The 72,089-nt window shown below is 35.6% G+C and overlaps 2 protein-coding genes and 1 long non-coding RNA gene across 10 annotated transcripts; 1 reads left to right on the forward strand and 2 right to left on the reverse strand.

Moving 5' to 3' along the window:
- Nucleotides 1–5,572: 5,572 nt before the first annotated feature.
- On the reverse strand, nucleotides 5,573–6,972 carry LOC121980852. Its single transcript, XR_006111669.1, has 2 exons — nucleotides 6,265–6,972; nucleotides 5,573–5,864 (listed from the first exon to the last, which is right to left on the reverse strand). It is a non-coding gene; the product is annotated as an uncharacterized LOC121980852 (long non-coding RNA).
- Nucleotides 6,973–8,085: 1,113 nt separating this feature from the next.
- Nucleotides 8,086–9,329, reverse strand: LOC121980851 (ethylene-responsive transcription factor 3-like). Its single transcript, XM_042533094.1, has one exon. The coding sequence runs from the start codon at nucleotides 9,012–9,014 to the stop codon at nucleotides 8,385–8,387; it is 630 nt and encodes a 209-aa protein (XP_042389028.1). The 5' UTR covers nucleotides 9,015–9,329; the 3' UTR covers nucleotides 8,086–8,384.
- A 25,701-nt stretch (nucleotides 9,330–35,030) lies between these two features.
- On the forward strand, nucleotides 35,031–57,351 carry LOC121980853 (long chain acyl-CoA synthetase 6, peroxisomal-like). 8 transcript variants are annotated; one of them, XM_042533096.1, is made up of 24 exons: nucleotides 35,031–35,340; nucleotides 35,644–35,704; nucleotides 35,781–35,858; nucleotides 36,105–36,176; nucleotides 36,265–36,346; nucleotides 36,501–36,606; nucleotides 36,685–36,761; nucleotides 36,956–37,000; nucleotides 37,079–37,165; nucleotides 37,629–37,718; nucleotides 37,813–37,892; nucleotides 37,992–38,085; nucleotides 53,116–53,204; nucleotides 53,281–53,369; nucleotides 53,771–53,900; nucleotides 54,151–54,269; nucleotides 54,559–54,682; nucleotides 54,775–54,861; nucleotides 55,376–55,479; nucleotides 55,566–55,651; nucleotides 55,772–55,858; nucleotides 55,939–56,025; nucleotides 56,100–56,173; nucleotides 57,140–57,351. In XM_042533096.1, the coding sequence occupies exons 1-23, from the start codon at nucleotides 35,220–35,222 to the stop codon at nucleotides 56,166–56,168; spliced, it is 2,064 nt and encodes a 687-aa protein (XP_042389030.1). In that variant the 5' UTR covers nucleotides 35,031–35,219; the 3' UTR covers nucleotides 56,169–56,173; nucleotides 57,140–57,351. The 8 variants fall into 8 exon arrangements, with proteins under 8 accessions (XP_042389030.1, XP_042389029.1, XP_042389031.1 ...); XM_042533095.1 differs by lacking the exon at nucleotides 57,140–57,351 and having other exon boundaries at nucleotides 56,100–56,349; XM_042533097.1 differs by lacking the exon at nucleotides 57,140–57,351 and having other exon boundaries at nucleotides 35,814–35,858; nucleotides 56,100–56,349.
- The last annotated feature ends 14,738 nt before the right edge of the window (nucleotides 57,352–72,089 follow it).

Genomic DNA, 72,089 nt, shown 5'->3' on the forward strand with positions numbered 1-72,089 from the left:
AATATCATACATAAACAAATACTTATGACTTGCTTTGTGTGGAGGTATTTACTTGAAATGTTTCAAACTCCTTGTCAGAAATAGGTGCTAAACCTCAATGTCATCTATGAAAGTATGACCAATTAAGACTCTTAAAAACTCCATCTACACATAAATGACATTAGTAATCAATACATATCGAAAGCTTATTGTAATAGAATATAGAGTTTAATACTTATAGTTTTCTCAAAAATAGTAGCATAATTTTCTACAGCGTCGAGAGAATTATAATGAATTATTTGATTTTCATCAAGTCTATGACCAATAGATGTAAATGATCATCTTAATTATTAAAAGTATAAAAGATATATCTAATGACATTATCTTCATCACTTTTCACAATTTGGTGCAATGTATGGGCATGCATCATTAAAAACATATCATATATAACAAGAATAATTTTTAAGGGACTAAATCTAAGAAAAAAAAAATAAGATTAGCTCAAGTAGTCAGCTACTTACCTTAAATCAAATCCAACAAAACATATATAGGTAGTACGGTGTATTAGAGGTTTCGACTTCATTTACTTTAATTGTAAAGTATACATTTATACAATCACCATGGGTGTACTGAATCCAATCAAATACTATCATGAAAGATTCCAACTCTAATGAGAAAATAGAATTAGACCATACTAGAAGCACCGTAAGTCTACATAAACAAAAAAAAACATAATAACAAATTATCACTATTATTATAATTGAATAATATTCACAGCCGCTACAATTATTGAAGCTATGAAAAAATACATTAAAATGTTATCAATGTTAATAGTGAATTTTAACATTCAATTGTTTTCAGTGTTGATAGTGCAATTTAACATTCAAATGAATTATTATCTATACAATATGAAAAAGATGAAAACAATATTATTCTTATTTTAATATACACTTAATACTTCAACAAAGTAATCATTATTGTTTTACATATTTATGCAACTACACTACCAACTTACTCACTTTAATTGAGCTTCAATAATACATCTGTTACCACAATATCTTTATTCTTATATAAGCATGTCTTCGCTTGTTGAATAAATACATAAACAAATATGTCATTGAGAATTAACAATAACAAGAATCAACTACAATCAACCCTACCTTCAATATGTTGGTGTAATTTGTATTAATGATCTAACTTAGATTTTGATAAATGACAAGTGGATTAAAATTAGAGTGCTTATGATCTAATTACTTTACAAAGTATGCAAATATTGACGGATTTAGAGGACTTGACACTAGACTAAAATCCAGCTAGGTCTACTAGATCTGATAGCTAGTACGAAGTTCAGAAAGGTCTGTGGATCTGATATTTGGAGGGAAATCTGGTTGGGTCCGTGAGACCTGACAACTAGCTGAAGTCCAGTTGGGTTTGTAGACATGATAATTAACGAAAAGACCTTATGGATTAAAGGCAAGTCAAGCAAAATTATTGGAGGAGATATCTAGTGAGGACGTGTTTTAGTTGAGAAAATAATAGGTGTCGATCCAACTTAAATCCATTTGGAAAACCTAAGCTGAGACCTTGATTAGATCCTAATCTCGAGAAGATAGAATCTAATTACTACTATTACCTTATTGTACTAACTCTGTTTTACAAGATAAATATATTTTTATTGTCTAGACTAACTCTTTTTTGTAGGTAAGAAAAGGCTGAAAAAGAGTGGTTCGGGCGCTTAGAAGGAATTCAGACGCTTAGAGTTGGTCCGGGTGCTCGAACCAATTTCGCAAAGGACTTGTGCCAGGGTGGGTGCCTAGCCAGACACCCGGGCGATCTGAGCACCTGGAGTTGGTCTAGGCGCCTGGAGTTGGTCCAGGCGCCTGGACCAATGAAAGTTGATCTTTGTGGTGTGGTGGAGCATAGCGATTGGTCAGCCCAAGCCAATGATCCAGGCACTCAAAGGGGTTCCGAGCGCCTGGAGGTGGATAAACTTCACGGATGAAATTTCGACAAGAGCTTACCATATCAGCATAGCTCAGCCACCCGGGAGGGGATCCAGGCGCCCGGACTGGTCTATAAAAGCAGCCTTCAACCAACATCTTTGGGACAACATCTGTCACAACTTTCATATTCGCGCGCTGCTCCGAAAAGACTCTAACGACACCGGAAGGTTGCTCCGAAATTCAAAGAATGAAGACTTCTTTAAATTTCCTTTATATTTGTCGATAACATTTCCATTTCAATTTTTTGTACTCAAATCTTTGTAAATCATTTTCAAACTGATAGTGATTGCCCAATAAAAACATCCAACGAGTGTGAACTTTGGAGTAGGAATCGTTGAAGACTCTGAATCAAATAAAAATTACTTGTGTTAGTGTTTGTACTTCCGTGCTTCTTTTCTATTGTGTATTTTCGATTTTCAAAAAAGTGATGAATGTTATTCACCCCCCCCCCCCTCCCTTTCCTTTAGTATCGTAATGATGCCACATAATATTTTAGTTTTGAGCTTCTAAATCTCAGCAACTTTAATTTGTTGATTTGATGAAACTATGGCTTCACTTTTTGATAGGATAAGGGCTTCTAGATCTTCATGTTGAACAATCTCTTTGCTTTTCTCTTTCCTCTTATTTGTTTGTTTTCTAGCAGTTCTTTTTCTTTTGGGGACTTGTTCAAATTTTGTGGATAGTATCCCAATACTCTTTCTGGAACACCTCTTTATTGTTGTATGTGTTGGTGCATTAGACTCTATAACCTCTTTATTCGGAGTAGGGGTTGTTGGTTGTCATTTGTTACCTTGCTTTGCAATAGTGTTTGGAGCTCTATGATTTTATTTCTTGTTAAGCCATGATTGTGTCTTTTATAGCTAAAATTTTATCTTTTCACCTATAATTTTATCCTTCTCAACACTACTACTATCAACATTACTGACACTCATATCTAGTAAATCTTGAAGTTCCCTTATTTTTGTATCATTCTATTCAATATCCTTGCTCAACTCAGCAACCAAAGTTTGTACCTTAGTAAGTTGATCATCTTTTATTTTGCAACATTGACATTTATCTTGCTCTTGAACATCCTCTACAACTTGAACCTAAACATCCTCTGCTACATGCTTCTCTTAAACATCCTCTGCTTGCTTAGGAAAAGACACATTGACAAAGTTATATGCAATTTGATCATTAATTTGCTCTTCCACGTCTTCTAGAAAATCAATTGATAGCATATTTTCCTCTAAATTTGATGGAGCCAAAGTTATTATTTTTTATAAAGACAGCTAGCCAATCATGGTCTTTATTGTAGATACACATGAGATTGTCTAGTTCTATCAACATATTCTTGAAAGGACAAAGTTCTAGTGTGGCTCTATGATTTTAACATGTTCACACATCCAAACTTACAATACAATAAGTATGATTATAAATTTTGAATCAATGAAATTACAAAAAAAAAAATTAACAACTTCCAGCAAATAGATGTGCAAATCCTTTCAACATTACAGTTTGATTTACCTCGAGGTCCGGTGACTTGAAGCTCAGTGAGTGCATCACACCAATACCCTCCATTTGTGGGTGATATAATTATATACAGCAAAACATCAATTATATCTATCTAAATTTTTAAAGTCATCTACACAATCAAGTAGTGAATTTATTGACAGTCTAGATATACTACTAGTAGTAATAAACAACACATATATAAAAAAATATAAAATAATAAGTTGACAAAATAAAATATCAAAAGATGGTTTTAGTTGTTTGTTGATGTTGATTAGCTTGTTCTTTGAACAATCTCGATCTATGAAATGTTGAAGATAGAGTGGGGTGGAGATGACATTCAAATGCAAAGGGACTTCATCGCCATGATCTGAAAGTTCTAGAAACAGTGTGACATCTTTTCTTGTGAATCTAATCTCTTGATTTTGAAAAATGAAACACTTAGCATAATAATCCTAATTATCAAACATATTTTATACAAGGTCTCTGATGTTTGCACTTTGCAGTATGTCTAGGGCCTAGGCAAAATGAACTTCTACTTATCAACTTCATCTGTCACTCATTTAGTTCTAGTGATAATATGAACTTAAACTAGGGGACAATACTTTTCCATTGTAAATTTTTACGATATGCATGAGAAGTAAAGCTTCTAAGGGAGGTTGAAGCACTAGACATCATTTAATTCTATAAACAAATGCTTAATTTCTTAGTGATACTTTACCATGTTAATTTTGAACAATAAAATGAAATTAACATGTTGGTGTTGGTCTAAGCACATTATAGAAGTTACGATTCTGTAACTGTTACAATGTACTAGTCTAAAAACATTTTAACTATAATTTCGTAACTGTTAGAATGTGTAAGTTTGATTTAAACACATTATAATAATTATGATTTCATAGTTATTACAACGTTCTTAGACCAGAATGTTGTAGTAGTTACAAAATTATAGTTGCTACAATGTAATAGAACCACAAATAAAAGTATTGTAACAGCTATGATTTCATAGCTGCTACAATATAAACCCTAAAACTATAACATTTAAATGGAGAAAAAAGATGTTTAGAGTCACATATATGGAGGAACACACTCTAGATGAACGATGACAGACAAGCTTGACAAGACGATGTGACAACAATAGAGTTGATCCACAAAGACTAATCAAGTGATTGGCAACTCTAGGAGATGAGGCGGCGCCAAGGAAAAAAGAGTTCGAACGATGATTTGAAATATTTAAATTTTTGAGATGGAAATAGTTTTTTTTTAAATTACCAGGTGCTGCTACATTAGGAAAATAAAAAATAATGACAGAATATTACTACACTAAAAGTCGTGCACTCTCACACAATGAGAGTCCAAAAATATATTAATCCTATATATATATATATCACATCTTACACTGCTCACCTCATAAGCACCGAATATATTTTTTTGATTTGTCTTTTTGAAACTTAATACTATACCCTAATCCCTAAATCTAAAACTCTAAATATCTAAATCAAAGCTTTAAAAAAACAAAACAAAACAAAATTACTATAATATATATATATATATATATATATATATATATATATATATATATATATATATATATATATATATATATAAAACAAAACAAAACAAAATTACTATAATATATATATATATATAATTTAAGTATCTAAATTCTTATGATCTGATTAATTCAGATAATTATCGATGTAGCTCATAAAAGTTTTTTTTACAGATCATAAAAATAAATCGGAAAACAAAGATGAATCATGACAAATGGCTTGACATCATATCAAACTCTTCAAATTTAATGTGTCCTAAATGAGTGCGAATCATCGTTGCCTAAGAAATCTATTCCACCAGTTACCATCGCACCATAGTCCCAAGACGGCTCTAACACATTGCGAATGAGAAGATCAAGAATATCATATCCGGTAATTAAGTCAGGTGGCATTCAGTAACTACTAACTTCAGTAAGGAATATCACCCTGGGGCAAATCCCAGTTATCATCGCTAGCCGGCTAAGGAACCAAATCATCGTCTGAAAAGGGCGACGGAAATCTTGACCCTGATCGCCTGGAACAAGTGCATAACTATTTAATGAATCATTTCAAGTTTAAGAGGTTTAACTTAGTTATGATAAGAATAACGAATCAGGTTGACAAAGTTTGGCTTTGGCTGTAGAAGGAATGTCAAGCTACATCTTAATGCAAGTGATTCAGACGTCACTTCTCGGCACATTTGTTACATTTTGCCAGATCCTTTGCCCGATTCATTCTCATTTCTCCATCTGATTTGTCTACCGGATAAAATTGGAGCACATTTAAAAGCCAACCTCCAAAATATTATCTCTATTAGATTCAAATTCTAATCCTCGTATTTGTTCTCCTTATTACAAGCCTAGCACAATAAGAGCAGACAACGGGTCAATATATTAAATTTGTAGCTCAGGACAAAATTATTAACTTATTAACTAAAACAAAATGATTTAATCTAGCATCTTATCACGGTCCCTTAATGTCTTATATCTTTGCTACTGCACCAACAAGGAGAAACACTTGATAAATTGACAATCATAAACGGAAATAATAATATACTAATAATGGTTTCTACTCTTTCAGGCCAACAACTTCACTAAATAATAGATAGAATGGAATTATCGCTTTTAACTCTTTCAGCATGAGATGAATCAAAATTTGATAGAATTCAAAGCCAAATCTACAGCTATCTGTGCCAAAATCGAGCCTTTGTAAACATGAAAACAGGTCATAAAGATAGAGTTTGAGATGAAGCAAAGCACCTTCTAGGCTTCTACTGTCCCTTCTTCCGGGCTCACCAAATCTCTAGGGTTGGAGAGCGGGAAATGGAGGAGATTGATACAAAATGAGGCTAATGATAAGAACGAAATCCATTAAGGGTCTCAATGAATTTCATTTCATACCTCAATAGGCTTTCCATTTTGTGAAAGCTTTGATCTGGAGTTCTTCCTTCATCTACCTGCATCTCTCTTATCAGTGTTTAATATCCAAAAATACGACTTTTTTTTTAACACGCAGCAGAAATCATACCAAACTTACAAGAGAGCACATATTGTTATTTTAAGGTAAATATACTTAGGCGAGATGACTTTCCAACCCACACAAGCTAGAAATTAAATTAATGCATGAACAACATATTTGTGGCACACCAAACACATCGATCAACATGTTTTGGCTAGCACAAATGCTAAAGAGTTTGATAAGGGTGGGTGTTTCTTAACCACCATAGATTCTTTTTTGCCCCAACCGACCAAAAGTATCAAGAAGTTACCTTAATCACTACAGACCAGACGAGTTTGGTCTAACCACTGCATCAACTTTGCTTCACCAGTTGGAACAAAGAATTGCACAGCACCTGACGAGTTTTGTTTTCTATTACCATCAATAGATCTGAAAGGTTAGGAAAGAATTAGGTAACAAGTTTCCTTTGTCCCAACTCTAATTGCATCGAGACTAAGGTACTAACAAGGTGCTTGGAATACCTTAGTTGAACCTTGTCACCCAGATCTTGGTTGAGTGAGCCAGGCAAGAGAGATTGAGTCTGTAAGTGATACAATTTTGCAAGAGAAGAGTACAATCATAAATGCCATCTTCTATAATTTTAAGAAGAATCATTTCTTATCTAACCTTGTATCTTCATACCACAAACACAATAGACAAAGAAAAGGCAAGCAAATACCTTCTACTGAGAATAGAGAAGAAAGAAAAAGGCATAAATAATTGAGCAAATAATCAAGGTTAGGAAGTACTTCAATGAATCAAAGTGGAAATAGAAACATTTTCATAAGCAAGGTAAAGCAACTACAATCAACATAAAGTAACTAGGAAAGGTACAAAATGGAAATAGAAACATTTTCATTAGCGAGGTAAAGCAGACTACTACACATTAGCTTTGAAGTGAACAATTCACTGGTCAGGATTCAAAAACAGAAACAAAAATTAGAAGCAAGACAGCTTGCGCCGAAATAATCCCAAGTATTACATAGGAACAAAACAATGGATCAAACTATCATACATAGGAACAAGCAACAAGGACATGTTACAGGGTGATAAAAGGAAACTAAGAGCAAGTACTACAAAATGCGGTTACTGGAGTAAGTTGAACAACAGCAGAATGTTATTAACTTAATCATCACAGACAAAAAAGCTTGGAAGAGTCTAGCAAACGATGAACAAAAAATTGAAAATTTTGAGAAACAAAAAGAATTAGTTGATCAGCTAAGCAATTACATTAGCTCTAACATAGTGCAAGAGACACAGGTGTTAGTATAAAAATCTTCCACAGGAGAAAAATAAATGTAACATTTTCACAAACTATGCCAACTCTATAGTAATAAAATACCAGACAAATATTTAATGCCATCACGAAAGAAATGAGACAGATTTGAAATTTATATACTCCAACGCTGAATCCAGCTTAGACCTGAAAGAGAGTTGATAATCATCAATGGTTCTTGACATGAGCATCTTTCCTGGAGCTTCTCGTGACATGAATTTGGGAGGGGCATAGGCTTCAAGAGCAACATGAAACTCAATGAAAAAAATTACCAAACTATCGGGAGAATCAAGTTAGATTCAGATTCTTCTTTAATTTTCTTCTTCTCTTTTATCAAATTAAATAGAGATTTCTTTGTACATGGAACAACGAAAACAAGAGCAACAGATCTAAGACAAACCTCAGATCTGGTCTCATACCACCCGATCCATAATCCTACCTCTCATAAAAGTTATTACACCTCAAATTCAACCCCATACATATAGATCTGAGTATATAAAGCCTAAGATCGAATGTATTCCTGGGAGAAGACATGTAAAATCATGAGAGAAGAAGAAAAAACCAGTTTTATTTATTTTTTCTCTTCTCTCGGCCGAGGATAACACATCAGAGGCGGAGAACTGTGTCCTGGAAATCATCATCAGGAAGCAGGTTGAGATCGAAGGGAAGCGACTGCCGACAAAAAGATGCAACGTCGCCGACGTCATCGTCGACGACGGAGGAGGATCCACAGTCGCTGTGGAAGTCATCGTCGCCGTTCAGAACACGCGGGGGCGGAGGGGGGTTGACCTGCCGCTTGCTTACAGACTGCCTCGGTCGGATCGGCAACGACGAGGCTGGAAGCCTCGGTCCGCTGAAGGACTCCACGGTGCTACTGTGGCTGCTAGAAGCCGGCCGCTGGGCCACTGGCGGACGTTGGTGGCGCTGGTAATTATAAGGGAAATGACTGGAGCCCGTCAAAGCGAGGGGAGGATGAATTGGAAAAGGGAACGCAGAAGTGGGGAAATTAGTCTTGGCCTTGGGGCCTCGTAGGGCGACGGCTGCAGAGTCGTAGGCTCGGGCGGCGTCCACCGCGGAGTCAAAGGTCCCGAGCCAGACCCGCGTCTTCTTCCAGGGGTCGCGGATCTCCGCCGCGAACCGGCCCCATGGCCGCTTCCTCACGCCGCGGAACCGCATCTCCACCGCTGTCAACGCGGCTGCAGCCGGCTGCCCCGCCTGTGCGCGGCCCTTCCTCATCGGCAGCTATCAGATCGTCGAAAACAAGAACGATCTCAAAATAACCAAAAAAAACAACAACAAATAGCCTTTTCTCTCCGATCTAACAAGCTCGGGATGGAGTCAACGCCGCATAGAGGCAGAGGCAGATTAGGAGGGACTTAGAAGCCGTTTCTGGAAGGAATTTTCGCCGTCTTTGAACTCGTCAGGCCGCAGTCGCCGGTGCGTAGCTCCTCAAGCTATCTCGACCTCGATCCACCGGCCGTGCCGTGCCGTGCCGTGCCGCCTCCCAGCCTCGCCTCTCCTCCTCTCGCCCACTTTGCCAGCCTCTTTCTTTTATGGACCGCCGTCGTACCTTTCCACAGCGTGAAATGACAACAATACCCATAGTTATTTATTTTTCCAGGCAAATAAAAATCTCCAAATTTACTTATTTATTTTTAACGCGAAGTTGCTTTTGGGTGGCGTGTCGGTAGAACGCAATGCTACCCACATCCCTATTGGTCCTCCTGATTGATTCTTTCACGGGTCCACGTCCATGTGCCTCGAATAGACGATGCCTACTAAATCGTCGGAGTCCATCTCGATCAGCGGAGACAAGGCAATAGCGGATCGGATCCAAACACGTAACTCCGAATCGGAATCGGAATCGCGATCGCGTGTGGCACTGGTTGAGCCGCATCTCTGCGGTTGTATGTATAAGAGTGCAAACGATGAATGGGACAGCGCTTTTTCCGTGCCAGCAACCATTTAGAATACGAGTGCTGCCAGCAACCATTTAGAATCCGAGTGATCCATAAAACCAATGGGTAATTTTTTAAAATTTCAGATAAATAAATAAATAAGAAAAGGAGGCTTTTATTAATCCGGTTCACAATTTAGCGAGCGATGCGTGTGAAACGCGTAGTCCAAAATCGGGGCCGGCGAGTTGCCTTCTCTTCCACGGATCGAAAACAAAATTAATAAACTGCCCACTTTTTTATAAGAAAAGGGGAAAAAAAAACAATGTGATAAGAGTTCCAAAACCAAGCCGGCTAAACTATCCGCATATACCCAAACAATTCCCACAGGCCAACACGCCTCCATAATTTTTATTCTTCCGCGCCGTCCGACGCGGAATTCGCTTACCGCGCGTTCCAGCCACGTTTGAACGTCCGCATAAACCTGGGCGAGCTGGGATTGGGAAGAAAGCCATCCGTCTCTAGCGAGGTGGAAAATTTGTATCCATTATAAAAAAAATTGACAGATGAATATAAAATTTAGTTATTAATTAATTATTTAAATTCAAATGGAATGGATTTATTTTCCTCTTTAGCAAATTGAAAATAGTGAACTCTAAAGGTCGCAAACTAGTTGTTTGAGATGGTGAATTGCTCGTGGCCATGGCTAGGTGACCAATTGCTTTAAGGCTATGAATTAGTTACAAAAGCAACACTTTGCAGCCGTTGTGAGTTAGACCGAGAGTCACGATCACTATAAATCATGGTCGCATTTGCAGTGAGTCATTCAGGGTAGTCATTAATCGCTTGTAGCCATCATGAGCTAGTGGCCATTGTGAGTTGTTTGTGACTATTGCGAGCTCATAGTTGGTTCCCAAAGTTGTGGCTATTGAGACACACCGATTCTTTTCGTTTTTTTTTCTTTCTCAGTAATTTTTTTATATGTTTCATAAGTAATACCCATGAGCAAAGTTAATAAAACATAATTATCATTTTTTAATCAAATTTATAAATTTAAAAAAATAGAAAAAAAATGGACAAACTTATTTCACTATTTATCCGAATAAATTTTTAAAAAAGATGAGCTCAAAACAAGCTTTTATTACAGTAAATGGCATCGACACATTTGGATAGCCTCTTGGCCTCGATGCGATCGTAAGTGAATGGATAGGTTTTAAGACGCAGCATAAATAAATCTCTATAGCGTTTGAATTATTGAACCGTCCTTCGTAACGGTTTTCTAAATTTATTATGTGATAGATGATAAATGTTTATGGGGCTGAATCAACCCCTCCCGATTAATGAAGAGTAGAAATATCATCTCAGGAATAATGGTGTTAAATTCTTTAATTAATAGCTAAAAAAATTTAAAATTTAAGTCTCAATTATAATATACTGTAAGAAAATTTTCTCAGAATGGGACCGATATCTTCAAAATTAATCAATTCCGTTTAAAAAGCTACGCAAGTACATTAAAAAAAATTAGAAATACCACATCTGCGATAAAAGAAAAAGGATTGACACATTTGGATAACGTGGCTGTTGATTATTGGACTTGCATGCATCAATAGTTGAGGGCGTAACTGGATCGGATCCGGAGCGCTCGCTGTCGCCTACGAAAACACTCAGTGCAAAATCAACACGTAGGTAGAAGGCTTTGCGCGCCTTTTCGTAACCTGAGCCGGTTAAAACAAACGCGATGACAGCGGACCGGACCGGACCGGACCGGACCGGTCAAAGGCGTGCAATGTAGTCGCGTAGGTTCACAAGGAGTTTTCAGAATTAACCTTTCATCTTTTTCTTTTTCATTTGAGAAAAGTAAATAATAATAATAATAATAATAAATAATAAAGGAAAATAAGTATTTCTCGAGATTCGAGCATAGACTGAAATTAATAAATTTAAGATAAATTAAATGAAAAAAAGGTCGGTCTGGTGGCTTGGGCGGTGCATCGTCCATCACGTCGCCATCAATTTTATCATTAATTAGTAAAATAAATAAATATTTTTTTTGAGAGAAATTTGCATTCCACTACTAAAAGATTTTGTAAACTAGGCTTTACTCCCCGAGCTTAGCAAAATTTGTAAGCAAAAACGGGTCAACTCTCTGAAATGGTACCATAAAGCCCGCCGGCGGTACCAGTCCCGGTCCCACCATGCAGGGCCACCACCACCGGGACGACGCCTCCTCCACCATCTTCACCTCCTCGTCCTCCGCGCCCACGTCGATTTGTTCCTCCTCGGAGTGGCCGCCCGGCATGGCAGCATCACCTCGGAATGGCCCTGCTTTTGCTCAGGCGACGCTCTGCCACCGCACCTATCGTCAGCGTCGTCGGCGCTGACGCTGGCAGCGGCGCAGCGGACCACGTTCATGAATAAGCTCAATTCTTACTTAAAATATAAAAAATGAAATAAATAAATTTAAATATTAGTGATCGACCTGTCTAAAGTTCAACTAAGATACTACGTTGTTATTACAAGGCAGATCAAATTCTGAGAGACGCGTAATTGGAAAAAAAAAAACTTGTTACTCCATAATCACATTAGTGATCGATTATAAGTTAGATTTATAATGTATCTGTCTTTAGGTAATCTGGAAACAAATAAAAAATATTTGGAATGAACATAATTACTTTTGTATAACAATTAAGATATTATTTGAGGCCTAAAGTATGATGCAGCGGTAGGTCAATTTCCAATTATAATGTACTGTAAAGTATTTTTATTAGTGGGATAATAAATTTAAGATATTCTACTGTCAGTTATGAACACTTTCCACAGTTATATTGATGACTAATGAAATATTTTTGCAGTACGTATGGATTGATCATTCACAGAATTACTAGACCTGAGAGACTGAATACATGTGTTAGCTAAAAAAACTAAGATATTATTTTACTCCTGACACAACACAACAGTAATGTTGGACGTTGAGGAAATGAAAGGACGTCATTCCCCCTTCATCTTCCTCATTGCTGTAAATGTCAAGGAGACAAAGGGACGTCCCTTCCCTTTCGTCTTCCTCAATCATCTTATATATAAGTGTGTCCAAGCCATGAAGATCCAGAAGAGGAGGAAAAATGAGAGGGATTGGAGGTGATCTCAAGTACATGAGAACGCCCTCTGGAAAGGGATTTAGCTCTTGAAATTTGAAGGACTTTTCGGTTTCATCCGTGATCGTACTTCCGACATCAAGCAGAGATAAATATCATCTTGAGAGATCATTGCGAGTTGTTTACATGTTCTATCTTATGTTTTACGCATATTAGATGCAACAATTGTATCAGAGCGATGTCTAAGGATGAAACCTGTCTCTTCGTCAAAAAGAAATGTCTCTTCCGCCATCGCCAAACGAGATCAGTCGCAATTTGTCGCAGTTGTTGAGCCCCGAGAGGTTGTTGGCTATCAGCTTCTATGGCCGGAGAGTACCGACGACCACGTCGAGAGGTCGACGATGCAACCATGTTCATCGCAGAAAAAGAAGTGACCATCACGGTCACGCTAGAGTCACGATCATGGTAATCATGGTAAAAAAGAGAAGAAACATAATCGATTAACTAATCAATTAAAATTATTTTAAACGATTAGTTAACAACTTAATCAATTAAAATGACCAAGCTGTTTTTTAGACAATTTTTTATTTTATTAAATTAAAAGGGAAAAGAAATTCTTTTCTCAAACCATGTGCAAGAACCGTTGTTTTTTTTTTTCCTCCAAGCATGCACCTGGAAGGGTTTCAAGCATCTAAAGGGAGATAAAATTTTATCCCTATCGTAACGGATCTCGACAGCTGGCATTTTAATAACTTTTCTGGTCCTGACGACTAGGGCGCTCATGGGGCGCCTTGGGCCCGAGCAATTCGGGAGCCTGGAGCACAGTCAATTTTTGGTTGACTTTTTCTCCGGGTCTTTCGCTCCAACTCCGCTCGCTTGGGTAATTTCGACCATCTGAAATAGAGCTCACCTGAACCTATTTCCTGGCCTTCTCGGGCAAACTTCCGCTACGGCTTCTCATCCCTTGAAAACACCGCACGCCTCCTTCTCGTCTGTTAGCGTACTCTTCCGCAGCATCTCGTCCCTCGAGCGCACCGAGCCCGGCGACTCTCTCCCATGTCGTCATTTACGTTAGCTGCATCTTTCGCTCGACTTCCTGTGCTCCTAAGTTCCTGCACACTTAGACACAGAACATCATAACATAACAAGACCTAACTTGATTTGGTTGATGACATCAAAACAACCACGGGGTACTTACAATCTCCCCCTTTTTGATGTGAGCAACTCAAGTTAAGTTAAGATAAATCAAGAAACAAATAGCAGTAAGGTAATAAATTTTGAAAGTACAAAATGTACAAAAAGTAGATAATTACCCTCCCTCTAGACTTAACCTCCACTTCTCCCCCTTTGATTACATTAAAAATAGGACGTTTTCAAGAAAAATAACTTGAAATGAAATAGAATATAAGGGTTAAAAAAACTGACTATTATCCATAAAAGATCAGGAAGTTTAAGTTTCGTTAATTTGGATTTTATAATTTATCAACTATATTTGAAAAAAAAAATAGACTAATTTTTTTTAAAAAAAGGAATTTATATTATCTTAAGCGGAAATAAAGTTCTAGATATATTTTTTTTAAAAAATAATTTAAAATAGTTATTAACCTTGAAAAATCTTGAAATATTTTTTGAAAAATGTAACAGACCATGCTTTTTTACCGAATTTTTTTTAAAGAATTATAATTTTAAAATTTTTTAATATTAAAAATTTACATTTAGATAAATAATTCATAGAAAATTCACCAATGGTAAAAAAATTTCAAGAAAATTTTTTTGATAAAGAAAAGGATAATATTTTTAAATCGAAGAATATAAATTTTATTAAAAAAATTCATAGAAAAATAATATAATGATCAACAAATTTGAAATTTTTTCTATAGGTGAGTAATGAAATTTTCTTTCTCAAAAAATTAAAATCAAATTAATTTCAACAAAAAATTATACGAGACAATTAAAAAAAATTAGACAATTCTTAGAAAAAAAAATGTTAAATTAGAAAAGAGTAAGATATGTACTTTAGGCATGATTTTGGAACCAAATTAAAGGTTCATTCCTACTGGATTTATCAAAAAAAAATTTGAAATATATTTTTATGATATTTTTTTAATTTGACCCTTATGATATCTAAAGCATCAATTTAATCCATTATATTTTCTAACTTATTGAACCTGTGAGCTTGCACAATTTTTTAAATTTTCTATTTCTTATTTCAATTTTTCATTTTCTATTTTTATATTGTCGACAAGATGTTGATAATGTTTCTTTTAATTCATTATTTTATTTTAATAACTTTTTATTCTCTAATTCTAATTGACAAGAATTATTTGATAAAATTTTAATAAATTTAAATAGCTGGTCAGGAAGTAGAGACCGTACATGACTTACCTCTCCTTTGTCTGAAGCTCCCCTGTAGTGCTGCTTCCTTCTGATGTTGCTCCTCCTTCATCGATGCTCATTTCGGATGAGTTTGCTTCGTCTTCTTCTTCCTAGTGACTTGCTACTAGTACAAGTCTGGTGAGAGCTTCAATTTCTGACTCGAACAACGTTTCGTCTCACGTTGCCTTTAGATTTCGATGCTTTGTCTGGACTGCCTTCTTATTCTTCTCCTTGTTCTTCAACTTTGGGCAATTATCTTTGATGTGTCCTTTTTCATTGCAGTGGTAGTATTTTTTTTCTTTCTTTTCTTTCTTTTACCCTGTACTTCATTAAATTTATTAGTTTTAAATAACTTTTTAAATTTCCTTACCATGAACATCATTTCGTCATCGTTAAGGGATGCTTCAGAATTTGATTCATCCATTTTTACCTTTAGGCCAATGTTATGCTTGGGCTCCTTCTTTAGATCTACATATCTAGTTTCATAAACTTTAAATATAAAAAATAACTCTTCTAAAGTACTTATCTCTAGATCATTAGAGATGTTATACACATCTATTAAGGATATCCATTCAGAAGTCCTAGGAAATGCGTTAAGCGCGTACCTTAGCGAATCTCGGTTAGTTACCTTTTCTCTGAGATTCGTGAGTCCGGTAATGAGTTCCTTGATTCTTGAGTAAAGGTGTGCAACGAATTTACTTTCTTCTAATCGAAGGTTGCTGATTTGGTTCTGGAGCAGATCCCGTGTAGCTAGTTTTGCCTCTGAGGTCCGTTTGTGTAGTTCCAGAAATTTCTCCCAAAACTCCTTAGCTAACTCATAGGTTCTGATCAAGTTAACTTCTTGAGGTGGTAGGACACTAAGCAGATGAAACTCTGTTTTTCCATTTACCACGAAGTCGGCTTGCTATTTTTTCGTCCATTAGTATTCTTCTTTGCCTTTTGGTGCTACAAAACTAAATTTCATAATTAGTAATAACTCAAAATCTGTCTTAAAGAATACCTCTATCTTTTTCTTCCAGTTTACGAATTCCCCCTCGAACTTTATTGGGTAGATGCTTGGTGCGGCTATCTCTTGTGCTTCGATCGGCGCTTAGTGCTCTTGAAGTGTCATGGTTCTTATACCACTTGTAGGACTCTTAGCGGCTAGCTAAAGAGGGGTGAATATCCCTGTAAAAAATGAACACCCTTTCTCGAGCTTTATAAGTTTTTATTAAGAAACACGTTTATAAAAGAAACTAATTAACAAACAAGAAGGAAGAGGAAGATCGTTTACTTGGTTTGCAATCAGAGGATTGTTAATCTATGGCAAGTAAAGCTCACTATCAAATTTCCTTTAGGTGGAGAAGTCTCTTATAGAAGTTGACACGCTGAATTACAAAGCTAAACTCAAATAGAATTGATTACAAGTGATGATTTTAGCTTCTGGAATTATGACTGTATTTATATCCCTGATCGGGGCGCCTAGAAGGGTTCCAGACACCTAGAGGGGATAAAATTTTATCCTCATCGTAACGGATCATGACAGCTGACATTTTGATAACTTTTCTGGTCCAGGCACCCATACCGGGTTGGTTCAACCCACGACCAAGGCGCTCATTGGGCGCCCTGGGTCCGAGCGCCAAGAATAGCTCCGGGCGCCCGGAGCATAGTCAACTTCCGCTTGACTTTTTCTCTGGGTTTTTTGCTCCAACTCCGCTCGCTTGGGTGATTTTAGCCATTTGGAATAGGACTCACCCGAACTTATTTTTAGGCCTTCTCGAGCAAACTTCTGCTCCGGCTTCTCGTCCCTCGGAAGTGTCGCGTGCCTCCTTCTCGTCCGCTAGTGTACTCTTCCGTAGCATCTCATCCCTCGAACGCACCGAGCCCGTCAACCCTCTTTCATATCATCCTTCTTGCTAGCTGCGTCTTTCGCTTGACTTCCTGTGCTCCTAAGTTCCTGCACACTTAGACACAGGACATCAAAACATAATATGACCTAACTTGATTTGGTTGATCACACCAAAACTAACACGAGGTACTTACACAATTCATCCTCGTTTAGTTTAAACTATTAGTTAGTTTAAACGAATCAGTTTAATCCAAACCAAAATTAAGTTGGGTTGATTATTAGGCTTGGTCCAAATATGATCATATGACCAGATTAATTCTATTATGTTAGATTTGATAAAAAAAGATTAGATTTGTTCTAATAAATCAGACTTAATCCAATGAATATTATTGAATTAATCTAATGAACCTGAGTTTGATCAACAAGTTTGAGATTGACTTAAATGAGCTTAGATTAAAACAATAATAGAACATAGGTCAGAAATCTCTATCCAATTAGATTAGCTTTAACAAGGACAATGGACTAAGCTTATGATCTGGATTCCTGATCGATCGGTCCAATGTGTCAGTCAACTGAGACTCTCTAAATAAAGAAAATTTATTTTTCTTATTTGCTTATATATTCTGTATATATTTGTTTTATGTATATGTGGAAATTAAATTTGACCTATTTTGTTACCAATTTGTCGGTTTGGTACTGATATCATTATTTTCAATTTCAGATACCATGAACAATATACACGATGACAAGTCGCTATGAATGACAATATGAGCTTTGGGAGGATATCAAGGAGCTGGAATATGACCCGGATTACGGAGTCGATTAGCTTATTGGTTAGCTCGATCGGATATTCTGAAAACTCGAGCAAGAAGGGTATCCAGTCCAGGACAAAGATAGAAGATGGACTCTTGTTCAGTCACTACTAGAATATCTTAATGATATAGCACACCAACTATGAGATTATTCTGAAGGGCACATCTCATATTCAGATATGTGTAGACAATTACTTCAACTTAAATGGGATCCTGAAGAATTTGAAGAAGATCCAGATCCTAAAGAAATGAATCCCGTAGAATTTGAAAATGATCTAGATCCTGTAGAAATGGACCTCAAAGAATTTGAAGAGGATCTAGGAATAGATCACACAGAGGATCTAGAGATGGATCCTGAAGAATCAAAAGAAGATCTGAGAGAGTGTGTGGAGGATCCAAAAATAGATCTGATGGATACATTTGAGTCTGATCCACCCGTCATTGAGTCTGGGATGAATGAGATAGAATTGCCCGCTGCACTAGTATTTGTCCTAGTGGGAGTGATGTTGACCTATCTAATTTATTAGTGTTCTATTTACTATCATTATGTGCGAACAGTATTAGCTCATTTAGTTTTTGAGTCATGTAATAATTTCTGTCATTATGTACGAACAGAGTTATGTTATGTGTTAACAAACTTGGAAATGGTTAATTTATTTCATGATTCATTCATATTGAATTCAACGATTAGTTCATTTCATGATTAGTTCATATTTATTTTATAATTTGTTCATATTCAATGATTAGTTTATTTTACGTATGATTAGTTTATTAGATAGGATGTGTGATATAATTGATCAATGTTGATTAGATTGACACATATAAATAATGAGTAGAAACATAGTTATCACTTGATTTTGTAAACCAATTTTAATTTACATTGAGTCAATAATTAATTATATACATATGAATTATACTAAAATGATAAATAATGTGTTTATTTATGTAGATTATGACAACTATAAACATCATAGCTGAACTTAATAAAGGAGAAAAATTATATGAGGATAACTATAAAATATGACACCTCAAGATACAATACGTTTTTAAGGAACAAGGAGTTCTGAAGGCTATAAATCAATTCATGGACGAATCGGCTGATGGTTCTATAATATAGCATAGACGTGACCTTGATGCCTATAAGGCATGGAAAAAAAAGGACTCCACTACTAAGGGAATATTAATTAGTTCAATGGTGGATGACCTAGTATTTGAGTATAAGCCATTACCATCGGCTTATGCTATCTGGACAACCTTAGAGAGAAGTACAGTGAAGTAAGTCTAAGTAAGCTCTGTCAACTAACAATCAAGTTTGATAACTATAAAAAAAATGCTCGAATGTTACCATGGTTCAACATCTCAGGGAAATGGATAACATGATTCAAGACTTTAAAGCTGCCGATCATGAGTTGATTAATGAACAAAAGGTTCAAGTAGTTATTCATTCCCTTCCTGATTCTTGGAAAATGATGAAACATAATTTGACTCATAATGAAAGTATCAAGACTTTCACTGATGTCTCATGCCATGTTGAACTTGAGGCGGAGAGGATTGAATTTGCTAGGATTTCTGGTTAAACTTTTGTAGCTGAAGATTCTGGTTCTAAGAATAAGAAAAAAATGGTTTGAGAAAGGAAAGGATGCTAGTGTTGTTACTGCGAAAAACTAAATCAAGAAGAAAGGAAAGAAATATGGACAAAGACCTACGACCAAGTTGACTTGCTACAACTGTGACAAAAAGGGTCATTTTGCTTGGGATTGTACTGAGCCTAAAAAGATAGATACATCTCTATCTTCTTTCCATGAGCATCATGTTGCAAGTACAGTGTTATGAGTTGATTCTTATCATTTGTATATTGTAGATTTAGGAGCAACGAACAATGTAGCTCGTGATCGAGCTACATATGTGGAGTACCGTCAAATACCAACTGGCAACAAATGAATATATGTGGGAAATAATGTAAGAATTGAAGCCAAAGGAATTGGTACTTGCAAGCTCAACCTACGTGGTGGACGAACCTTATTTCTACATGATATCCTGTATGCTCCTGAGATTCAATGGAATCTGGTTTTTGTCACTTGTCTTCTTGATTTAGGTTATTGTGTAAATTTTTATAGCCATTGTGTGAAACTTCAGATTAACCCACTGTTAATTGGGCATGGTTATGTAACAAATTATTTTATGTTCTTGATGTGGAACCAAATAATAATGATGGTTGTTTTTTAAACATTGCTCTTACTAGTAATACTAATGTTAATGATGGAATTTAGCATGCTAGACTAGGACATATAGGACAAGAACGAATGAATAGATTAACTAAAGAAGACCTTTTAGATGCTCATGCTAAAATTAACTTGTCTTTATGTGAGCATTGTCTTGTTGGAAAAGCAACTAGGAAACTATTTGGAAAGACTATTAGGGTTGAATCACCATTGTAATTAATTCATTCTGATATTTGTGATCTAATGAATCTGAAGGCTAGAAATGGGAGTTCTTATTTCATTACATTTATTGATGACTTCACACATTTTGATCATATGTATTTGATTTCTCACAAATCTGAAGCATTAGATTGCTTCATTCGTTACTTAAACGAAGTTGAGAATCAATTAGAACGTAAGGTTAAAACCTTGCGCACTGACCATGAAAGTGAATATTTGTCTGATCAGTTCAAGACAATGTGTAATGAGAAAGGGATTATTCGACAGCTAACTATCCTTAGAACTCTATAGTAAAATGGGGTTGCTAAAAGAAGAAATATGATTTTTCTTGAAATAGTTAGATCTATGATGGCGTAGGCTAATTTGCCAACTATTGGGGAGATGCATTATTAACTGGGGCCTATATACTTAACAAAGTGTGTTCAAAGTTAGTTACATCTACCCCACATGAACCGTGGACAAACAGAAAGCCGGATTTGAGTAATCTGTGACCTTGAGGGTCAGCTACCTACGTTCATGATAAGACCCATGAATATGAAAAATTATAACCCAGAGGTAAGAAGTATATCTTTATAAGATATTCTGAGATTTCTAAGGGTTATGTCTTCATTAGTGAGTGACAAGATGGAACCATCTCTGACATAGAGTCAAGAGATGCTACTTTTCTTAAAACTGAATTCCCAATACTATGTGAAGTTGATAAGACTATTCTTCTATATGAGATAGAGGAAGAGGATAATGTTCCTTTATCAAAAAATTAGGAGATACATGAATCTAGTCAACCTAGTGGAAGTAATTTACCATTGAATGAGTCAAATTTTCAACAGTTTAACCTATGAAGAAGTAGTCGTCAGATTATTCCTCGGAGAATGTTTGACATTGAGAATGAGGTATTGATGATTTTTCTAGTTGACGATGAGAAACCTTGAATAGTTGAGGAAGCTTTGAGAAGCTCAGTAAGAGAAAAATGAAAAATTGCAATGAATGAGTAGATGGAGTTAATGAAAAAAAAATCAAGTTTGAGATTTAGTTGATCTTCCTCTAAGCCGAAGGGCTATTGGAAATAAGTAGATTCTCAAAATAAAGAGGAAAGCAGATGGATCGATTAATCGATACAAGATTCATTTAGTTGCTAAAGGATATAACCAAATAGAGGGTATTGATTTTGAAGAGACATTCTCCCTAGTTGTGTAGTTTGTGTTAATACGTGTTATCCTAGCTGGAGTATCACAATTTGACATAAAATTATATCAAATGGATGTAAAAATAGTTTTCCTTAATGGTAATCTTGATGAAGAAATCTATATAGCACAATCATAAGGTTACATTATTGAAGGCTAAGAAAATAGAGTATGTAGACTTAAGAAATTTATATATGAGCTAAAGCAAACGTCAAGATAATGGAACATAAGATTTAATGATGTCATTCTGTCTTATGGTTTCGAAATGATCAATGAGGATCATTGTATTTATCTAAGAAAGAAAAAAGGAAAAATTTGTCATTTTATCATTATGTGTTGATGATATACTAATAGATAGAAGTGACATAAAGTGTGTAATAGAAGTCAAATCATGATTTCATCACAATTTGACATAATAGATATGGGAGAAGCAGAGTACATCTTAGGAGTGAAGATCATTAGAGATCGATTAAAAAGACTTTTGGGTTTGTCTCAAGAAGCTTATATTACTAAGATGCTACAACACTTTAATTTGTCAGATTACAACATTGAACCAACACATATAGGGAAAGGTACTATTTTGAGCAAAAATATGTATCCCAAGACTCATGAGGAAACAGTTGAAATGAAAAAAAACATATGCTAGTACTATTGGTAGTTTAATGTATACTATGTTGCGTATTTGTCCTGATATAAGCTATGTTGTTAGCTTAGTCATTTCCAGTCAAACCCAAGATCGAGACACTGGAAAGCAGTGAAGAGTATATTCAGATATCTCAAAGGGATAATAGATTATTGTTTATATTTCCAAGGATCAGATATAAGATATAGTGACTATATAGATACAGATTGGGCGGGGGGCCTTAATGACAGAAAATTCACATCTGACATTACCTTCTTGCTGAATGGTGACGTCATCTAATGGAACAGCAAGAAGCAGACTTGTGTAGCCCTATCGACAATGGAAGCTGAGTATGTGGCTTATGCAGCAGCTGTGCAAGAGATTGTTTGGTTAAGAAGATTTTTGAAGCATCTGAAAATTACTGAGGATAGTGGGAGACTTGTTATAGTGTATTGTGACAGTCAAGTTGTTATAACTTTTTTTCAAGGATTCAAAATATCATAGCAAAGACAAGCATACATAAATTAAGTATAATTTTGTAAGGGATATTGTTGACAAGAAAAAGATAATTTTTGAATACATCCCTATACAAAATAATTGTCGATTCTTTTTGTAAGAGATATTGTTGATAAGAAAAAGATAATTTTTGAATACATCCCTATATAAAATATGGTTGCCGATTCTTTTACTAAACCATTGATTAATAAGTCATTTCAAGGACATGTGAAGTCTTTAGGACTTTAAAAAATGTAACTTATTATAAAGACATTTAGATAAATGAAAAAATTATAATCTATTCAATGTATATGTTTTTATTACATTCGAATAAGAGTCTTGATAAACATGTTGGCAGATTGAGATTGGTCCACTCATATGGATACTCATATCTGTTTGTTAAGTATAAATAGAGGTAAGACTATTGCTTATGGGACAACTTATGTAGCTGTGAATAGAGACATACCCATAAATTAAGGCCGCCTTGATAATTGTGTCAAGATGAGATCATTTATGTAATGATTAGAGTAAATAAACTCACCATTTACTGAATCTGCTTAAGATCATATTGGAATTCATATGTTGAATTCAAGATTAGACATTAGGTATGTCTAGATCGAAATATGTACGATGTTAAATTTTGAGAAAAACATGTACTCTTTTTAGTAAATAGAATAACATCGTAGCATGTGATTCATACCACATGTGTTATGGTGACAAGAATGATGGTAGGAGAATGAATCCCTACTTCTCTACTATGTGAGACCCTTGAGATTATACGCTAATCTCAATCTTACCCTAAGTGACTATTTATCTATCTACTCGAAGTTCTGATCAGTGTCTGCTACTTTAGCATGTTTCATATTGGCTATGGGTGATTCGGTCTATGGAGCATAACTAGAAAAGTGACTGATTAGAATGAATAAATTCTAGCTAAAAAGGAAGATTAATATTGATTTACATCTATGACATTTATTCATTGGTACTAGTTATATTTTTAGTTCAGCACATAAAATGTAATTGTAAATAATTGTATTGATTAGAGATGTTGAACATGCTATTGATATAATAGTCATTATGAGGGATTAGAAATGTTCATATTGATGTAAATAATTTAATCTGGGGTAAATGTAATTTTTGATGTCTCTGATTCGTTCTATAGAGCAGTTATGTAAGGTGTAACAATCTTCTTAGCAATGAATGCTCAGTGTGCTTGCTGTCATATGAACCATTTTCCCTAATGTATGGAATGAATGTTTTTATTTGATTTTTGTGACTAATTAATTGATGCTCTGGTCTTTGTGACATGATCATCATAAAGTCTATATGACTTATTAGTCTTTGTGACTAACTAATATTTTGTTTTGGTCTTTGTGACATGATCATGTCGTAGTTTATGTGACTTATATGATTTTTGTGACTATATAATCTTTATGGATTAACTTGGACGAGTGGAAGATGTTGGACATTGAGGAGACGAAGGGGCGCTGCTTCCCCTTCATCTCTCTCATTGTTGCAACATCAAGGAGTCAAAGGGGTGTCCCTTCCCCTTCGTCTTTCTCAGTCATCTTATATATAAGTGCATCCAAGCCATGAAGATCCAGAAGAGGAGGAAAAACGAGAGGGATTGGAGGTGATCTCAGGCAAAGGAGAACGTCTTCTGAAAAGGGATTTGGCTCGTGAAACCTGAAGGACTTTTCGGTTTCATCTGTGATCGTGCTTCCGACATCAAGAAGAGATAAATATCGTCTTGGGAGATCACTATGAGTTGTTTACATATTTTATCTTGTGTTTCATGCATATTAGAGATAACAAGTAAGAGACATGACGATTAACTGATATAAGTGCTTGATTCTTTCATAGGGTATATCATATGCTTACGGTACTCGAATTACTGATGATGTTAAGTTGTCACATCAGAAGCCGCTCGTGTGTCTAGATTTAATTAGGGACGAACTGTACACCTCTCAGAATAGTTGGCTCTGGATTAAGATATATATATATATATATATAAAGAGTAAAAATTTTAAAAATCAATATATTTAACCATACCATCACGGTATTGTGACTATCTACTTTATTTCTGCACTTCACTATTACTGCATTTTTCTTTTACTATTTACTGTTTACTGTCAAGTTATTTTTATTTACGGTTAATCTACTTCTATTACTGTTTACTGTTAATCTACTTCTATTACTATTTACTGTCAAAATTTAAAAAAAAAACAAACAAATTTTGGTATCAGAGCCTTAAGATTCTCTTCGGACCAGTTTATGAACAAGCTCCAATTTTCTAATTCTCATTACGAGGAAGCTTTAGACTATTCCCAACAATTTGCTAAATCCAAAGACATAGACTATAGCAATTCTGCTTTAGTAAGCCAAGAAGACCAAATCCTAGTACAGCAGAATAACACGATCCTAGCCTTACTTACTTCTTTACATTACAGGCTTACAGTCTTAGAAAATCAAATTCTTACTTTGGAAAATCATATACATAAAAACACTCATACACAGGATCTAAAGCAAACATTAGAAAATATAAATAAAGATCTTAGTAAACTTTCCCTAGGAAAAACAATTACTAAACACCCACCTACCACATATAAATTCTTAAAAATACAAGATTCACCTACTAATGGCTCTACAAACAAAAACACAAGTTGAAAGTTTTTCTGGCACCTCACATACACTAAGACCTCAAACGAATCTCTCCATGATATCCAGAAAATCTACAAACACTCAGGCTACCTATCAATTAGAAGAACTTATAGATATTGACCAAAACTTAGACACCTTCTCTAATGAACAATTAAATACACTAAACCCAAAACGATTATATCATCAGGGATTGTTATCTTTTTCCACTTCACTTTATAGACATCATAGAACCCAACCATTACACCTACCCGATGGGGGAGAAGAAAGATTTAACCTTATGAATGAAGAATCTGCTAGACTACTTTTACAAAGAAAACATAACTATATTCACCTAGGACTTATTGTGTTTGACCTTAGAGGACTTACTCGAAAAAGCATATGAGCTAAAGTTTTCTTAGTACTATATGACTCAAGGTTCTCTGACAATGACAAAGCGGTTATTGGACTTATAGAAGTAGATATGAATAGAAATCTAGGAATTACGTATTTTTGTCCTAATTTTAATATGACCATTCCAGACTTTATTGACCATATTAAAATTTCTGTTCAAGCCAGGGGATATGGTGATTTTCAGAAACATAATATTCAAATAGACATAATCTTTCTTGGAAAAACAATGACTAGCATTAATAATAGTTTTAAAGTACAAATTAATAATATAATAGAAACTCTCACGACAAGGGGAATTTATTTTATAAAACCCAAAGACTTTTCATCTGACTTACTTGCTGGATTAGACTGGAATCTTAACTTAGATCTAAATATTACCCCACAAACACTACAACCAAGAGAATCCATAATCTATAAAGATAGACATGGTAAATCAATAGTAAGATTTCATAATTATAAAACCTCAACTTCCCAAGAAGACAGTCAGGAAAATAACCAACCTACTTTAAATCTAATGAACATAGAAATTAATACACACTCACAAAAAGAAAAAGATAACTTCCTATTTTATGATGATTTAAATGAATACGTCTACCTTCCATTTGAAATAGCTAATTATTTTACACAAGAAGATCTTACAGAATTAGAAACTTTTGACATACTGCATCATAAGCTAGACGAAGATTGGATGTTATATTTTGATGAGGACCATAATATTATAGCTAAAAAGAAAGACTACTTTTCCAACGTTGCTTTAATGAATCCTGCAGAATCTAGTGCTACCAATACACCACAACCTTTACAGGTAAAATACCTAGAAAGTTCTATGAGAACTATGGATTATGGAGAAGGGCATCCTCTAAGAACACAAATTCACCCTTATACCAACAATAATCCTTTGTTAAGAACTATAGGGAAAAGAAGACCACCAGAAATTACATACTTTGGAAAGAATTCAGTTTTACTTAATATAGGAGAATGTGACGACCCACAAATGTATGACACTTATTTAGAACAATGGATAGTCTCTGTCAAAAGAGACTACCAGGCAAAACATGAATTAGATATAGAATCTGGTGAAGCCATGATAAGAGTAGGAGAAAATTATTTAGGTGATGTAGCTAGAGCAGCATGGGAATCTTATAAAACTACTCACCCTAAAGAAATAGCTAGGATTGCTTCACAAGGTAATAATATACTTAATTTTTGTTATACTATCCACAGACTTTTTACAGCAAGAGACGCTAATACAGGATTAGATATTAGACAAAAAGAGGCTATGAGAGATTTAGAACAATTACAACTTTTTAATTAGAATTGGATTAAACCTTTTTGCAATGACTTTCTTGCCTTAACAGCAGTATCAGGAAATTACTGTAACCCGGAATTAGGAGAACGACTATTTAGTAAACTTCCAAGGGAATTAGGAAAGGAAATACACAAGGCCTGGACAGATATGAAAGTAGCACCACAATATGACAATATAGGAATACGTATACAACACATAATTTCTGTATTAAAGGAAAAATGTACTTATATCCATATTCAAAAACAACTTAAAAACCAGCAATATGGGTTTTGTGTTAGCTAGAGCCCTATAACCAATCATTTGATGATTGTATTTTGGACTTATTGTATCATATTCTATATAAATAAAGGCATTTGGATTTTGGTTATTATACTTACTTGTATTGGTGCCAAATAAACTAAGTATAATAATGTCCTTGAGTAGATGGTTCTCACCTATATCAATCAGTTAGTTGAACCGATAGTGAGATGATATAGGAAACACTACTCTTAATCATTCCTAGTCGAGTATTAACATTCAGGGACAATGTTAATGCAATAAGACTAGCATGTATGTCAACTCGATGACTTGATCTCATAAGTCATGGATATATAGATATCAAGTTGACACATGGGTATACATTAGAGAATGTATACTGAATGACCCGCCATGAGAAAGTATCATGGATCGTTATATGAGTGTCATATATTTTCTCATGTGGCTATTAGTATGACTACTAGTCCTTAGACCTGAAGTCACCATAGATCCCTAGCATAAGGAGTTATGTACTTTGGTTTCGTCAAACGTCACCCGTAACTGGGTGGACTATAAAGGCGATTACTGGGTATATAACAAATTATGCAGAGGGATGTGAGTGATGTAGATGGGATCTATCCCTCCTATATGACGGGAGAGACATCGGTATTCTTGATAGAGTGAGACCATGAAGTGCATGGCCATGCCCAAATGAGTCAATATAGGATATTGAGCTCATTTGATTTAGTAAGTCTACTTGGAGTTCAAGATTTAGATTGGTCAGAGGATGACACGATCTATGCCTCACATTGACCAATCTAGATGTCTAGGATAGAAGGACACTTGTCATATATTGTGAGGAGTCATAATTTATAGTCACAAGGTGATGTTGGATCTCAACATTCTTGTAACTTGGGTAGTAATGATGTGTTGCTAGATACCGCTCATTACTTATCCTCCTAAATGAGTTTAGGGCATTGCCAACGTTACAAGAACCTATAGGGTCACACACTTAGGATAATTAGATGGAGATTAGGTTCATATGATGAACCAAGAGGATTAGTTTCATTTGATGAATCAAATTGGACTAAGAGTAATCCTAATTGGGATAACTTGAGTTGGACTCAAGTAGATTCATGTATTCAATGAGTCTAATTTAGATTATGACTCATTAAATCAACTTAATTTAATGAATTAGATTCATTATATTAAGTTGGCTTGAATCAAATGGTTAGATTAGATCAACCATGGAAGAGATTTGGTCAAGTTTGACTTGACTTGAGATGAAAATTAAAAGTCAAGTTTAACTTGACTTTATGCCACCTCATTGGTGAGTTGGCATTGATGTGGACCAATGATGTTACTCCACATCATCATGGGTGCCACCTCATGGAAGTTACAAAGCCATTTTCTTTAATAGCTTCACATTAATTGCACTTAATGCAATTTTTGGGAGTTACACAATTTGAAGTGGCCGACCACTTTTGAATGGGAAATGAATTGATTTTCCTTATTCAAGTGCATTATTCCTTCTTCTTCTTCCTCTTGGAGCTCTCTTCCTCTTCCTCTCCTCCTCAACTTGGTCGAACCACACATAGGTGCTAGCACACCTATTTGTGTGTTTTCTCCACCTACGAGTCTGTGTGGATACTTCTAGAGGAGTATCTATCTTGATACTCTTGAGATCCGGCACCGTTTGGACGAGCGGGAACGCGAAGGGCTTCGCTTCAAAGGTATAACTCGTTTCATGTAGATCTAGGAGTAGATCTAAGTAGAAACTCGTACTCGTAATTTTGTTTTGAAATCTTTTCTTCGCACGAGATCCGTTGGCTAGGGTGATTCGGGGTTTCCGCGACGTGAAAAAGCGGTTTTCGCGGCCCGAAAAATCCAACATTTTGTAGTCAAATATATACCCCACAACAGTATGGTTCAATGGCACCTAAACAAAAACAAAAGCATTATCGAAATACTAAAGCAACTACACAACCTGCTAAAACTAAAAATGTCAAGCCAAGAAAAACATATTATGTTAGGAAAAGCAGAGAAAAGAAACCATATTTAAATAAAGAAAAACATGTTAGAAAATATAAACCAAAGAAAACATATGCTAATACTATTACTTGTTTTGCTTGTAATGAACCAAGACATTTGTCGTCTGCCTGCCCAAATAAGAAAAACTTATACACTAGAGAAGCTAAATTAGTTACCTGTACAAATTTAGATTTAGTAGAAATTCAATCAGATGTCTCAAACACATCTTCTATCTATTCTATTATTTCTGTAGATGATATAGAAGAAATCCCCCCCTCTTCCGACTATAGCTTAGTAAATTCCTTTCTACAACACCCATACTACACAGATTTCGATTACAATTCAATAAACCTAGAACCAGAATTATGGAATGACTCTCCTTTCATGGATACCAACTTAATGCTCACACAACTAAATACAAACTTAGGTGACTCTAATTGTGCACATGATTGGAAATTAAAAATAGGAATAGATAATATACCCTGCTATTTGTGTAGTTATTATCCAGCTATTGATAAAAGATGTACCTGTATAACCTGCAAAAAATAGGCCTGTAATTTGTGTCTTCAGAGTTATTTTAATGTTCTAATCCCAATAACATAACCCACTAAAAGTAGTACTAGAAATATCCTTTTAGAAACAAGAGTATCAACATTAGAAACCAGAATAAACCAACTAGAAACTCATGTGGATATAGTAAAAAACCAAATAGAAGAACTAATATCACAGGAGTCGTTATCATCTAACAAGGGTAAAGTTTACAAATAACAGAGTCACCAAACACTGATATGGTTTTTATAAAAACCCCTAGTATATGTAATACAAATAAAACTCTTGATGTTAGGGTAAAATGCTTAGTCAATATACATGGCCATGAATTTACATTACAAGCTTTCTTAGATAGTGGAGCCACTAATTCAACTATAGATGAGGCTACACTTTTGTCTATTTTACCTAAAAATTTGATTAAAACTTCATCACAACCTTTAATCAGTACACAATTTGATGGCCAGCAACTTACTAGTACCCAATTTGTCACAAACATACATATAAAATTTTATAATAACTGTGGTACCTATAGTACTCCCCAAACTCTCTCCAAATTATGGGTTAAACCGTTACTATATCAGAATATGCACCTTATCCTAGGACTAAATTTTCTTATATCACCAGACAGAGCCTTTTTACTTACAAAAGATTATGCTCTATTCTTCTCTAATCCAATAGTTGCACCTATTGTGTCAGACTACCCCTCGGTAGTTAAGCCTTTAACAGCTTCAATAGAAACCCAAACCCAGTCTAAGGACAATACTTGCCAGTGTACTATAAAAGGGACATGTAAACAGATGTCATCCTGTGACCTTACCTTTTCTGAATATCAGGAAAACTAGACTTACTTGGCTGGACAAGCCCTCTAAATGATCTTTCCTCCTGGGATATTCCTAATGATCTACTTCTCCCTAAACAATTACTTCAAACTATTAACACCCATTAGCCAGATATAGACTCTCTTATATCTCGACTAGAAAAACTAGAGATTATTGGCGACAACCCAACCAAATACTGGGAAAGAGATAAAATTTATTGTAAATTAACAATCATTAACCCTGATCTAACTATTAAGGCCCAAGACTTAAGATACACAAACTGGGAAACTGAAGAATGCAAAACACATATTCAACAATTACTACACTTAGGAGCCATTCAACGATCTACCTCTAGACATAGAAGCCCAGCTTTTATAGTAAATAAAGGAGATGAACAACAACGAGGTCAATCCCGAATGGTATTTAATTACAAAAGGCTAAATGATAACTGCCAGGAAGATAGCTACAAAATACTAGATAAAGACCAACTTCTGAATAAAATTCAACATTCTAAATGGTACTCAAAGTTCGATATGAAATCAGGATTCTGGCAGGTACGAATGCACCTAGACTCAATAGAATGGACAGTTTTTTCCTGTCCTGAAGGCCATTTTGAGTGGCTTGTTATGCCTTTTGGTCTTAAAACAACTCCTCAAATATTTCAACGAAAAATGGATGATATTTTTAGAAATATTGCTCACTTCACCTGTGTCTACATAGACGATATCTTAGTTTTTTTCCAAAACTAAACAAGAACACTATGCTCATTTACACACAATCTTCAATCTATTTGAAAAACATGGTTTGATTATTTCAAGAAAGAAAATGAAACTAGCTGTTACACATGTTGAATTCTTAGGGGCTGAAATAGGCCAAGGACAAATCACTTTACAACCTCATATTTCAGCTAAAATTCTGGTCTTTCCAGACAAAATGGAAGACACTAAAACTTTAAGAGCTTTTCTAGGTCTTCTAAATTATGCAAGACCCTATCTAAAAGATATAGGAAAAATTAGTGGACCATTATACAATAAGACATCTTTGACAGGACAAAAACATTTTAACCAACAAGATATTGCTTTAGTTCAGCAAATCAAACAACTGGTTAAAACTATCCCTAAGTTAACTTTACCTCTTGACTCGGATTATTTAATTATTGAAACAGATGGTTGTGAGACTGGTTGGGGTGGTATCTTATATCGCAAAAATTCTAAATATGAACCTAAATCATCAGAAGCTTTATGTCGTTATGCCTCTGGAAAATACTATGAAAAAGGACACTTAACATCATTAGATTATGAAATTTTAGCTGTTATTTACTGCTTGGAAGCTTTTAGACTATTTATTTGTAACAAACCAGAAATCCTTATTAGAACAGACTGTGAAGCCATAGTCAAATATGGTCAACAAACTAAAACAGTCAGAAAAGGCCTCAGTACAAAGCGTTGGTTAAAATTTACAGATACCATAATCAATAAAGGACTTAAAATACAATGAGAACATATTAAAGGGGTTAATAATTCTTTAACAGATACATTATCAAGATTGTTACATTAACATTTTTAATCCTTACAGGATGGATAGATCAAGGAAAGTCCGTACTTTTTCTACCAAAACCATGCGTTTTGGCACTCAAGATTTACAACTTTTCACACAACCAGAAGATCATTTTCGCTTTGTTGGCAGAGACAGACTTGACCACATCCAAAATTGTCTTATTGACAATATTTGGCATATCCCTACACTTCCAGGAAGCTCTGGACATAAAATTACAGTAATAAATGCTCTTTCCAACTACTTTCTTACCACTATCCAGAAACCAGCAGGAAAGAAATTTTCCTGTTACGTGGTCTTTTCAGGACCCCAGGCAGGAGTATACTCTACATGGGAAGAAACCAATTTAGCTATTCAAAACCTAGAACATCCATACTTTAAAGGCTACTATTCACTTGATGAGGCTTTTACAGCAGCCAGAGCCCATCTAGGACCACATTTCTTTGTGAGTACAACTCTGCAAACAACACCAATACAAGCTACTAGCCCTGATACAAATACTTTTACTTATGCTCAAGTTGTGCAACATACTCCTGAGAATAGCCTGGCAGAACCTTCAACAGAACACACCAATACTCCTATTAGACCAGATTACCTAACTTTGGCTCAACTTAAAGAACAAAATAAGGCTACAGCTTTACAAAGAGCATCTGAGATGCGTCTGGCAGGTTTCCCAAATACTATTCCTGAAGATATTCATACTTATGTTCGCAGTCTGGCTGAAAAATCTACTCTACAAACGTTTATAGAATTATGTGAAGCCCTAAAAGCTTTTCACAAAACACCTCCTGAAGGAATGACTATTGTATATGAAGCTGAGTTCAGCCCAAAACTTAAATGCCAGAAGAAAGGACCACCTTGCATAGAATCAGATAAATATGGATGTCAATACCAGCTTCTCTATGCTTTCAGAAGAGCTAAATGGATTATGAATCTTACATTACTACGGTTTACAAAGGGAGACAAATTACCCCTTTTACTCTTCTTGATTATGGCCTCTTACATAAATTATGGATTCATGACCCAGATTCAGTTAAAGATTTCCCAAAGAAACTTGGTACTGTTATTTCTACTGCTTTAGAAGAAGAAGAAATGTTTGTAGTATGCACATTTGATAGTACTCCTCCAGAGTGGCTGGATCTCAAGATAGAGCCAGCCCGACATTTAGTAAAAATTGACGTAAATGAAGTTGGCGGTTACCAAGCCGAGTTACATGACTATCCTACAGACCCAGACTGTGATTGGGAAGCTCCTCCCTCCTTTTCAGGCCAACTCAAGCACTGGAGAGCTTCAGTCCAAGGGACGCATTGGGGCTGGGACAGACTTGAAGATCCTGATACCTATCTCCTGGTTGGCGAATCATTCACTGAAAAAAATTTATTGGCCAAAAGATATGGGTACCCGATTTTTTCCTTTACTACACAACATACTACCCTGTTTCAACATTACCAGAAGAAGACAGAGAGAATGAGTAACAAGAGGTTATCAAGTTCTGCCCTTTCAGCTAGAGCCTATAGAGCTGCCCTAGCCAGACACAGAGCACCAAATCAAGCTTCCAGCTCACAAGCACCATCTTTAGACTCAACCGGAGAAGACAACATTGATAATATGATGGACAACTAAGAATGACAACCACCTTACTCAACAACGCCACCACTACTCTACAGCTATATGATGGATAGCTAAGAATGACAACCACCGTACTCAACAGTGCCACCACTCACCAATGTCTCCACTAAAACCAATACTACTTTCCACCTGTCTCTTTTGCAGATGCCTTCCTTTCAACCTAAACAACACCTTCCTTCCACCTGTCTTACTTTCCAAGATGCTTTCCTTCCCTCCTAAGCAAATGTTTTCCTTCCTCCCGAAGACATCTCTCTACTCTTGCCTATAAAAGGCCATCTTCCTCTGCCTCCCAAGGCATTCCCCGAAGCACAACCCTCTCTCACTCTTTACCTCTTCAAGCTCTTGCAACTCCCTTTCCAGCTCTCTTTCAAAACCCTTCTTTTCTCCCTGTAAGTATGTAAAGTATGTCAATTTCAGTATGTAATTTTCAGTATGTAATGTCTTTTAAAAATTTTGGTCTCAGTATGTAAAAACTATGTAATTATTAATTTGCTGAGTGTAATCCCCTGTAAAATTTCTCCACTACATAAATCTATGCTTGTTTTATAATGACAATCTACGTTTAAAAACATTCTGTCTCTCTCGTCTTGGTTCTTTTCCTTAGTCCTTGTCTTAGTAACCTACCGGTGAACAATAACTGTATCAGGAATAACCAAAATCATATAAGACCTGTGCGGGCTAAGTAAGAAGGGTAGGAACCTAAAATCTTACGCATAAGTGGGGGCACTGATTGAAAGGTGAGGACCTGAACAGGTGAGGCTCCCTGGAAAACAAACAAAAAAAGAAAATAGTTTAGTAAAAAAAAAAAAGAGTAAAAATTTTAAAAATCAATATATTTAACCATACCATCACGGTATTGTGACTATCTATTTTATTTCTGCACTTCACTATTACTGTATTTTTCTTTTACTATTTAATGTTAACTATTACTGTTTACTGTCAAGTTATTTTTATTTATTGTTAATCTACTTCTATTACTGTTTACTGTTAATCTACTTCTGTTACTATTTACTGTCAAAATTAAAAAAAAAACAAACAAATTTATATATACCTTAAGTACAATAATTTTTTTAGATAGTTTTGACTTAAGTTTAAAAATACAAATAATTTTAGTTTAAGTTTGCTCTCAAATGAAATTTGAATTTAAAAGTTCCGTTTGAGTTATTTGAAATTCGATTTGAGCAGAATTAAATTGTTATTTAAATTCAAGTTTAGACGGAGTTATTTAAATTTTAATTTGAGTATGACTCAATTGCTAGAATTATCCCCCTTTTTTTTTAAAAAATTTTATTTTTAATTTTTTAATTATTTTTTATTTTGTTTTTTTGCGCCAAGATGATGACGACGATGCAGTCCAAGCTCACACCAAGAACGAAGGCAAGTCCTCAGCTAAATTAATTGGATCTCCTCGGACGGGACGACCGACGACGGCGACGTGTATAAAATAATCTCGATGCATAAGCCCTGCCGTCACGGACGCATTCCTTCTCTTCCATTGAGCGATTCGTGGACGGCCGGCAGCTGATGGAGACGGCAGCCCACCGCCGACTACAGGCAATAGCCCAGCACCTAGTCGACGGCCGTCATCCGACGAGCTCTTCTTCTTGGCTCCGCCCCAACGGTACGGCCGCCGAGTTCGTCCAAGGTGAGTTTTCCTTTTCTTTTATTTTTCTCTCTATCCGTCTGGAGTAAACTGACCATTAGACCACCTTCCTTCCTTTCTTAGTCTTATTAGGAATTGATCCTATTCCTTGAAGAAGATAAGCTCTTGATCATATAATAACTCTTCCTTCTTCTGAATCAGCTTTGTTCCTAATATGTGATACTGATTTATTCGTGGTGAACAAGGTTTTCTTTTAGGTGGTTCTCCACGAAATGTCACGCTTTCTCTGTGTTTTTCTTTTTCGTGCCCACTAGAGATTCTATTTTGTTTTATTACATCCTGCAGAGCAGGGCTACAGTGTCATTCTACCTGAGAAGTTGCAAAATGGAAGTTGGAATGTATACAGGTATTCCTATCACCCATTCCTCTGGCATTCTCCAATATGCTAATCACATAATATATTGAATGTTTTTTTCCCCCAGATCTGCACGCTCACCTTTGAAACTAATTACTAGGTTTCCAGAGCATCCTGATATTGCAACTTTACATGATAATTTTCAGTCAGTATCCTCTACCTTCTTGGTTGTTCTAGTAAGATGAACTCCTACATTACAAAATGAAGTGTTTAAAGAGTCCAAATTCAATTGCCATCACAAACATGAGGATTTAATTTTCTGGTTTCTCTGTTCTTTGATACTTACTTTGGTTTGGAGATTTTTATTCTTTGCTGAAACATATAAACATCTGAATTTGAAGTAATATTTTGAATATATATATATATATTGTTTTGGTTGGATGTGGATTAGATTTGCTGTTGAAACTTATGGAGATTACAAGTATTTGGGAAGTAGGATCCGTTCTGATGGTACAGTTGGACAGTAAGACTTTTCTACTTCCTATGTGTTTATCTTCTGGTCCTCTGCAAATGTTTAGCTCTATAGTTTCCAGCTTCTTTCACCTTTGAAGGTACAAATGGATGACATATAGTGAAGCAGGTGTATCAAGATCAGCAATTGGGTCTGGACTTGCATATCATGGGATACCAAAAGTGAGCCAATTTTGCTCAAATTGTTCATAACTCCTATTTAGCAGTTCATTCATTTCAGGAATTAAAGTGTCTATTATCTAGACATCAAATTATCAGAAACTGCCTTGTTTTTTGGTATCCTATTTTCATTATTTCTCCCTTTTCTTTGTAACAGGGTGCAAGTATTGGATTGTTTTTCATAAACAGTCCTGAGTGGATAATTGTTGATCATGCTTGCTCTGCATATTCTTACATATCTGTTCCGCTTTATGATACTTTAGGTTTGTCTCATCTAGTTGTTTAGTTCCTTTTACTGTTTTTTTCCTCTCTTCATGATTGGAGGAATGGAACTTTTACAGGACCAGATGCGGTGCAGTATATTGTGAACCATGCAAATGTGCAGGTTATCTTTTGCGCGATGCAAACACTAACCTCTGTAAGTTTGTCTCTTGACTTTCCAGACTTACTAACTTCTTAGTTCCATTTTTTTTTTTGTTTTAATAAAATAAAATAAAATACTGACATGTTAAAGTGCTATATTCTTCTAAGAGTTGGGCATGTCATAGTTTGAAGATTCTTTTATACCCTTCTTTATTCCTCTTTCTGAGGTTCCTTTAATATGGTCCACAGCTGCTAAGTTTCACATCTCAAATTCCGTCTGTACGTTTAATAGTGGTAAGATGAGTGATATTTTGGTTATTAAACCTGAATTGAACGTTCTGACAAATTATCATGTTTTATTTACTGATGTAGTTAGTAGATTGGTTTGATGAGAGTGTATCATCTGTCTCCTCTAAAAGTGAAGTGGAGATTATCACCTACTCAAAGCTGCATAGTCAGGTATGCTTTCGTCAGCCACTGTTTCTTGACTATCTGATTTTTTTTTTTGTATGAAATGGAAGAGGGGAATGAGAATGTGATTGAGGGAATACAATATTATAGTAGATTCTTGAATGAATACTTTGGTATATTTCACATATGAAGATGAAAAAACATTGAAGATGAAGGGATCAAGGAGAGTTATATATGGCTATTAGAGTTAATGGTTTCAATGAGTTCAAAGGTTTAATGCCATATGGAGTGTTATGTTAAAGTTTTATACTTATAGGTATAATGGTTCTCTTCTGTGTTGGAACCATTCAACCAATAACTTTAATGGTATACACCTTCAATCCACAATACATACAGTTGAACTGCTTGAACTGTGCATGTCTGTGTCTGAACTGCTCAATAATACAAGACTTTGATTTAGGCTTGACCTCACTCAGTTGCTTTTACTAAATCTGACGTTTTTGTTGCATAGGGGCATGCTAATCTTCTACCTTTTTGCCCTTCGGAACCTGAAGATATTGCAACAATCTGCTACACAAGTGGTACTACTGGTACACCAAAGGTACTTAGCCCAACAAATTTAGCTTCAAAAGCTGTTCAATTTGATTAGGTTTATGTGCTTTTGATACTGTATTTGGAGGATTTTTGTTCTTCAGGGAGCTGTTCTTACTCATGCAAACCTGATTGCTAATGTTGCCGGTTCTAGCTTTAGTGTCAAATTCTACCCTTCAGATGTGTGGGTGCTTCCTATGGACTTTTGCTATCTATATTTCTCATTCATTGCATCTTCTTGTTTATGATGAGGTCTTTACTTCTTTTCTTTTTTATGTCACAGCTTTATATCTTACCTTCCTTTAGCTCACATCTATGAGCGAGCAAACCAAATTGTTATGGCACACTTTGGAGTAGCTGTTGGTTTCTACCAAGGGGTATGCATTTCATATTAGGTAGATTGGTTGACCTTTTATTGAAAAAGATTAAAATGTTAAGAAAAAAAAAGTCATTGCAAAGCTAGCATCAATAGTTTGATGGATCCATTCATCGAATATTTGTTTGAAAGCCCACGATGGCTGCAACCTAACGTGCAACCCTCGCTCTTTCTTAATAGGGCTTGAGACCGACTATGGCGGGGTTAAATGCTAAACTTGAATCTTGGTGGGAAATACTAGAAGTGAAATATTTTAAGTTTAGTAAAGTAAAGATAGAATATATGGAATTTAAGTTTAACAATATTAGACATAATGAGATAGTTTTTAAAATAGGAGATGACGAATTGTCTATAGCTAAGAGTTTTAAGTATTTATGATCACTTTTTGCAAAAGGATGAAGGGATTGAGAGAGATGTTTTACATAGAATATAAACGGGATGGTTGAAATGTTGGAGAGCGACAGATGTTCTTTGTGATAGTAAAGTACCTCTAAGACATAAAAAAAAGTTTTACAATATGGAGGTTAGAGCTGTTATATTATATAGAGCTGAATGTTGTGCTATGATGCGAGTACATGAGTAGATGATGAGAGTTGTAGATATTGTTGGTTGCTACTCGGAAAACCTATAGGTTCCACTGTACAAAAATTTTGTACAAAGGTCTGAACCTTTTCCTAGCTACCATGTGTTCTTTTAAATTAAATTTTGGATGCCTGCGGAACTTAACACGTTTGATCCAAAACTTAATCTATTTGTTCTTTTAGGTTTTGACTTGGATCTCCTGCGGAACTTTACACGTTCGACCCAAGTCTCCTTAAGTTATTAATTCCATTAAATATTAATTTCCATAATTGGTTCCCAGTACTGACGTGGCGAGGCACATGACCTTCTTGGATATGGGAGCAACCACCACCGACTAGACAAAACCTTTTATAGAAAGCTAATATTTAATTTCCTAAAATAACTTTAGGTTAACCAAAGAGAACAATCAAATCACAAGGAAAAGAAAAACAAAAGAACACAAGATCGAAAAACATATTCGAAATTCTAGAGCGTAAGCCTCTTGTATTTGGTATTATTTCCATAAATAACTAGTATGATGCGGAAATAAAATTACTAGTTATACCTTGTAGAAAAACCTCTTGATCTTCTACCGTATTCCTCTTCTAACTCGGACGTTGTGTGGGCAACGATCTACCGAGATGAGAAACCACCAACCACCTTCTTCTCCTCCAAGCAAGGTTCGCCACAAAGGAAAAACTTCACCAAGGAGAAAACCAAAATACTAACCAAGCTCCAAGAGATGCTAGCTTTCTCTCCTTCTTCTTCTTCTCAGTCTCCAGAGCTCCAAGGGAGGGAGAGAGGTTCGGCCACCACAAGAGGAAGAGAGGGAGAGGATGGCCACACCAAGGAACAAAGAGGGAGAGAAATAATAGATGTTGTGTCTTGTGAGGCACCCTCACCCCTTCTTTTATATTCCTCGGCTTAGGAAATTTAATTACAATAAAATTTTCTCAATTTCCTTGACATGATTTTATTGAGAAAATAAAATAAAATTTCCCAAATTAAAACCAATGGCGGCCACTATCAAAAGAAAAAATTGGAAAGTTTTAATCAACAATTAAAGGAAATTTTAAAAATAAAATTTCTCTTTAAAATCTCTTCATGGTTGATAAAAGGAAATTTCTATAATTTTAATTTTATCAACATGTGAATAATTTTAAAGAAAATAAAAATCTCTCAATCTACAAATAAGGAAAGAGATCTAATCTCTTTCTTTAATCTTTAATTTCTTTTCTAGAAGAGGTATTTTAATTTTAATTCTCTTTAAATTATATCTTCACATAATAATAAAAATTAAAATTAAATTTCTTTTTAATTTAATTTGGTAACCCTCCTAGCTTGGGTTCTTAGGCCATGATATACCTAGCTTGTTTCCCAAAGCTGGCTATGTGGGTATAGAAGGTGGGTATAGGTGGGTATAGAACTCTATAACTAAGAGGCTACGATAGGGACGAGGAATTGGTTTTGGTCTCCGATAAAATTAAGCGTCCGTGTTGGCGAACACTGACTTAATTTTATCAATGATATTCATTCCACTGAGAACTATCATTGAACTACCCCAATCCCAAATTACATTTTGGGCTCCTTCTTATTATGAGTTAGTCTCCTGTGTTTAAGATATCGAATGTCCACTAATTAAGTGAGTTCCTGACAACTCATTTGATTAATATCTAAGTCAAGAGTAGTACCACTCGACCTTATCGTCATATGCCGGACTAAGTCCACTGCAGGGTTTAACAATCCTTATGAGCTCCTCTTGGGGACATTATCAACCTAGTATCTCTAGGACAGCTTCCTTCATAATCAACAACACACACTATAAGTGATACCATTTCCCAACTTATCGGGCTTATTGATTCATCGAACTAAACCTCACCCATTGATAAATTAAAGAAATAAATATCAAATATATGTGCTTGTTATTATATCGGATTAAGAGCACACAATAATAACCGAGGTCTTTGTTTCTTTATAAAGTCGGTATAAAAGCGACCTCAAATGGTCTACTCAATACACTCAGTGTACTAGTGTAATTATACAATCAAGATAAACCGATACCTAATTACACTACGACCTTACAATGGTTTGTTCCTTTCCATTTTGGTCGTGAGCTCATTTATAATTTATAAAGTCTGATAATATCATCTTACGTATGTGACACCACATACTATATTATCTTCAATATAAATTAATTGAACAACTACACTAAATGTAAAAATTTGACGAATGTGATTCTTTATTCATAATGAATGTTTCAAAGCTTAGGCTTTCGGTATACACTCCAACAATCTCCCACTTATACTAATGACTAAGTGCCATATCTTACCGTCATCCGATTCCATTCCTCCGCGATCGAAAGCTTTCGTAGGAAGGCCTTAGTAAAAGGATCTGCCAGGTTATCTGCTGATGCGATCTTGGCGATGACAACTTCTCCTCGCTTCACGATATCTCGTATCAGGTGGTACTTGCGCTCTATATGTTTACTTGCCTTATGAGCTCGTGGTTCCTTCGAGTTTGCTACTATTATCACAATAAATTGTGATAATTTTGAAAACCAGAATCACATCTAAGTCTATAGAAAGTTCTGAGCCCCGCTTCTTTAGGCATCTCGGAGGCTACATACTCGACTTCCATGGTTGAGTCAAAGCGCATTCTTACTCCTCCGTGAAATGGCTCCACCTCTAAAGTAAACACATGCTTGATGTAGACTTCATTATCCCTATCGATTGGAAATCGAATCAGTGTAACCAGGGAGCGGATCGTCTGCAGTAAACTAGCATATAATCTTTAGTCCTTCCGGGTACTTGATATATGCTTTCTGCATGATCAATGTCCTTGTCGAGGTTACTCGATATCTGTGCCCGTACCAGAAAGCGGATATCGGGTCTCGTCTGTGCGTTACATCGTTAGGCTTCCTACGGTAAGCGTAAGGCGCTTTCGTGTCCTCTATCTCTTTCGACGTCTTTGGAGACATCTCTTTAGATAGAACTACTCCATGTATAAAGGTAAGAAACCTTTCTTGGAATCCTGCGTGCTAAAACGAGCAAGAATTGTATCATATATGAAGCTTGGGATGAACACAACATTTCTTTTGATCCCTTATAACTTTGATCCCAAGAATGTATGCACAATCTCCTAAGTCCTTCATATCAAATTGTTTGGACAACCATACCCTTACATCGATAATACCTTGACATTGTTGCGATTAACAAAATATCATCTACGTATAGTACAAGAAATACCACCACTTTCTTATATACACAAAACTCATCCGGACTTTGAATAAATCCATATGATTGGATTACTTCATTGATGTTCCAAGATATTGAAGCTTGCTTCAACAGCTTGCACACTAGATGCTCTTTGCCTTTTTCAATGAACCCTTCGGTTGCTTCGTATGGATGTTCTCTTGAAGACTTCCGTTAAGGAAAGTCTTGACATCCATTTGCCAAATCTCATAATCCGTATGAGCGTGATGGATAAGAGTATCCGGATAGACTTAAGCGTAGCTAGGTGAAAATGTTTCCTCATAATCGATTCCCTCTTTCCGAGTGTACCCTTTCGCAACAAGTCTAGCTTTGAAGGTTTCTACCTTCCGTCTTCCTCTTTTCCTTTTGTAGATCCACTTACATCCAACGGCTTTTACACCATCGGTGGTTCTACAAGTTCCCAGACCTTATTAGAGTACATAGACTCTATTGGTTGCTACTTGCCAAGATCTTGCGTCTATATCTTGGAGTGCTTTGTCGTATGTCAGGATCGGGTTCATGTTTCAGGATCAAATCCAAGACTCTCCCAAACATGAATCTTCGGGTTGCTTCTGACCCTCCCACTCTGACGAGCCATGCGTGGTTGTGTGTCATGTGTGACACGTGTTGCAGTCTCTTGTGGTGCCATCTTGTCTTGTTGATCTTGAGTAGGCGTGTCCTCTCGAGTTCTTAAAACAACTTTCATCGAGCTTGTGATCCATTATATAGTCTTCTTCTAAAAACCGTGGTAACAATGACCTTCTGGTCTTTAGACTATAAAATAAACCACCTTCGTTCCTTTGGGATATCCTATAAATCGCGAACTTCATGCGGGATTCTAACTTATCGTCGGTTTGTACGTGTCTTTGACTACCCCAATCCGAATATATGTTTTGACTGGCTTTCGCCCATTCCATAATTAGGGGTAGTAGAAACCGATTTAGAAGGTACTAAGTTCAAAATATTCTGCTTTCAGGGCGTATCCCCAAAATGAATTTGGTAATTCAATAACTCATCATTGATCTAACCATCTCCATAAGAGTCCTATTCCTTCGCTACACCGTTCATTGGGGTGTTCCAGTGCGAACAATTGGGATTGAATCCCGCCTCGATAAGTAATTCCTAAACTCTCCTAAGAGGTATTCGCCACCGTCGATAGTAGTGTCTTGATACTTTTACTAGTCGTTTCTCCATGGATTCTTTGAACTTATCAAAGCACTCGGACTTCGCGTTAGGTAAATGTATCCATATCTTGAATAATCGTCCATGAAAGAGACAAAATATTCAAAATCTCCTCTTGCACAGACGTAGGACCAAATCGGAATGAACAATTCTAACACTTCGCTCTATACCCCTTGGCCTTGAATGGCCTCTTGGTCATTTTACCTTCGGAGTAGATTCTGAGTTGGAAAATTTTCCAACTCAAATGAACTCAAAGTCCAGGTATAAGCCTCTGAATCCTACTTAAGTTAATATGACCAAGCCTTAGATGCCAAAGATATGCTTGGTTCATCTCAAGGTTCTTTTCTCTTATTAGAGTTAGAAGATGAGTTATAAATTTCCATGTTTTGCTTTGTGGAAGAAATTGGATTTAAAGTATCCAAAACTAATGCACCAGAACGGATAATCACTTTATTTCTTTTAATAACTACATACGTTCTTGAAAGCGAATATCCATCTAAAAGCAGTTTAGCGAAATTAAATTCTTTAAACTGTACATAAAGACAATTTCTTAAAATCAAATTTCTATTTCTACTAAAAGATAAGTAGGCGTCTCCCACTGCAATAGCCTTAGTAGCATTGCCCGTGTAGACGGTAATTTCTCCTTGAGATAGTCGTCGGGTTTCTGGAACCCCTGCAAGGAATTCAGTCGCTCCCGTATCTACACCAGGTGTTTGTAGATAACACCGCTAAACATGTTTCAACAACTAGAGTATGAGATATACCTTTGTTTTGGTTCCTACGAGGACAATCCGCCTTCCAATGCCCTACTGCTTACAGATGAAGCACTTGCCCTTCGACTTCTTCATTCCAACTTTAAATCCGTACTCGAGATTTATTCACTTTCTTTAATGAACCAACTTGTTTCTTCTTCTTCTTTCCTTTCGGTTTGAAGTAGAACCATTTCAGCATAGTGAATTTGAGCGTTGTGACGAAATAATCCTTCAGCTGCATGTAGTTCCGTTAATGAATAAACCCTCTTATTATAGTTCAGGCGAACTGCTCAAAACTTAGGTAGCGTTTGGAGGATCATATCGATCTGGGTTTCCCATCAATTTCTCAAGGATCTGTATCTCGTTCGGATAAGCCATCATCTTTAGGATGATCCCTTACAGGAGTACCCTCTTGCGTGGTGGCTGTCATTATCTTTCTCATGACTTCTTGCCTAAAGCCCTATCACGATGACGAAGAGTTCCTTGAGATTGTTCATATATCATAAGCAGTTGTGATCTTGATGTTGCAATACATTTGACATTGAAGCCGAAATGTAACACCGCCATCTCATCTGCTTTTACCCATTTCCTATGATATTCAATCTCCTCTTGGGTAGATTCACCGATGGGTGCATCGAGCTTTCGATCGATCAAATTTATAGCTTTCGAAGAAGAAACGATGTCGTGTTTCTTTTCCAATCTATGTAGTTTGGTCCGGTAAGTCTATTTTGAAGTATGATGGATAGTGGGTTGAAAGACATCCTAAGAATCACAAATAACTTTTGGTCGGAACTCTAAATTTAGAATAATATTGATTCCTCAAACAATACTATTTTAAATTAACCAACACCTCAAAACAGTGAATTTTGTATGCCACGTTAGTGTGACGTATACAAATTCAACATTTGTAAAAGGAGGGTTTATCCCATTAATTTTATTATCTTGTCAACCTAACTTTTTAAATAAAATTAATAGTTGGTGTCTTTTGGTCACACAAATAATAGCGGTGACTCAATGGGAGGATATTATTAGATGTGTCAAGTGTTTACCGTTACTTGACCCTAAGTTCATTAATAAGATTATGCCCTGGTTGGGAAGATCACACGCTCTTAATTAACTTCCTATAGTCATCCAAAATGGAAGTCTGTTCCAGTGATCCACAAACAAGCTCATCCGTTATGGAGGAAGGCACTCGAGCCAACGTGCAAGCTTGTTGCATCACTTTAAACCAGTAATGGAGACCATGAGATTTATTTAAAATCCCTCTCCACTTAGTTATTTATAAATGAGGAATTTTAACTATGCTAGCCTACTAAGCATGTAAACTACCATGCACACACAGACAATATAGCGATAAATAGAAAATTTAATTTTCAACTATTATGACTTTTTCTCTAGTTGTCCTCAGGTGTTGTCATCCCAATTCTTTGCCGTATATTGGCCACCGGGTCTCATTGTCGCATCCATCTTGCTCTAGTTCACGCCTCGGTCCTGAAGGTTCCACGCTGCAAGATTCGATCCGACGTAAATAATTTTACATTTTGATCCTATATTCCATAAAAGGAATGTATATGTATCTAGATCAAAATAAGATCTAATAAAACTAAATACGGCTCGCTGTATTTTAATACAATCACGCACACATATAAATGCCCTTGACATGTCCAGGGTCCAATCACATAATAACTAAAAGCCATAATAGTTGGATCCTGCATCCACAAAGTTAGCATATCCTACTATTATCCCGCCTAAATTATGTATGACATATGCGTAATTAAACTAATACCAAATACATGAGGCAAACCCTAGCTCCGATACCAATTGTTGGTTCTTTCGGAAAACCTATAGGTTCCGCTGTACAAAATTTTGTATAAAGGTCCGAACCTTTTCCTAGCTACCGTGTGTTCTTTTAAATTAAATTTTGGATGCTGCGGAACTTAACACGTTTGATCCAAACTTAATCTATTTGTTCTTTTAGGTTTTGACTTGGATCTCCTGCGGAATTTTACGCTCGACCCAAGTCTCCTTAAGTTATTAATTCCATTAAATATTAATTTCCATAATTGGTTCCCAATATGACGTGGCGAGGCACGACCTTCTTGGATATGGGAGCAACCACCACCGACAAAACCTTTTATAGAAAGCTAATATTTAATTTCTAAAATAACTTTAGGTTAACCAAAAAGAACAATCACAAGGAAAAGAAAACAAAAGAACACAAGATCGAAAAACATATTGAAATTCTAGAACGTAAGCCTCTTGTATTTGGTATTATTTCCATAAATAACTAGTATGATGCGGAAATAAAATTACTAGTTATACCTTGTAGAAAACCTCTTGATCTTCTACCGTATTCCTCTTCTAACCTCGGACGTTGTGTGGGCGATCACCGAGATGAGAAACCACCAACCACCTTCTTCTCCTCCAGCAAGGTTCGGCCACAAGGAAAAACTTCACCAAGGAGAAAACCAAAATACTAACCAAGCTCAAGAGATGCTAGCTTTCTCCTTCTTCTTCTTCTCCAAGTAGTATCCGCCACCACAAGAGCTCGAGGGAGAGAGAGGTTCGGCCACCAGAGAGGAAGAGAGGGAGAGGATGGCTGGCCACGCAAAAGAGGAGAGAAATAATAGATGTTGTGTCTTGTGAAGGCACCTCACCCCTTCTTTTTATTTCCGGAAGCAAATTAGGAAATTTAATTATAAAAATTTTCTTTCCTTATGATTTTATTGAGAAAAATAAAATAAAATTTCCCAATTAAAACCAATGGCCGGCCACATCAAAAGGAAAAAATTAGACAAGTTTTAATCAACAATTAAAACTTCCTAATTTGTTTCCGGAAATTTTAAAAATAAAATTTCTCTTTAAAATCTCTTCATGGTTGATAAAAGGAAATTTCTATAATTTTAATTTTATCAACACGTGAATAATTTTTAAAGAGAAAATAAAACATCTCTCAATCTACAAATAAGGAAAGAGATCTAATCTCTTTCTTTAATCTTTTGTAGATCTTTTACAAGAGAGGTATTTTAATTTTAATTCTCTTTAAATTATATCTTCCACATAATAATAAAAATTAAAATTAAATTTCTTTTTTAATTCAAGCTAGGGCCGGCCACCCAAATTATACCTAGGCCGGCCCTAGCTTGCTTCCCAAGCTAGCTTGGCCGGCCCCTATTGAGTGGGTATAGAAGGTGGGTATAGGTGGGTATAGAACTCTATAACTAAGAGGCTACGATAGGGACCGAGAGGAGGAATTGGTTTTGGTCTCCGATAAAATTAAGCATCCCGTGTTCGCCCGAACACACAACTTAATTTTATCAATGATAATTCATTCCACTAGAGAACTATCATTGAACTACCGCACCAATCCCAAATTACATTTTGGGCTCCTTATTATGAGTGTGTTAGTCTCCCTGTGTTTAAGATATCGAATGTCCACTACTATTTTCACAACTCATTTGATTAATATCTAAGTCAAGAGTAGTACCACTCAACCTTATCGTCATGTCGGACTAAGTCCTGCAGGGTTTAATGACAATCCTTATGAGCTCCTCTTGGGGACATTATCAACCTAGTATCTCTAGGATACGGTTTCTATAATCAACAACACACACTATAAGTGATACCATTTCCCAACTTATCGGGCTTATTGATTCATCGAACTAAACCTCACCCATTGATAAATTAAAGAAATAAATATCAAATATATGTGCTTGTTATTATATCAGGATTAAGAACACACACTTCCATAATAACCGAGGTCTTTGTTTCTTTATAAAGTCAGTATAAAAGAAATGACCTCAAATGGTCCTACTCAATACACACTAAGTGTACTAGTGTAATTATACAGTCAAGATAAACTGATACCTAATTACACTACGACCTTCTAATGGTTTGTTCCTTTCCATTTTGGTCGTGAGCTACTGTTTATAATTTATAAGGTACTGATAATATCATCTTCTGTATGTGACACCACATACTATATTATCTTCAAGATAAATTAATTGAACAACTACAACTAAATGTAGAAAATTTGACCAAATGTGATTCTTTATTCATAATGAATGTTTACAAAGCTTAGGCTTTCAGTATACACTCCAACAGATATGAGGATGTTAAGGCAGATGTGTGGACACACGAGGATAGACAGGATAAGAAATGAAAATATTAGAGAGAAAGTTGGGGTTGCACCTATTGATGGAAAACTCTAGGAGACACGTTTAAGATAGTATATTTAGACGACTAATAAATGCTCCCGTTAGGCGATTTGAAACTATGACAAATGTCCATATCAAATGAGGAAGATAAAAAAAGACTTGGTTAGCAACAATAAAATAAAATAAAATTTATTTAAATATAAATGATGATATAGTAGGAGATGAAGGAAGAAAAAGAAGGGCAAGGAACTGAAGCAAGTAATTTAAGGAAAAAGAAGATTATGAAGCAAATTGGGTTTCTTTTTGCTATCACTATCATAAAAAAACTTAACACTTCATCCTTATTTATACATTTCTGGATGACATAAAAATCAACAAGACATTAGATTCATTAACTAATAAGATTCATGAATCCATAAAGAGGTACTTGAGATGAAATTGGACTTTGCTTCTTGTAGAAGTAGAAGAGACATTTGAAATTAATTTGTAATTTGATTCTTGAATTTTGTTTAATCCAACAATGCCTCCCGTAAACAAAATATGCTTCTTACTCCTAGAGCTGTAAGATTCCTTGAAAATATAGATCCTCCAAGCGGCTTTGTAAAAATATTAACAAGTTGTTCATTGCTAGGACAATACTCTAGGTTGATTTCACCTTCATTAACAAGTTCTCTTAGGAAATGAAATTGCAAGCCGATGTGCTTTGTTCTTCCATGTAGTACTGGGTCCTTTAAGATAGCAATTGTGAAACTATTATCACAATATAATATTGTTGGATCTTTTTGCTTGCATTTTACATTTTCAAGAACTCTTAACCATAAAGTTTGACATCCTATTGAAGAAGCTGCTATATATTCTACTTCGGAAGTTGAAAGTGCGACAATTGGTTGCTTCTTTGAACACCAAGAGATTGCCCCACTTCCAAGGTTGAAATATAGCCAGAGGTACTTCGAGAATCATCAATACTTCCTCCAAGATCGTTATCTGTATAACCAACAAGTTTGATGGGCACATGTGCTTTGTAGAAAATGCCATAATCAATGGTTCTTTTCATATATCAAAGAACCATTTTGTAGCTTCCCAATGATTCGAATAAGGTTTTTCCATAAATTTGCTAATCAAACTTACTATGAACATGATAGTGGGTCTAGTGGCAGTAAGATACATCAGGCTCCCAACCAAGCTATGAAACATAGTTGGATTCACCATCTTTCCTTCACCAATCTTACTTAGTTTCAAACTTGTGATGCAAGGAGTTGAGATTGGTTTGCATGTTCCATCTTGAACTTTTTAAGAATTTGAGTTGCATAATATTCTTGTGAGATAAAAATTCCTTCTCTTGATTGTTGAATATTAATGCCGAAAAAATGATGCAACTCACTCAAATCTGTCATTTTGAACTCACTCATCATAGAGTTCTTAAATTCTACCAATATCTCCATATTATTTCTTGTGAAAATAAGGTCGTCAACATAAAGACTCATAAGCATAAAACCACTTTCAGAATTTTGTTTGATATAAAGTGTATGCTCAAAAGTACATCTTTGAAAATTATATTTAATAAAATAATCATTCATTCGGTCATACTATGCACGAGGTGATTGCTTCAAACCATAGAGAGCCTTTCTGAGCTTATATACTTTGTCCTTATCACCTATTTTCACAAAACTAAGTGGCTATTCGATATAAATTTCTTCTTGAAGAAAACCATTTAAAAAGGCTGATTTGACGTTTATTTGAAATAATTTCCAATCATTTTGAGTAGCAAGAGCAATAATTAATTGAACTGTATCAAGTCTGAAACAAGAGAAATATCTCATTAAAATCTTCACCTTCTTCCTGCTTGTATCCCTTTGCAACCAATCTTGCTTTATATCTATTGACGGAGCCATCTAGATTGGTTTTGGTCTTGAAGACTCATTTCACTCCAATTGGAGTTTTGTGTGATCATAAAGTAGTGAGCTCCCATGTACCATTCTTCTCGATAGAGTTTATTTCTTCATTCATGGTATGGGCCCATTTTTTCTCTTTTGATGCTTCTTCACATGTGATTGGATCTTCTCCTGCAAAGAATGCAAAAAAGACTTGATTTGTCATATTTACCTCTTCAGTCTCATTATAAATGTCACTTAGACTCCTTGTTTTTCTTTGCAACGACGATGATGGAGATTTACTACTTTCAGGATTATCAGGTTTAAAGAAGGAGAGTTCTCATCAAAGTCAAGAAATTGCCAATTTGATAAACCTGTCAATTTTGAAAAAAAAATATAAATAACCTGACATCTCTGCTAATCACAATCCTTTTTGTTTTTGGATTATAAAGTTTGTAAGCTTTGCTCTTTTCACTATAACCAATGAAGATGCACTTTTCAGACTTGTCATCAAGTTTAGTTCTGAAAGAATCTGGAATATGGGCATATGCAAGGCAACCAAAAGTTTTTAAATGATGAACATTTGGTTTCTTTCCATACTAGGCCTCATTTGAAGTATAATTCTGTAACCTTTTTTAGGTGATTTGTTGATTAGATAGACGACACATGATGCTGCTTCAGCTTAGAATTCAACTAGCATATTATTCTTCTTCAACATACATCTGACCATATCCATGATTGTCCTATTTTTCTGCACTACGATACCATTTTGTTGTGGCGAATAATAAGTTGACAATTCATGTCTAATGCCATGGTTTTGACAAAATTCTTTAAATAAAGAAGATAAAAATTCATCTCCGCAATCACGTCTCAAATTTTTTATTTGACAACCACAAAATTTTTCTACTTGGGGTTTTGAAAACTTTAAAGCAAGAGAGAGCTTCCAATTTTTCTAACCAAATATATCCAAGTTTTTCTGGTGTAATCATCAATAAATAATAACAAGTACGAGTTATCTCCAAGAGATGGTACTCGCATGGGTCCACACATATTAGTGTGGACAAATTCCAATGGTGAATGTGATTCCTACTTAGATTTAGATAGGAATGACTCTTGGTGTTGTTTTTCCAAGCTGACATTCTTCATTTATACTATCAATTTTCGTAGTCCTTGAACAATATTTTTGCTTGATAATTCTTTCAAGCTCTGAAAATTTAGGTGCCCAAATTTGTCATGCAACAACTTAAAAATTTCTTCATTAGCTGTAAGATAGAAGGTAACATTTATAATATCAAGTTTGAGAGGAAACAACTTATTTGAACCCAAACCAATCTTTGCAACATCCTAATTTTTCTTCTTCATGGTGCAAAATTTACCAGCAAAGCGAATATCAAAACTTTTTTTTAAAAGATGGCCAACACTAAGGAGATTACTTCGTAAACCAGGAACATAGAATATCTCAAACATCTTTTCAACTTTTCCAGACTTTGTCTTGAAAGTGATTTCTCCTACTCCTTCAATTTTGTAGGATTTAGCATCTCCAATAGTTACCTACCCATAGTTAGCTTCGACAATAGTTGAAAAATAAGCTTGTATTTCCGGTCATATGCCGACTTGCACCGCTATCCAGATACCAAATATTCTTAACATTTCCATCACAAGCAATTAATAAAGTTTCAGAATTTTGAACTTCATTTTCATGTACTAAGTCAACTATACATTTTTTCTACGGATATTTTTCCCAACAATCATTTATTTTGTGTCTTGGCTTAGGACAATAATGATATTCAATATAAGGTTTCGTACTTTGTAATTATCACATCCTCTTTCTCTTGATAGTTGTACGAAAATTGTATCTCCTCCTTTTTAGACTCTTTGTTCCCCTGTTCTTGTGAATATTGGTGAGAATGTCTTCCATTTCTTCCCTGATTCCGACCTCTTCCGTCCATGATAAGAGCCACGACCTCCTATGGATGTGAACTGGGATTTCAAAGCTTGATTTTGAGAAGAAATAAGAGGACTTTGTTGAAGGATTCTAATCTCATGAGCTTCCAATCTTCCCTGCAAGCTTTCTATGGACATTAATGGAAGATCTTGTAATTATTCTAGAGTGACTACCACATGATCAAATTTGCTTGGTAGGCTTTGCAAAATTTTCTCCACCACGCTTTGGGTCTCAATGATTTCTCCATTTGATACCATTTGATTTATAATAGAACTGGTTCATGTGAAGTATTCTAAGACTTTTTCATTGTCTTTCATCTCTAGCTTCTCAAATTTTTCTCTTAGAGATTGTAAGCGAACCTTTTTACTTGATCTTGGCCGGAATAAGTCGTTTGTAGAATCTCCCATGCTCTTTGAGCATTGGTTGCTTTTGATATTCTTTCATAAATTGGAACTTCAAGTGCTTGATAAATTTGAAAAAGAGCCTTTCTATCCTTTCGTTTCTTGTTCTTTATAATATTTTTTTGTGCTTCAGTCAAATGGCCTTCATCTCTGGTAGATTTACTCCTTCAGCAACACTCCATAAGTCTTGAGATTTAAGAAAATAGTTTCATAAGAGTACTCCAACATTCAAAATTTTCACCATTGAACCGAGGTATAAGGGAGACAATATTGTTGTCCATTTTGTTTGCTTCAATAGTTAAACTAGAAGCAACCAAAAGATGGAGTTTAGCACATGTTGAAGTCCAGAGTTGTAAAGTACCTCAGTTTCAGAACCAAGGCTCTTATACCAGATTGAAGGAAGAAAAAGAAGGGCAAGGAACTGAAGCAAGGAATTTAAGGAAAAAGGAGAAGATTATGAAGCAAATTGGATTTCTTTGTAGTGGATTTCTTTTTGTTGCCACTATCATAAAAAACTTAACACTTCATCCTTATTTATACATTTTTGGATGACATGAAAATCAAAAAGGCATTAAAAACATTAAATTCATTAACTAATAAGATTATGAACCATGAAGAGGTACTTGAGATGAAATTGGACTTTGCTTCTTATAGAAGTAGAAGAGACATTTGAAATCAATTTGTAATTTGATTCTTGAATTTGGTTTAATCCAATAGGGGATAGAGTATAATGGCATAGAAGGATCCATATAGCCAAACCCGCCTAGAGGGATAGGCTTGGTTGTTGTTGTTGTAGTAGTAAAGCTAGCATATGTGAATACAATAGAAGATATGATAGATGCTATGGCAGCTCTAAGACTCACAATATTGTGAAGTTTAGAGATCTTGACTCTTGGGTTTCATTTTTGCAGGATATTATGAAGTTGATGGATGATATGGCAGCTCTAAGACCCACAATATTTTGTAGTGTACCTCGTCTATACAACAGAATATGCGATGGGTATGTCATTTTCTTCGTCGACATAAGTAGTTGCCAAACGCCATTCTTGACTGCTTCAGCTGATCTTTCCTTGCAGAATCACAAATGCCGTGAAGGCATCAGGTGGCTTGAGAGAGCGGCTGTTTAATGCTGCATACAGTAGCACTATGGATGCAATAACAAATGGTAACTTTGTGGTCTGATTTAGATAACATGTACAAGCTGAATCATTTTCTTGACGATACTTGAACAAATTCTGCTAGTAATCGAATATGTCAAACATTAATACAATAGATAAATTCATTTGTTAAAATATTCTTAACAAACTATGCTTAAAATTGCTGACCCAATGAATGATACAACATGACCCTTCGCAAACTACCTTAAAGCAATGGAAATATTGAAAATACTAGTGATTTGGTTTCTTTTTTTATGTTTTTTTGGTTATGGAAGACCTTAATTTGGTTCACCATCTCATGCATCACAATCCCTTTTTTTTTGTTTTTTCATTTTTTTTGAACATGTAATTATTGATCTTCATCTTTGTTTTCTAAGAATGAACTAGTGATATTAGTGTTCTACTCCAGGAAAGAAGCCATCTCCAATGTGGGATAGATTAGTATTTAACAAAATAAGAGAAAGACTTGGTGGAAGGGTGCGGTTTATGACTTCAGGTGCATCTCCATTGTCAAGAGATGTCATGGACTTCCTGAGAGTGTAAGTTCCAAATTCAGAAAATGCATTTTTCACAAGCTGCTAAATTTGCTTGTTGCGAGTTGATTGTTTACCCTTTCCTGAAACCTTAAGTCTGTTCTTCTGTATCGAAAAACATTCTCAGTATGTGTGAGTGGGCAGGCTAGAGTAGACTGTGCAGTCTAATATGACTAGATAAGTAGGAGTCCAACCTACACTTTTCTGTCTAAACTTATCAGTAGTTATTCACCAAAATGATTAAGTAATCTTTCAGATGCTTTGGTGGTCAAGTTATTGAAGGTTATGGAATGACAGAAACATCTTGTGTCATAAGCGTAATGGACGAGGGTGACACGTTAACTGGCCATGTTGGATCCCCAAGCCCTGCTTGTGGTAAACCCTCCCTCTAATGTTTTTGCAAATCTGGTTAAGTTACGAGACAATGGCATCATTTGTCATAATTATTCTTAATTTCCCATATTCGAGTTCTTTGATGTTAATTTGAGAGTTTCCAGCACTCATGTCAGCTTAGATTGTCTCTTTCTCAAATATTTTTTGGTTGTCAGTTGATCATAGCAGGCTCAAACTCTGCATCAGTAAATTAACTTTGGTGTTTTTCTTTAGTTTTGAAACATTGAGTATTGTTCTTTTGTTTCTTTCTTGTTTTGGCGGTCTTCTCCAGAGATCAAGCTCGCAGATGTTCCTGAAATGAGTTACACATCTGATGATAAACCTTATCCTCGTGGAGAAATTTGTGTAAGGGGTCCTATCGTCTTTCGAGGGTATTACAAAGATGATGTGCAAACGTAATTTGATTAGCTTCTATCTTTTTTTCTTCTTTACTTTCATAAAACTGACGTCAGATCTAAATTACATTAAAAGTCAATTAATTAAGCAGGAAAGAAGTAATTGACGATGATGGATGGCTGCATACTGGAGACATTGGCTTGTGGTTACCTGGAGGACGCTTGAAAATAATAGACAGGTAACTTAAAGAAATTGTTTGATGATTAAGCATCCACCCTATATGGTGCCACCTTTTAGAAATTGTTTGATAGTTAGTTCAAGTGTGTCAATCAATGCCTGAAATCCTACTTCAAGTCTTAAGATATCTAAAGAAATCTTCAAGCAGAGGGCTGTTGTAGTGGGATCAAGGTCACCAACAAGTAAATAATAGGATACAATGATGCTAATTTTGGACACATTCAACTTCAGACAGATGATCACAGGTTGAATAGCTGCCGTCTGAGTTTTTGAAATCTACAGTGAAATGGTTTTAGTTTGGAAGGATCACTTCACCAGTACATTTTGTTGCTGGAGGCATGATCCTTCATGCAAAGGCTGAACAAGGACAGTGCTGGCATTAAACCACATATCACACGGTGCTAGTATCTTATTACAGGAAGCATGTTTATGTTTGTGTCACCCGTGTTTAAATAACTTCTTAATTAATATTGATTTTACATCTTCAATATCAGTGAATGATGTGGATACAACAGGAAAAAGAACATCTTCAAATTGGCCCAAGGAGAGTACGTTGCTCCCGAGAAGATAGAGAATGTCTACGCCAAGTGTAAATTCGTCTCACAGTGCTTTGTTTATGGTAATTTTCTCGAGTATTAACCTATCATTAACTTTGGGTTTACACGTTCCTTTCTGTTACCTTACAGTAGGTCTTGTTACCTACAGGCGATAGCTTAAAGGACTCCTTAGTTGCTGTAATATCAGTCGATCAAGACGTATTAAAAACATGGGCTGAATCTGAGAGAATAAAGGTGCATGACTGCTAAACAAATTGTTTGTCAAAATTAACTTTCAAAGTTATGCTTCTCAATGAAAACTAATAATTATTTAGAATTTAGGTCGTCAGTTTACTTTCTCTTCTTTCTTTTCAGTATGAAGATTTGGGAAAACTCTGCAATGATCAGAGGACGAAAGCTGCAGTCCTTGCTGAGATGGATGCAGTAGGAAAACAAGCTCAGGCAACAATTTCTTTTTGCCTATTAACAATATATATCTGAAGATCTTAATAATCTGCTCACAAATTACTATGTTTCACCAGTTGAGAGGTTTTGAATTTGTGAAAGCTGTCACATTAGTTTTAGAACCATTTACTCTGGAAAATGGGCTCCTTACTCCAACATTCAAGGTTAGGTGTTGATCTTCTTTGCATGCTAGTTGATTAACAAGAGTATCCTTAATGACACATACTGGTCTCTGTAGATCAAGAGACCTCAGGCAAAGGCTTATTTCACAAAGGCGATTTCCGACATGTATGCCGATCCCTTGTGACATAGGTAGTTTCTAAGTGCATTCCAATAAGCTATATTTATTCGAGAAAATCTAAAGGGCCTTCTGTTGTGTGGCTACTTAGTTTTTCTGACAGTGTAAACGTAAGTAAAATCTTGTCTCCTGTTCAAATATGATATTATAGTTAAATTTCAACTTGTTATAAAAACATTCAGATTTAGAAGATTTCTTTCTTGCAAAGTGTATATACACATCAAATCTCTAAGAGCTACCAACAAAAACCAAAACCACAAGCAGAAGATAAACTGTTTTTTCTTCTGATCAATCCAACTGGCTCAGTTATTTATGAAAACTTTCTTGATTAGTACCAGCTGATGGACTCCTCCTCCAACCTCATCTGCCTGTGAAACCTCCTGATAAACATGTCAGCCACTTGGTCAATCTCATCCTCAAGATTGACCTCTGACTCATCATCTTCTCTGCAGTTTCTGACCCAATCCGTCACTGACCCTCCAGTATCATCATTCAGTTCGAACAAAGAGTGCCTCAGGTCTGGATAATCATCGCCGTCTTCGACGAAATCCAGCACTGACACTTCCTCTTTTGCTACATCATCCATAAGAAAAACTTGTCGATCAACTATCACTGATTGCAACTTGTTGAACAGTGCACTCATCAGGACCTTCTTGTTTCGCAGCAGTCTGAACATGATGAGCTTGCTGCTCTTCATGGACTTGCTTCTCATGATTGCCATGAGTGCAGTTGCTATTTTCCTGAAGAAAATGGCAGCCTTGTTCTTCATCTTCTCCAGGTATGCCTTACATAAACCAGAAAAACACAGAGAAGCACTAGGAGATCACAACAAAAAAGGAGAGACAAAATTTATGTAAACTTCAATGGATCTTAGAGCATGCAAATGTTTAGATTGTGATTTTGCATGGACCTTCTCATGATGGTTTTGGAGGCTATTTATAATGATACAGAAGAGGTTTCATTTTAGCTTTTTTTTTCAGCACTTGGCTTCTTCAATTATGGGGAAGAACAGGTGGAGGCAAAAGGGGAAAATAAAGAGGAATAGGTGGGTTAACCACTAAGAAAAGCCAAGAAAAAAACAAATCAAAAGCGAGAAAAAGTTGGGGAAACATAAAGCAAGCAATATTTATCATGAAGTGCAAACTATTGAAATTAGGTATGATGGCTACAGAGAGGTTGGTGTGATTCTTGTGGTGGATGTTTTATGTACCGTGTGAAGATATATATATATATATATATATATATATATATATATATATATATATATATATATATATATATGATTGGTTCAATGATTTTTTATTGTGTCCAAAATATCTATTTGTTTTATATGTGAGTAATCTTTAATTAATTTTTTTTTTTAACTTCTTAGTTAAGCAATTAGATGTATCACATGATTTAGTAAGAATGATAAATTTAGAGATGGGTGGAGAGATAGAATTACTTGGGAGGATTCATTTGTTTATAATATCTAAAAAGATTAAGGGAAGGATGGATTTGTAATTCACCCACATCTTGATTTTGACTAGATTTTAATCCACCAAAAAAAATCAAAGGTAATTCATGTAAAAAATGAATGTTTCCTTCCTTTTACTCTCAAAGTCACTGTCTGTTAAGCATACCATTTGCCAAGCTTGTGACTTGATCACAAATTTACAATAACAGCTTTGTAGCAAGTAGGGAAGCATCCAGAAATTAAAAGTGGATTGTATTTTGGGTGTGGAAGGGATGAAATTTAGTGGACTAAATAAAAATTATATAGGTGATTATATTTATTTAATTGTATTATTAAAGAACTACAATGGTTAAACCTTAAATATTTTAAGTAGGATTGGACTAGAGCCCCGAACAGTCATTATATATATCTGTCCTTGGCAACAAGCTCTCAACTTCATCGCTTGACCTAGAGCTTGCAATGATTGTTGGCTTACGATTGACTAGAGCTCGTAGTTGTTATGACTCATGATTACTAATTAATTGCTTGTTATTAGTTTATTTGTAAGTTTACTAATTAGTATTCTAAATTTATAGTCTCAGGAGTAAATTGTGCATAAATATTTTGATAGAACTTAAACTTATAGGTCCGGTGAGGCCTAAATTAGAAGAATCTCTTATTTTTTGCTTTAACAAGGATACATAATTAATTAACAAATAATTTGTATAAAATAAAAAAATAAAAGAGATAAAGTAAGAAGGCTAAGGAATTTACTTAGTTATAATCTAGATGGTTGTTAATCTAAGACAGTTCAAAGCTCATTAAAGATCTCTTTCGTGAAGGAGGAGTAGCCTCTTACGGTCTTTGAAATCTCATAAATAGCTAGGAAGATTAATACAATGAATGTTGATTAATTCCTAACTCTAGAAGACATTTTATAGTCTCCTGGAAAAAGTCATTGTTACTTAGCGGTGTCTGTAAAGCCATCTAGGGCACCTCCAAGTCGATAAAGATTTATCTGCTCTTCAACGGTCAACCAATGATTATTGTTCATTGGAGTGCCTCTATAGAAGCTCTAGGACGTCTCCGATAGAGGCGTGAGGGCGCCTCTAGCCTTCATTAGGACGTCTCCATCAAGAGGCATGAGGGCACCTCCAGTTTCCTTCAGGGCGCTTGCAATAAAGGCATGAGGTGCCTCCAATCCACTTGGACGCGCCTTGAGTATTGTTCATCTGAGAATGAACATCTCCAATCGCTTGGGTGATGCTCTGATAATCCAGAATTGAGCTTACCCGAACCTAATTCCGATCTTCTCCTTGAGCAGGCTTCCTCCCGGCTTTTTGTCCCTAAAATGCTCCGCGCTTGCCGTTTTCATTCGTTGGTCTACTCTTCTGCAGCTTTTCGTTCCTTGGATACACCAAGCCAATCGACTCGTTTCCCGTGCCATCCTTTTCACTTGTCGCATCTATCGCTCGACTTTTTATGTTCCTAAGTTTCTGCACACCTAGATATAAGATATCAAAAGATATAGAACCTAACTTAACTCGGTTTATAACATCAAAATCAACCTGGGGTACTGACAATCTCCTCATTTTTGATGTGCATCAACCTGAGTTAAAATTAGGGATAAACAAACAAGTATTTTTTTTAAAATCTAAATATGATAGATAAATGGCAGATAAATTGCAACTAAGTAAGTATGACAACTAAATAGAAAACCTCCCCTTAAACTTAACATGTAGTTATTCTCCCCATTTGATCACATCAAAAATTAAGGAAAAAATAAAAATAACAATATAAAAATATGACAAAAATTTTAGGGGGCCGTTTGCATAGTATCTAAATTTATATATTTTTACCGAAATATTTTTTCATATAAAATAATAATTTTTAAGAGATATTTCTTATATTTGCCACAAATAATTTAAAAATTATTTTTAAGTCATGAAAATTTTTGAAAATATTTGTAAATGTTAAACAGACGGATTAGAATAAATTTTTTTACAAAAAATATATTTTCATTTAGATCAGAATAAGTATTTTTTGAGAAGAAATAAATATTTTCTAAATTAAAGGCTCAACAATAGATTTTGTTATCTAAAATTGTTACGATTTTTTTGAGCTTATAAAATATAATATTTATCCATCAAAAAATTATTTTTTTTCAAAAATAATTTTTAAGAATTTTAATTATAAAAATATTATTTTAGATAAAAAAAATCATAATAATTTAGATAATAGTTGAAAAATATTGAAATATTTTATAACAATTGATAACATAATTTTTATCAAAAAAAAATAGATTTTTCAAAAATCAATTTTTGAAATATTTTTAATTTTAAAATTAATGTTTTAACAAAAATTCATAAAAAATTAATTATTAGTCAAAAAATTATGAAAATTTTTCTACTAACAGACAATCTATTTGTTGTCAGTAAAAAAAATTCTAATAGAAAACATGAATAGTAAGTATACAAAATAATTAATTAGACCAAATATGTTAATAATTTATGCAAATTCAATTTAAACATGCATATAAAAATAATTTAAAAGTTTAGAACAAATTTAGAAATCTAAAATAAATTTCTATTTATTGGGTTGAGAAGATAATTTTTTAAATATATTTTCATGTCACTTTTCTAATTTGACCATTATAAAATCTAAAATGTGAATTAAGCTCTTGAAAATTTCTAAAATTTTGAACCTTTGAACATGTATAGTTCTTCTCTAATATTTTTATTTGATATTTTAATTTATCATTTTTAATTTTTTAGTTTATCATAATCTTCTAATAAACATGATTTTACTAAGGTAATTTTTAATTCAGTATTTTCTCTTTTTAATAGTACATACTTTGTTTTTAATTTGTACGAACTTCTAGAAATCATTTTTATGAACTCATACAATTTTTAGAGAGGTAAGAAATGTACCTCACTTACCATGCTGTTTTTGTAGTCTGACGCTTCCCCTTCATCGCTATTTTCTTTTGATGTATCTCCCCCTTCATCGATGCTTATTTCGGATGAGCTTTCATTGTCTTCTTAGTGATCCGTCATTAATGCTAACCCAGCGTATTCTTCTAACTCGGACTCAGATGAGGACTCGTCCTACGTTGCTTTCAGGTTCTTGTGCTTGGATTTGCTTGGCTCTTAATTTGTCTTTTCCTTTATTTTTCAGCTTCAGGCAGTTATCTTTGATATGTTATTCTCGACAGTTATAGCATCGAACTTTCCTTTTACTCCGAAAAGGTTTTGTTGCTTGTCTCTTGTTAAAATTGTTAGTTTTTAAAAATTTTGAAAACTTTCTCACCAGAAAAGCTTCTTCGTCAAGAGAAGCTTCGAAGTTTGATTCATCCCTTTTTTGCTTTTAGGACGATGTTTTGACTCGGCTCCTATTGTAGTCCTGCGCATCTAGATTCGTAAAGTTTTAATGTAGAAAATAAATTTTTTAACGTACTTACCTCTAGATCCTTAGAGATGTAGTAGGAGTTGATTATCGATGCTCAATCTAGGGTCCTCGGGAAAACATTAAGAGCATACCTTAGAGAGTCTCTGTTCGTTACCATTTTCCCAAGATTTGTGAGTCCAGTGATCAACTCCTTCAACTTGGCGTGTAGTTGAGAGACTTGTTAGAGCGTATACTAAAAGCCTAGCTTTTGTAAACATTTATTTGTTGAAATAAAAGAATCACATTGGTCAATATCTGTATTTATTTGTTAAATGTACTTGTTCAATTAATTTATATAATAGATAACATAGAGTGTGGTGTCACACTCAGAAGATCATGTTGTTGGTTATCTATAAATTATAAACAGTTGCTCGCGACTAAGATAGAAAGGAACAAACTATCAGAATAGTCGTAGTGTAATTAAATATTAGTTTATCTTGACTAATAAATTACACTGATACACTTTAAGTGTATTGAGTAGGACTATTTAGGTATGTTCTTTTTGTACTGACTTAGTAAAAGAACTAAACCTTAGTTATTATGGAAGTGTGTGCTCTTAATCCTAATATAATAACACGCACATATATTTAATATTTATTTCTTTGACTTATCAAAGGGTGAGGTTTAACTCGATAAATCAATATGCCCGATAAGTTGAGAAATGATATTACTTATAGTGTGTGTTGTTGATTATAGAAGGAATCTGTGTCCTAGTTATCTAGGTTGAGAATGCCCCCAAGAGGAGCTCATAAGGATTGCCATGTTAAACCCTGCAGGTGGAGCTAGTCCGACATGACAATAAAGTTGAGTGATACTACTCTTGGAGCTAGATATTAATTAAGTGAGTTGTCAGTAACTTACTTAATTAGTGGACATTCGTAATCTTAAACACAAGGAGATTAACACACTCATGATAAGAAGGAGCCCATAATGTAATTTGGGATTGGTGCGGTAGTGCGGTAATAACTTTCTAGTGGAATGAGTTATTATTAATGAACTTGAGTTGTGTGTTCGGGGCGAGCACGGGATACTCAAGCTCATCGGAAGGCCAAAACCAATTTCTCCTCTAGTTCCATGTCGTAGCCTCAAGTCCATCCAAATGTAAGGCTCTTCTTGGTGTCCAAGAAGGGGGCCAAACCATTGCTTGGTGACCAAGCAATGGCCGACCACATCCTCTTATAGGGGCCGGCCCTATTGCTTGGTGACCAAGCTTGTAGGGGCCGACCAAGATTAATTCAAATAGGAGGGGTGTTTTGAATTTTTAAAATCTTCTCTTTGTAGAAAACTATAAGTTTAAAAAAAAAATTTTTAATTTTTTAAAACTTTCCTTATTTGAATTAGGCCACATGTTTTAATAGAGAGTTTTAAAAGTTTTAAAACTTTCCTTTTTTAACCATCCTCATGGTTTAAGAAAAAAAGGAAGATAAGTTTTAAAATTAAAATTTTCTATCATCATGTTAAAAAAGGAAATTTTGTAAGATAGTTTTTAAATTTAAAACATGGTTTTAATTTTTAGAAACTTTCCTTTTTTAACTCCTACTTTAGGAAAGAGAGCTTGTAAAATTTTATAAGAGTTTTTTCTCTTGTAAAATTTTTAAAAAATTATTATTCCTTTCCTAAATATGGTGGCCGACCACCTTGCTTGGTGCCCAAGCAAGGGGTCGGCCAAGCTTAATCCTAAACCAAATAGGATTGATCACAACCATTGATTGATGATTGATTCAATCAAGAGGAAAGAAAAGGAAAAATAAAAAGGGAAAAGGAAAAACTCTTGGATGATTTTATTTTTTGTAAAAGGTTTTTCCTTATTTGTCTTGGACAAGTAATATAAAAGAAGGGGCGAGGGGGCTTTATGAGACACAACTCTTATTCTCTTGCTTGGAGACCTCTTGGTGGCCGACCCTCTCCCTTCTCCCTCTCCCTTTGTTCTCTTCTCCTTGGTGGTGGTGGTGGCCGAATCTTAGAGGAAGAGGAAGGACTCTTTTGGGTGGTGTTCATCTTGGAGGATCGTCGCCCACACGACGTCCAAGGCGAGGCGAGGAATACGGCAGAAGATCTCGAGGTCATTAGCTTACAAAGAGAAGGTATAACTAGTAATTTTCTTCCGCATCATACTAGTTATTTTCTTTGTAAGAATTCTAAATACAAGAGGCAATTAGATCTAGTTTATCGAATTTATTTTTCGATTTTGTGTTTTCTTCTTTTTCGAATTTGTGATTCGATTGTTCTTTTTGGTTAACCTAGAGTTATTTAAGGAAATAAATATTAGCTTTCCTTAAAAGTCTTTGCCTAGGCGGTGATGGTTGCTCCCATATCTAAGAAGGCCATGTGCCTCGCCATGCAGTCCTGGAAGTCAATTTTGGAAATTAATATTTATGGAATTAATAACTTAGGTAGATTTGAATCAACAGTGTTAAGTTCCGCTTGCGATTCAAATTTAAACCATTATGAACAGATAAGTTAAATTGGAATCAATGATGTTAAGTTCCGTCTGCGATTCCTAATTTAACTTCAAAAGAACACAATAGGTTATTTAAGGAAAGATTCGACACTTGTACAAAAATTTTTGTACAGTGGAACCGGTACATTTTCCTAGGATTAACCAACAATTGGTATCAGAGCTAGGGTTTGCCTCTGTGTATTTTTAGAATTCAAATAGGTTATGCACATGTCATATATAATTTAGGCAGGAAAATAGTAGGATGTGCTAACTCTTTGGTTGTAGGCTCCAACTATTATGGCTTATTGATATTGTGTGTGATTGGACTCTTGGACATGTCAAGGGCATTATTTGTGTGCATGATTGTATGTATAAAATACAGCAGGAGCTGTATTATTTTTAGAATTTTATTTTTGTTCGATCTAGAATACATGTACATTCCCTCGTGGAATATAAGATCGATATATGTAAAATTCTATTTTTGTTGCGGATCGGATTCTTGCGAGGCGTGGTACTTTTGGAGCACCAGAGGCGCAGCGGAATAAGAAGCAAGATGGATGCGACAACTCGACCCGATGACGGTGGCTAAAGATGGCAGCAACTAGGGTTGGAGCATACTGAAGACAGTGATGGAAAAGGCCATAATAGTTGGAAAATTAATTTCTAAATTTATTGCTTTTATTTACTGTAATGTTTATATGCATGTGATGTATGCTAGGATAGTTTAAAATTCCTCATTTTAAATAACTAAGTGGGAGAGGGATTTATTTTAGTAAATTCCACGGTCTCCATTACTGGTTTGTAAGTGATGCAAACAAACTTGCGCGTTGGCTCTGAGTGCCTTCCTCCGGAGACGTCTACTTATCTTTTAATAGGAATAGAAATTTGGTTTTAAGAAATTGTCTTTATGTACCCAGTTTTAGAAAGAATTTAATTTCAGTTTCTAAACTGTATTTGGATGGATATTCAGTTTCTTTTAGTAATAATGTGGTTATAAAGATAAATAAGGTGATTATCTGTTCTGGTGCATTGGTTGACAATTTATATACTTTAAATCTAATTTCTCCCACAAAGTAAAATATGAAAATTAATAGCACATCTTCTAACTCTAATAAGAGAAAAGAACCTTCGGAAATGAACCAAACACATCTTTGGCATCTAAGTCTTGGTCATATTAACTTAAGTAGGATTCAAAGGCTTGTAGCCGACGGACTCTTAGGTCCATTAGAGTTGGAAAACTTTCCAACATGTGAATCCTGCTTGGAGGGTAAAATGACCAAGAGACCTTTTAAGGCCAAGGGGTATAGAGCCAAAGAAGCATTAGAACTGGTTCATTTTGATTTGTGTGGTCCTATGTCTATCCAGGCTAGAGGTGGTTTTGAATATTTTGTCTCTTTTATAGACGATTATTCAAGATATGGATACATTTACTTGATGCGCCGTAAGTCTGAGTGCTTTGATAAGTTCAAAGAGTACAAGACTGATGTGGAGAAACGTCTAGGTAAAAGTATCAAAACACTACGGTCTGATCGTGGTGGCGAATACCTCTTAGGAGAGTTTAGGAACTACTTATCAGAGGCCAAGATTCAATCCCAATTGTCTGCACCTGGTACACCCCAACAGAATGGTGTGGCAGAACGAAGGAATATGACTCTTATGGAGATGGTTAGATCGATGATGAGTTATTCAGAATTGCTAAATTCGTTTTGGGGATACGCTCTGGAAACAACAACACATATTCTGAACTTAGTATCTTCTAAATCAGTATCTTCTACTCCCACAGAATTGTGGAATGGGCAGAAACCCAGTCTAAGACATATTCGGATTTGGTGTAGTCCAGCATATGTGCTGAAACCAAATGCTGATAAGTTAGAATCTTGTACAGAAGTTCGTGTGTTTGTGGGTTATCCCAAAAGAACGAAAGGTGGTTTATTTTATAGTCCTAAAGATCAGAAGGTCATTGTTAGCACCAATGCCCAGTTTTTAGAAGAAGACTATATAATGGATCACAAGCCCAGTAGCAAAATTGTTCTAGAAGAACTTAGAGAGGACACGTCTACTTCAGTACCAACAGTACAAGATGAAGTACCACAAGAGACTGCAACACGTGTCACATATGATACACAACCACAGACGGTGCCTCGTCGTAGTGGGAGGGTTGTAAGGCAGCCTGAGAGATTCATGTTTTTGGGAGAATCTTCGGACTTGATCCCGGGTAAACATGAACCTGATCCCCGGATATATGATGAAGCACTCTAAGATATAGATGCAGTATCTTGGCAAAAGGCAATGAATTCTGAAATAGAGTCTATGTACTCTAATAAGGTCTGGGAGCTGGTAGAACCACCTGATGGTGTAAAAGCCATTGGATGCAAGTGGATCTACAAAAGGAAAAGAGGGATAGATGGGAAGGTAGAAATCTTCAAAGCAAGGCTTGTTGCGAAAGGGTATACTCAGAAAGAGGGAATTGTCTATGAGGAGACTTTTTCACCAGTAGCTATACTTAAGTCTATTCGGATACTCTTATCCATTACCGCTCATATGGATTATGAGATTTGACAAATGGATGTCAAGACAGCTTTCCTTAATGGAAGTCTTGAAGAAAACATCCATATGAAGCAACCAGAAGGGTTCATTGAAAAGGGCAAAGAGCATCTAGTGTGTAAGCTCAATCGGTCCATTTATGGATTGAAGCAAGCTTCAAGATCTTGGAACATACAGTTTAATGAAGTAATCCAGTCATATGGATTTATTCAGTGTCCGGATGAGTCTTGTGTATACAAGAAGTGTAACGGAAACGTGGTGGTATTTCTTGTACTATACGTAGATGATATTTTGTTAATTGGCAACAATGTCAAGGTATTATCGGACGTAAGGGTATGGTTGTCTAAACAATTTGATATTAAGGACTTAGGAGAATGTGCACACATTCTTGGGATCAAAGTTATAAGGGATCGCAAGAAAAGAATGTTGTGCCTATCCCAAGCTTTATATATAGATACAATGTTTGGATTTTCTCTGGTATGCTTAGTGTATGATCAACCTGATCTACTAAGACTTACCTGCAACACCGAGTTAGCATAATGGATATAAAATAGTAAGGTTAAACAATGTTAGTAGTATTAAGAATTCACTGGTCTCGTCGACCGCGTGCGGTCGATCGAAAACTAGTTGGTCATATATGCTTGGAGTTTTACTCCACTAAGACTTCTCATTACATAGGGTTACCTCCCCTAGAGTTGCCTAGCTTCACTCACTTGGACTTCCATTGTATGGCTTCACTCACCAGGACTTCCACCACTTAACTTCACTGACTAGGGCCTAGTTTCACTCACTAGGACTTCCATTACCTAGCTTCACTCACTAGAACTTTCATCACCTAGCTTCACTCACCAGGACTTCCATCATCCAGCTTTACTCACTAGGGTTTGACTTTACTCACCAGTGTTGGGACAACTCAGAGCTAGAGGGGGGGATGAATGGCTTGCTCACTTTGCTTCGATGATGATGATGTAGCGGAAAAACTTGAAGCAACCCTCCCAATGCTAATACAAGGATTTACTTGGTATCAACCTCAAGAAGAGGTGACTAATCTAAGGATCTACACTCTCACACACATCTATTATTAAAATACTCCTTCTCAGAATAACCGGAGGTGGAGAAATCTCGTACAATCTCACACAGAGAAATACAACAAGAATACAAGAACAAATAAAAGTAAAAACACTTTACAATGAAATTTTTGCTTAGCTTTCTATCTTCTTGTTGCTTGGAGTTGCTCCTTGTTGATTCGGAAGTGCATTAACACTTCACCTTGAATCGTCCAAGAAGTGGTGGAGAGAATTGTGTAAGTGTTGTTGCATTTGAACCTCATTGTCGCCTTTATACTCCGCGATCTAGGGTTCCTAATAGAATGAGCTTACTCCCAATCGATTGCCATAGAAGATCTGAGCAATCCAAATTGTTCAAAAGTCACAACCTATGGAATGGTCATCTCCTAATCGATCAACTGATCAATTGGGAGCATTTGGATCAATTGGCTGATCGATCCAGTGTGCTTCTGTGTTCTCATAGAAGACCCCTGTATCGATTGACTAATCGATTCCGGCTTCCTTGTGTTATCGTGAGAAAACGAGCCCCAATTGATCTCCAGATCGATTGGAGTAGCCCAATCGATCGACTGATCGATTGGGAAGCACACTGTGCTTTTTGTGCGAACAACCACCAATCGATCAGCTGATCGATTGGTATAGCCCCAATCGTGATTGGGCTATTATTGCTTGGGTAAATCTCCCAATCGATTAACTAGCTCTGGTTCAATCAATCGGCTGATCGATTGACCAACCCTAAACTCAATTTAGGGTTTCTAATCCCAACATCTGGTCAAGCGTGACATGTTGGGACCCCCTCATGCTTAGCATCTGGTCAATCTTGACCTGTTGGGACTTCGTCATTAAGTCGGTCAATCCTTTGACCCACTTGGATTTTTCTCCTCGTGCCAAGTGTATGGTAAACTTTGACCTACTTGGACTTATCGTCTCATACCAGGTGTCTGGTCATCCATGACCCACTTAGACTTCCAAACACTAGGAGTTCAGTCAACCATGACCCACCTGAATTTTCACTATATGGCTTCACTTACCAGGACTTTTCACCTGGCTTCACTCACCAAGATTTCTAATACCTAGCTTCACTCACTAGGATTTTCACTTAACTTCACTCACCAGGATTTCCCAACTGTCTGACTTCACTTACCAGGACTTTCCATCACCTAGCTTCACTTACTAGGATTTTCCATTTGCTCGACTTCATTTCATTCATCGGGGCTTTCCACACCAAGTGTCTGGTCAACACTGACCCACTTGGATTTTCATCTTCTACCAACCTTCCCATTGTTGGATCGCGATGGCCGGCTAGAAGGGGGGTTGAATAGCTCGCAAAAACAAAAAACACAACCCTTCTCGACTTTTCTTAAACTAACACTTGCAAAATATAGAAGCAGTAAATTAAAATAGAAAAGAAAGAGGCACACATGGATTTACTTGGTTACAACCGGGGAGGTTGTTAATCCAAGGAAGATGTCGCACTAGTATCTCCTTCAGGCGAAGAAGCTTCTTACAACGATTAAGCACAACATGAAAGAAACTAACTAAACTGAAGCGTACAAGTGTTGAAAAATAAATTACTTGGAATGAATGAAAGCTTCTGGACCAAGGATGTATTTATAGCCTTGGTCGGGGGCGCTCCGAAGTGTTTCGGGCGCCTTGGGGGGATAAAACTTTATCCACAACGTACAGATCTCGGTCTGACCAAGATCTGGATATATTTTCGGTCTGGGCACCCGAAAGGGTTCCGGGTGCCCTGGACTGGTCTGGGCGCCTCGGACTGTTCCGGGCACCCCGGGTGGTAAAGTCAACCCCGTTGACTTTTTCAGCCACGGTCTTCTGCTCCAGCTCCGTTTGCCTCAGTCCGAGTCTTCCGCTCGCTTGGGTGATCTCTACCATCCGGAATAGGGCTCACCTGAACCCAACTTATGGTCTTCTCGAGCAGGCTTCCGCTCCGACTTCTCGTCCCTCGGAATCATCGCGTGCTTCCTTCTCGTCCGCCAGCATACTCATCCGTAGTCTTCGTCCCTCGGTCGCACCCTATGCCGACCTTCTTGCTAGTTGCATCTCTTGCTCCTTGAGCAGTCTTCCGCTCCGACTTCTCGCCCCTCGGAACCACCACACGCTTCCTTATTGTCCGTCAATGTACTCTTCTGTAGCGCTTCGCCCCTCAGAAGCACCGCGTGCCATCCTGCTAGTTGCATCTTCCGCTCGACTACCTGTGCTCCTAAGCTCCTGCACACTTAGACATAAGGTTAAAAACACACGGGACCTAACTTAACTTGTTGATCACACCAAAACAATCTTGGGGTTCCAACAATCTCTCCCTTTTTGATGTGAGCAACCCAAGTTAAGCTAGGGTAAATAGACATAAAAAATAAACTAACTAATTTTGCAATAAAGTACAAAAAAATAGAAAATTTAAATTTTGGTCCACCTCCCCCTAGACTTATACTTTTCCTTTTCCCCCTTTGATCACATAAAAATTGGGGTTCAAAGAAAAACTCTAAGGGAAAATAAAGTTTGAAACTTTGAAAAATTTTGCAATAATTTTCAACGAAAAAAATGTTCTAAGTTAAAAAAAAAACTTTAAGTAAGAAAATTTTCTAAGTAAAACTTTAAGTAAGAGATTTTTTTTTAAAAAAAAATTCTGACTTAGGAAATTTTACAAAGAACATTTTTGGAAAATTTTTCTAAGTGAAAATTTAAGCAAGAATTTTTAATTTCAAAAGAACTTTTAACTTATATATCTAAGTAAAAGTTTTACGCAAAAAAAATTCTAAGTAAAAAAAATGTTTAAAAGACTTTTTAAAACATTATTAAATTTCAACTTTAATGCTTTATCAGAAAATTAATTAAACATTTTATTTCAATATTTTAGCTTCCAGGTCGTAGCGAGGTATTAGACCTTCTTGGTTATTGGAGCAACAACCACTTCCTTAGACAAAGCCTCGTAAAGAAATTTTAATGTCTACACTACAAGAAAAGTCACTTTCCGCAGCGCATCATCAACGGCGTGCATTTAAAGCGCGCCGTTAATAATAGTTTTTACGGCGCGCCTAATTATGTGCGCTGCGGAAAGTATAATATTTATACAAATAACAGCGTGCAGAAAAAGTGCGATGTCAATACAATTTTCAACGACGTGCAAAGTATGCTGTTAAAATTTAATATTAACAGCGCGCAGAGCGCGCTGTTAATAATTATTAAATATTAAAAAATATTAACAGCATACAATAGGCGCCATTAATAATCTTCAACATTTTCTAAATTAATATTTAATCAAAATTTTTCACGTAGAAATAAACCTGCCGCGAATAATTTTCTCCCAATATTTTCCGCGCTTCTTAAGGCCGCGAATTATTCTCACCCAAGCTGCCCGCGCGGCGAAATAATCTTATATTCTCCCGCAAAACCTAAAACGCAGCCTCTCAAAAGAAATTCGCTTCGCCGAACCTCTCTGCCGCAGCCCAACTCCTCTCCGCCAACATCTTCGCCGGCGAAGCACTCTCAGCCAAAGCCCTCCTCCTCACGCAATCTCTCCCCATCGAAGCCCTCTCAGCCGAAGCCTCCTCAGGCGAACTCCCTCCGCCGAAGACTCTCTGCTGCAACCCTAATATTGTCTCTCTGCTAAACATCTCCATCCTCTCCCAGACGAAGCGCTCTCCTGTGAAGCCCTTTCCTCCGAAGCTCTCCACCAAATTGAATATCTTCGTCGATCCTTCCCTTTCTCAGGTTGGATTTTCTTTTTTTTTCTTGTATTATGTTGTCGCTGCTTTGAATTAGGTTGAACAATTTCGTTTTAATTGATCATGGAGCATCAATTCCGTTTACAGTTGGAACAGAGAACTTGAAGAGGGGAGGTTTAAGTTTGTTGCTACATGTGTTTTAATTTTGTTTTGGTTTGGTTAATTTGGTTTTGATCGTGGAGCATCAATTGGTTTTTTGTTGCTACAAAGCGTACATGTATCACATGGACTGGTTGGGCTCGGCGAGAATCCCTTAGAAATTGAAACAAACCAAATCAGGGGTTCTTTTGGTTTACTATTTATTTTATTCAGTATGAAATCATAACTAAATTATTGGTTAGATGGTTATGTTACTATTTCTTTACTATAGTCATTAGAAATTTTCTTTAGTAATATTTTTATATTGGCAACTACTTTTATTTTATTTAATCAAGTCATTCAGATTATTTCGATACAAGTTACAATTTTATTTTGTCACACTGTTACTAATTCGAGATAGATTTTCTAGTAGCAATTTAGTTAACTGGTTTGGTAATAAGTAAAAACATCGAGTATTTTCATGTGTGCGCATTTTTTAATCTGTTTCTATCCTCTTTTCTGCTGGTAACTATTTTACAATCGTATCTTTTTAGTTTTTGTATCAGTTATATCTGAAAAATGTAGGGAAAGTTGATACAATTTATATGCATTGATATCGTGAAGTGTTGATTAGAAACAATACCATGAAGCGATTAGCTATACCTCATGTTGTCAAGTCATAGACAAGAAGAAATATAATGTGCTTTTTTTAACAGACTTCTCATGATTTATAGAATTTACAATAAGGATATTCATCTTCAACTGCTCTGCATATGAACTGAAGACCTATTTCAATTAATAAGCAATAACAGTCTAGAATATTTTTGTTTAAGTTAAAAAAAGTGTTTGAAGATCAATTTCTGAGTTTAATTCGAAAAGAAGAATTATAAATAAATTATTGTATGATCCATTATAAGTTTTTATATGTATATTTTTATTTGATTAATTATATTAAAGGAGATTTTTGATCCAATAGTAAAATTATTGTTGTGTGACCCGAAGGTCATAGATTCTAGTCTTGAAAATAGTCTCTTGTATAGTACAATAGATCATTCCTTGGGATCCATGTTGACAGGAGTTTCTTGCACTTTCCTTTTGCTTTATTAATTATATTATTGTCTACATTGAACTAAAATCCTAGCTCCGCCCCTGTTTATCTTCCATTATGCTTGAGTT

This window comes from Zingiber officinale, chromosome 5A (assembly GCF_018446385.1).
Source record: "Zingiber officinale cultivar Zhangliang chromosome 5A, Zo_v1.1, whole genome shotgun sequence".
NCBI lineage: Eukaryota > Viridiplantae > Streptophyta > Magnoliopsida > Zingiberales > Zingiberaceae > Zingiber > Zingiber officinale.

Excerpts from the sequence above, each read along its gene's own strand:
- LOC121980851 (XM_042533094.1), bottom strand. The coding sequence starts at position 9,014 with ATGAGGAAGGGCCGCGCACAGGCGGGGCAGCCGGCTGCAGCCGCGTTG.
- LOC121980853 (XM_042533096.1), top strand. The coding sequence starts at position 35,220 with ATGGAGACGGCAGCCCACCGCCGACTACAGGCAATAGCCCAGCACCTA. Across the intron at positions 38,086-53,115 it reads CTGTTGGTTTCTACCAAGGG|GATATTATGAAGTTGATGGA; the intron begins GTATGCATTTCA and ends TCATTTTTGCAG. Across the intron at positions 55,480-55,565 it reads CTCACAGTGCTTTGTTTATG|GCGATAGCTTAAAGGACTCC; the intron begins GTAATTTTCTCG and ends TGTTACCTACAG.